The sequence below is a fragment of the Mustela erminea genome, chromosome 1 (genome assembly GCF_009829155.1).
Source record: "Mustela erminea isolate mMusErm1 chromosome 1, mMusErm1.Pri, whole genome shotgun sequence".
NCBI classification, from domain to species: domain Eukaryota; kingdom Metazoa; phylum Chordata; class Mammalia; order Carnivora; family Mustelidae; genus Mustela; species Mustela erminea.
In genome coordinates, this window is record NC_045614.1 from 9,886,797 (window position 1) to 9,939,399 (window position 52,603).

The following is a 52,603-nucleotide window of genomic DNA, read 5'->3' on the forward strand; positions in this document are numbered from 1 at the left end:
GCACATGGGGCTGAGTCCTGCTGGGGAATCCTGGCAGGTTGCATAGGACACATGTCCTACCTGGGCAGAGGGTGGGGAGAGCTGGGATAGTGATTCTCCAACTCCCTCCATCGGGCTCTGTTTGAGGGCTGCCCCCGAAGGGTCTGAATTCACTGGCACTTTGGGGAGAATAGGCACCAGCCCTAAACAAATAGAGGTGCCTGACGGTGAGGTCTGAGTGGAGCCTGGTGTGTTCCAGGCAGCACCTGTTACGGGAGGGTAGGGGTCAGTGAAGTACATCAGGGGGTGGGGGTGGGAAGAAGGGGCCAAGATGTGGGAGAATGATGGAGAGAGAGGGCATGTGTATTGTTAATCTCCCTCCCACGGAAGAAGAAACTTGGGCGGTCATTTGCCCACATTTCCCAGGACTGTGTGGGGACACACAGGACAAGAGACACTGCGGGTCCCTCTGGGCTGGGGTAGGAGATGGGTCTTAGCTTCAGCCAGAAGAGAACAACAGTCCCCAGCCCAACTTCTCCATGTAGGACCAGTGACTGTTAGCTTGGACACTGGGTAGAAGCTCCCTGGTCTCCCTAGCAGAGTAATGGGACTAGCCCCACAGACTACTGAATTACTGCATTGATCCTAGCCCCAGCGAGAACCAAGCTGTTTCCGACAGGCCTCTTTCTGTGCAAAGGATGGAGAACCCAAACCAAACTAGCTAGTGCAAATGAGGGGATTTATTGACTCCTGAACAGAAATGTCCAATGGGTGTATCTTTCAGGCATAGCTGGATCCAGGAGCTCAAATGACATCCTCAGGATGGATTCCCTCTCTGCCTCTTGGTTCTGCTAGCAAGCTTCCCTGTGTGGGGCCAAGATATCCCCAGCAGCAACATGTGCACACCCCCAGCCCTAAGCTTAAATCTCATTGGCCCATCTTTGGTCACATGTCCTTCTGGAACCAGATCCTGTGGCCAGAACGATGGAATGTGCTGATTGGTTAAGAACCTAACCACGGATCTTATAGATGACCCACTGGCCTTATCTCTCTACAATAAACACTTTTGTCTCTACCTTGCACTTGCCCAGCCCAGCCCAGCCCTGCCCTGCCCTGCCCTACCCTGCTCTGCCCTTCCTAGCCCTGCCTGGCTAAGTCTAGCCTTCCCCTACCCAGCAAAGAGTACTGCAGGAACTGTAGTGGCGGAGTGTAGTGGCCCATACCAGGCATAGAGCCTAGTATAATCACCGCTTATGACACCTTCATAAGCGCACAGGGAGTGCATGTAGGATTGTGTCTGTATATGTGGGAAGGTTTGCACGGGGAGTGACTGTTGGTGTCTCTTGGCTCTGACCTCAGAGTAGAGAGGACTACAGAGTCATGGGAACAAGGGACAGCTGCAGTAACCCTGGGCAGCTAGTGCAGCAATCTGGTCTCATTTTGGGCACTGGGGGGTACTGGGAGGAGGTGGGGGTTGATGTGAAAGAGAGCAAGGTAATGATGGGAAATGTAGTCTCCCAATCAGAGAAGGAAAGGAAGGGTCTTAAATCAGGACCAACTAATGATCCAAGGTACACCTTGGGCCCACCCCTTCTTATCCTCTAATGGCATTCAACCTCAAGACACAGGCGAAGGCCAAACTCAATCAGGCTTCATCTGGCTAATTAGCCTTTCAGGATCTGGGCCAAATTCTTAAAATTACTGATAGTTAACATATGACTGCCTAAGATGAAGAACCACATTTCCCAGCCTCCCTTGCAGCTAGGTACAGCCCTACGACTGTGTGAGCAGACATGGTATGCACAACTTTGAGGGAATGGGAGTGCCTTTCTCCTCTTTGTTATTGGAAGCTCAGTGTGATGGCTGGGACTCCATCAGCCATCTTGGGCCATGACATTTGCCTGAGAATAGTGGCCTTGAGTGGTGGAACAACAAGATAGAAGCAACCAGGGGGCACCTAGGTGGCTCAGTGGGTTAAAGCCTCTGCCTTCAGCTCAGGTCATGATCCCAGGGTCCTGGGATCGAGCCCCACATCAGGCTCTCTGCTCGGCAGGGAGCCTGCTTCCTCCTCTCTCTCTGCCTGCCTCTCTGCCTACTTGTGATTTCTGTCTGTCAGGTAAATAAATAAAATCTTAAAAAAAAAAAAAAAAAGGATAGAAGCAACCTGCATCACATGTCTGGTGGAAGGCCATTCCTACAATGACTAGGATTTTGATCACCTCCTATCTACCCTGCTGGTGAAGGAGAGATCTCCTGCTCTAAATGACATAAGGTAGTCAAGTGTCTGACACCCAAGCTTGTATAGAAAAAATCAGCATTGGCTTATTAGTCGTATACACTCACGGCCCAGAGGAGGGGAAGGACATTGTACAATACGCAGAGCCACATGTTGGGCATGTTAGGATAATTTCTCAGCCTGGCAGAGAGATGAGCCCATTAGGCTGAGGACCAGATGGGGTACAGCCGGTCGGGCTGATAGCGCAGTTAGCTAGGCAGGAGCCTCTCCCTCCGGGCGAGGGGCATGTCTCACAAAAGTGGGGAAACTCATGGTTAAGCCCCTTTGGGGCTCTATGATGCTCAAAGATTTTTTTAAGAGATTTTTTTATTTATTTGAAAGAGACAGCACAAGCAAGGGGAGGGGTAGAGGGAGAGGGAGAAGCACACTTTCTGCTGAGCAGGGAGCCCAGTTCTGGGTTCAATCCCAGGACCCTGAGATCATGACCTGAGCTGAAGGCAGACATTTAACCCATTGAGCCACCCAGGCATCCCACTAAGATTTTTTTTTTTTTAGATTTCTTTATTTATTATTTGAGAGAGAGAGGTGGCAGAGGAGCATAGGAAGAGGAAGAGAGAAAATCCCAAGCAGACTCTGTGCTGAGCATGGATCCTGACACGGGGCTCGATCTCACTACCCCAAGATCATGACCTGAGCCAAAACCAAGGGATCCTTAACTGACTGCACGACCCGGGTGCCCCAGATGTCTTTCTTGTGTAAGCCACCATTTCTATTTCTTTCTTCTTTGAAAAAAACAACATACTCTTGTCTTAACAACTGCAGAAGCTATCCACAGAGTGAGAGCGGAAGCCACGACATAGATGGCATTAGCCAAAGAGAAAGTATAAAATGAGGAAGGCTCATGCCTGAGGGGTGGGTAGAAGAAGAGCCTGCAGGGGTCATGAAGAAGGAGGGTCAGAAAGAGAACCAGATGGTAAAACTGAAATTGTGCCTGCCCTGTTCTTGTGATGGTTAATTGTATAGGTTAAGTGGAGGTTATATTATAAAATGATATTGGGCCATTGGGTACCCAGATTAAACATGATTTCTGGGTGCATCTGTGAAGGTGTTTCCAGAAGATATTAGCATTTAGTTGTCCTCCCCAGAGCATCTGGGGCATTATTGCCCAAGATGGGCATCATTTAATCCATGAAGGGCCTGAATAGAACAAAAAGAAGAAAAGGTGTGGCCGGGGCTCAGGGGGCCAAGAGCAGGACCAAGACCCTGGCTCCTGGGGCCCCAAACAGACCAGGTTCAGCCACTTGCCACTGACAAAATCCAAGAGTAAGGAAGGGAATCTATTACAGGGAGGCCAACGTCAGGAAAGACCTCAGGCCAGTGTCTCAAAGACGGTCTCCCAAGGGCAGAAAATACTTCCAGGTTTATAGAAGGAAAATGTGGGGCAAAGGTGGGTGGGTATACGCAGGTAGACAGTGAAGGTCAAATCAATCACTGTCTTGGAGAACATGGAAGGGGTCTGGCTGGCTCAGGGCTGTCCTTGTGTTTTGACTGGGTAGTTTCAGTCTTCCGCCTAAGGCACGAGACAATCTGGGAAAAAGAACCCAACTTGGAAAGTCTGAGGTCCAAACGGAGGCAGCTAAAGCCCTCTTTCAAATGGAGGAATTGGTCCTTTTTTCTTCCGGTCTGACTTGGGAGTGGGACACTGATTTTCTCCTGCCCTTGGACTGGGATTTGGGATTTACACCGTCAGCAACCCCCGGTCCTCAGCCTTGGGTGCTCAGACGGGAATTATACCGTGAGGCTCTTGGGTCTCCAGCTTGCTGATGGCAGATTATGAGGCTTCTCAGCCTCCATAATCACATAAGCTAATTCCTCATTATAAATCTCTCTCTCTCTTTTAAAAAGATTTTATGTATTTATTTGACAGAGAGAGAGAGAGAGTGTAAGCAGGGCGAGTAACAGAGGAAGAGGGAGAAGCAGGCTCCCTGCTGAGCAGGACTCTGAGATCGTGACCAGCTGGCCCTAAATCTTTCTATAGATAGATAATAGATGAGATATTGATATACGTATGGATAGATCAATCAATAGACATAGATCTATATATATAGATCAAAGATATTATATATATATATAATGATATATACATATATATATGGAGATATATGTTAAAAAATAAACATATGATAAGAGGTATATGCAGGGGGCGCCTGGGTGGCTCAGTGGGTTAAAGCCTCTGCCTTCGGCTCAGGTCATGATCCCACCCCGCATCAGGCTCTCTGCTCAGCAGGGAGACTGCTTCCTCCTCCTCTCTCTCTCTCTCTGTGTGCCTCTCTGCCTACTTGTGATCTCTGTCTGTCAAATAAATAAATAAAATCTTAAAAAAAAAAAAAGAGGTATATGCAGGTACAGATATATCTATATAATTGACTCTATTTCACATATGCATGTATAAAAGGATACACACACACACACACACATATATATATAAAGGATAAAGGATATATATATATATATATATATATATAAAAGATATATCATATATACATACAGATACATACCACATTGGTTCTGCTTCACATGTGTATTAGACAGGCAGGCGAGATCACTCTGTGTTCCAAACAGCCCCGAAGGTCAGTGAGTAACACCAGAGTTGATCATCCGCACAATATGATCCCAACAGATCAGCAGGGCCTCTGAGCCCCACAGCCATGCGGGGAGCCAGCCCAACAGAAGCAGCCCCATCTTGAACCACAGCCCCCGCCACCCCACCATTGCCGGGCACCATGGAAAACAGAGACAGGACTTCCAAGTCAGCTTTTCAGGGTTTTCCATCCAGAAGTACCACCGAACCCTTCTGCTCCTACTTCATGGGCCAGGATCAGTCACATAGTCCTGCCTGACTGTGAGAGACAGAGAAACTGAGGGCAAGGGTTTGGGGATGGGGAGGAGTCAGTGGAATATTTGGAGTGTTACTCTCTGTGCAGCACTCAAGGACCAGAAGTCTATTCTGAAAAATCACTTTTTAAAAAGATTTTGGCACCTGGGTAGCTCAGTGGGTTAAGCCTTTGCGTTCAGCTCAGGTCAAGATCTCAGGGTCCTGGGATCGAACTCCACATCAGGCTCTCTGCTCAGCAGGGAGCCTACTTCCCCCTGTCTCTCTGCCTGCCTCTCTGTCTGCTTCTGATCTCTCTCTGTGTCAAATAAATAAGTAAAATTTTTTTAAAAATTTAAAAAAATAAAAAGATTTTATTTATTTATTTGAGGGAGAGAGTATGAGCCGGCAGGGGGAGGGGCAGAGGGAAAGAGAAGCGGGCTCCCTGCTGAGCGGGGCTCAATCCCAGGATCCCAAGATCATGACACAAGCCAAAAGCAGATGCTTAGCCGACTGAGCCCCCCAGGCGCCCCTATTCTGAAAAAACTCTTACACAGCGGGTAACGGATACGTGCAAGGACATTCCCTGTGGGGCGCTTTTATTACAGTGAAAATTCTCTCTTGCCCTGGATCCCACAGGGCTTGTGATTTGAATTCTCATCACTTCCTCAGAGAGCCCCTTACCGGAACCCCCCCAATCAGAAGCAACATTTTTTTAAAAAGATTTTATTTATTTATTTGACAGAGATCACAAGTAGGCAGAGAAGCAGGCAGAGAGAGAGGAGGAAGCAGGCTCCCTGCTGAGCAGAGAGCCCTATGCAGGGGCTCAATCCCAGGACCCTGAGCCGAAGGCAGAGGCTTTAACCCACTGAGCCACCCAGGTGCCCCCAGAAGCAACATTTTTGTCTCTCTCTCCTCTTCCCTGCTTTATTTTTCTTTCTGGTAAATTTCACATTCTAATTTATGTATTTGCCCACTGTCCATGGTCCTCCCCCACAGTGGAGGTGGGCCCTTGGCCGTAGTCACCTCTGTTCTTCAGCACCTGGAACGGTGTCTAGTACATACCGGGGGTCAGCAAACATCCGTTGTGTGAGCAAATTTTTTTAAAAAGCCCATAAGAGGAAAATAAACAAATAAAAAGTGTGTCCTATTAAAATAAGAGAGACCCAGATCTAGACTTGCAAGGGACTACTCGATCTCTACATCATGCATTAGTTTCCTGGAGCTATTGTACCAAGGGCCACACACAAGGCAGCTTAAAAACAACAGACATTTATTCGTTTCAGAAGTTCAAATTATTTATGTGGACTTGCAGAAACTGGAAGTCCAAAGTCAAGGTGTTGGCAGACTTGTTCCTTCTGGAGGCTCCTTCCTTGTATCTCTTCCAGCTTCTTGTGGTTGCTGGCAATCTTTGATGTTCTTGGGTCTGTGGCTGCGTCCCTGCACTCTCTCAGTTTCCACGTGGCCTTTTCCTGTGTGTGTGTATGTGTCTGTTCCTCCTCCTCTCTCTTATTAGGACTCTGGTCTTGGGATTTAGGGCCCAGCTGGTTAATCCAGGATAATCTTATGATCTTTAACTTAATTACACATTTTTTTCCAAATAAGGTCATATTCACATGTTTAGTGGGTCAGGACATCAGAATATCCTTTTGTGGGTCGCTATGCAAACTGTTGTATGGATTAGTGTGAGTCGGGCTAATCTTGGAGGGAAAAAAAGGTGCGGAACAAGGATGGCAATTTTGATCATTTTCATAAATTAAAAAAGGTAGGGCGCCTGGGTGGCTCAGTTAGTTAAGAGGCCGCCTCCGGCTCAGGTCATGATCCCAGGGTCCTGGAATCGAGTTCCACAGCGGGCTCCCTGCCCAGCAGAAGTCCTGCTTCTCCCTCTCCCTCTGCCTCCTGCTCTGCCTACTTGTGCTCTCTCTCTATCTCTCTGTCAAATAAATAAATAAATAAATAATCTTTTTTTTTTTTCCTAAAGATTTATTTATTTATTTGACAGACAGAGATCACAAGTAGGCAGAGAGGCAGGCAGAGAGAGGAAGGGAAGCAGCCTCTCTGCTGAGCAGAGAGCCCGATGCGGGGCTCGAACCCAGGACCCTGGAACCATGACCTGAGCCAAAGGCAGAGGCTTTAACCCACTGAGCCACCCAGGCACCCCAATAAATAAATAATCTTTAAAAAAATTTAAAAGGGTATCTGTTGCCTTGATGGGTGGGTGGGCAGCTGGGGCTAAGGGGAGAGGAGGTGTTGCCACCATATGTCTTTGTACATCTGTCGAATTAAAAAAAAAAAAAAAAACTTGACTGCGGTGTTCATGACATGCAATAGTATGAAAATGCTTAAAGATTTTATAATTTATTTATTTATTTGGGAAGGAGAGAGAGAGCTTAAGTGGGGCGAGGGAGAGGGAATCTCAGGCAGACTCCCTGCTGAGCACAGAGCCAGATGCGGGGCTCCCATCTCATGACCCTGAGATCATGACCTGAGCCGAAATCAAGAGTCGGACACTCAACCAACTGAGCCGCCCAGACGCCCCCAGAATGAAAACATTTTAAAGTGTACATGAGTCAAAACTCATCATTCCAAACCTCAGCAATTTTGCACTTGAGAAAACCGTAACCATAGTTACTGAACATTACCATCACCTCCAAAAGCATCCTTCTGCCGCTGGGTCAGCCTCCCTCCGCTTCCCCTTCATGCCCAACCCCAGGCAACCACAGATCTACTGTCTGTCACTGTGGATCAGGTGGCAGTTTCTAGAAATTAATATGAATGGAATCATGAGGTGTGTAGTTTGTGGTGTCTGGCTTCTTCTATTTGGGACAGTTGAGTTTTATTTTTTTAATTTTTATTTTTTTAAGATTTTATTTATTTATTTGACAGAAAGAGAGACAATGAGAGAGGGAACACTTGTTCCCTCCCACAAGCAGGAAGTGGGAGAGGGAGAAGCAGGCTTCCTGCTGAGCAGGGACCCCGATGTGGGGCCCGATGTGGGGCTCGATTCCAGGATGCTGGGATCATGACCTGAGCCAAAGGCAGATACTTAATGACTGAGCCACCTAGGTACCCCAAGGGACAGTGACTTTTAGATTCATCTGTGTTACATGCATTGAGAGTTCATTCCTCTTTTATTTTTTAAAGATTTTATTTATTTATTTGTCAGAGGGAGAGCACAAACAGGGGGAGTGGCAGAGGGAGAGGGAGAAGCAGGCCCCCTGCTGAGCAAGGAGCCCAATGCAGGACTCGATCCCAGGACCCTGGGACCATGATCTGAGTTGAAGGCAAATGCTTAATGACTGAGGCACCTGGGCACCTGGGCACCCCAAGTTCATTACTCTTTTAAAATTTACTTAAAATTTTGAAAAATTGAGATAGAACTGGCATAGAACATGAGTCTTAGATGGACCATAATTTGTTTTTGTTTATTACTTGGATGGGCCACCATTTGTTTATCATATGTTGATGGTATTCTACTTTCTTCTTATTTGGGGCTGTTGCATAAAACTGCTATGAATGGTCCTGAGCAAGTCTGGCAGTAAACTTGTCTTCGAGAAGTTCTCTTGGGTAAATCCATAGGAGTAACATGGCAGAATCATACAGTGAGTGTCCATTTAACTTAAGAAACTCCCCAATTGTTTTCCAAAGTCATTGTGCCACTTTCCACTCCCACGGGCACTCTGTGAGAGCTTCAGTTCCTCCGAGTCCTTGTCAACACTTGGTATGGTCAGAATTCAATTTTAGCCATTTTGGTGGGTGTGTCATAGTATGACATTGTGGCGAGATTTGTGTGTCTTTGAGGACTAATAATGTCAAACATCTTTTCTTGTAGTCACTGACCATTCTATGTCTTCCCCGTGATGAATTTCAAACTGCATAAAGGTAATATTTATTTAAAAGTAAATGATCACACCCACTGGAACAGCTTGTATCAAAAAACAGAAGACAACAAATGTTGGCAAAGATGTAGAGAAACTGGAACTCACTATCCACCCAGGTGCTCCAACCACCTCTAAACCCCTTCCCATCTTGGGACGCCTGGGTGGCTCAGTTGGTTGGGCAGCTGCCTTCGGCTCGGGTCATGATCCCGGCGTCCTGGGATCGAGTCCCACATCGGGCTCCTTGCTCCGCGGGGAGCCTGCTTCTCCCTCTGACTCTGCTTGCCACTCTGTCTGCCTGTGCTCACTCTCGCTCGCTCTCTCTCTCTGACAAAATAAATAAAAAAAATCTTAAAATAAAATAAAATAAAATAAACCCCTTCCCATCTTTACCCCAATACCTGGGGTCCATGAACTGACCTGTTGGCTCCGAATATGGCCACTTCTCTCCATCTCCATGCTATTACATGAATGAATCTAAGCCACCATAACTTCTCCCTGACCTCCCTGAGGCCATTTTTGCGCACTACCCTTCGTCCCCTAAACATTGTCCACACAGAAACCAAATGATCTTTCACCAAAACTCTTCAAAAACTACTTTTTATTTTGAAATAATGATCACATTACAGAGGATTTGTGCTAAGGACTAAATGTTTGTGTCTCCCCTAAATGCACGTGTTGAAACCGAGCCCCCAATGTGATGGAATAGAAGGACACAAGGCAGGTGATTAGATCACGAGGATGGAGACTTCATGAATGGGATTAGGACCCTGTCAGAGAGCTGGTGAAATCTCTCTCCCTTTCTCTTTCTGTCTCTCTCAGCCACGTGAGGATATAGCGAGGAGGCGATTGTCTACAATCTAGGAAGTGGTCCCTCACCAGACACTGGCCATACCAGTGCCTTGGTCTTAGACTTCACAGCCTCCAGAACTGAGAGAACTGAGAGAAATAAATTAACCCTGTCTATAGTATTTTTATTATGGCAATTCAACAGGCTAAGGTAATTTGCAAAATTGGCACCCTGCAAAGTTGCAAAGTTCTTGTCTACCCTTTACCCCATTGGCCCGAATGTTAACATCTTACATAACGATGGTACAGTTATCACAACTAAGAGATTAACTAACATTGGCACAATACTGTTCATTAAACTACAGGCTTATTATGAATTACACCAGTTTTCTCTCTGATGTCTTTTTCTGGTCCAAGATCCCATCCAGGACCTCACATTTCATTGACTGTGTCTCCTAAGACTTCTCTAATCTGTGCCAATTTCTTCGTCATGCTTTGTTTCTCACAACCTTGGCATTTTTTAAAAAAAGATTTATTTATTTACTTGAGAGAGAGGGTGCAAATGGAGGGGAGGGGCAGAGGGAGCAGGGGAGAGAATCTCATGTTACCGACTCCACGGTGAGCACAGAGTCCAACACAGGGCTCAGTCTGAGGACCTCTGGATCATGACCTGAGCTGAAATGAAGAGCTGGACCTTAACGAACTGGGCCACCCACGTTCCCCCTCATGACCTTGACGTTTCTGAAGTGTCCTAACTAGGTCTTTTGTAGAATATCCCTCAGTTTGGGACAAACGTCTTGTCTTTTCTCAAGAGTGGACTGAGGTTATGGATTTAAGGGACGATACCAGAGACATGATGTGTCCTCTTCATCACCCCCTATCAGGGGTACATGCACATGACTCATGGCTACGATAATTTTTTTTTAAAGATTTTTGTTTATTTGTTTGTTTATTTGAGATAGAGAAAGAGAGAGGGAGAGATTGCAAACATGGGGGTAAGGCAGAGGGAGAAGCAGGGTCTCCGCTGAGTGGGGGAGCCCGATGCAGGGCTTGATCCCAGGACCCCGGGATCATGACATGAACTGAAAGCAGACAGTTAACTGACTGAGCAACCCAGGGCCACCCCCACTACCCATTACCTGCTTGCGGTAGTATCTGCCAGGTTTCTCCACTATCAAGTTACTTTTTGCACTTTCCATACCTTTATTTTTTAGACACAAGTCTCTAAATCCAGCCCACACCCAACAAGGTGAATTAAGCTCCACCATGTGCTCGGGCAGGGTTCGTGGGTGGGGAGAGGTAGAGAGAAAGAGAGAATCCCAAGCAGGCTTCACCCCCAGCCCAGAATCTGAGGCAGGGCTCAATCCCAGAACCCTGAGCCAAAATCAAGAGTCAGACACTTAACCTACTGAGTCACCCAGGTGCCCCTGTGGACATATATTTTTAAAAACCCAGCAAATAAATATTTTAGGAGACATATTTTAGAGTAGGCAAATGTCATGTTTCCTCCTTGAAGTTTCATTCACTAATTTTAACACTCATTGGTAGATTTTGACTGCTGCAATTATATCTGTGATGTCTGCCTGATAATGATTTTTTAATTTCCCTCATTCCTTCTATACTTATTAATTGAACATGTTCTATATGGAAGGGTCATCTCTTTCCCCCCATTTTTTATTCAATCATTTATTTATACCAGTATGGATCCATTGGTATTTATTTCTTTGGATCACGATGATCTTTCATTATTAGTTTTTTTTTTTTTTTTAATCTCTTCATCCAACATGGGGCATGACCTCCAGGCCCTGAGATCAAGGGCTGCATGTTCTACCCACTGAGCCAGTGAGATACCCCATGGATCACAATCTTTTAAATCTCCCAGCAGATTCCATCATATACTAAAAACCTTCCAGAGACTTCCCTTTATGCTTAGGAGTAAAATCCAGCTATCTTGCTTACCAACACTCCCTGCCTGCTTTCCTGTCCTTGTGTTTTCCTTGCTTATTTTTTCCCTTGTTCATTCCTGCTTTGGCCCAAACTGGACTTTCTGTGGTCTCTCAGTCATGTCACCCTCATTCCTCTGAAGGCTTTCTCTTTGTTGGAATATTCCTCTTCCTCACCTGCACAGGGCCCCTCTATGACTGCCCCGAGCAGCCTTCTTCCTTCCCTTTGATTTCTAATCCTACCTGGAATTAGATAGCCAAAAATCCATTTCCTTCCTGTCTTGTTCACCAGCTCTAGAATATAGTAGGCACTCAATAAATATTTGTTGACTAAATGAATGCATGAGGCTGGACAAATGAGAAGTCCAAGATCCATTCACTTCTTCCCTGATTATAGTTACAACTGAGGTATATGCATGTCAGGTACTCGGGAGCACTACGCTGTAAGCCTCAGTTTCATGAGAATGAAATGACCCTTGGAGTAATAGATTATTATTTATAAATGTATTATTTATAATAATAAAAGGACCTATCTGCAAAACTGTTGCGAAGATTAAATGAGCAAACGCCACAAAAAGATGATACTTCTAGCAGACATTCAACAATTATTACTGTCATCTGTAAAATGGGCACAACAGTGACCTACTGCATAGAATTGTTGTAAGCTCAGAACCATGTCTAGCACATGCTTAGTGCTCTATAAGCCATCGATGCTATCGTTAACATCATCGCTGCCCCCGCCAATCTGTAAGATGTTTTCATCGACTCTCATCTTTTTTTTTTTTTTTTTTTTTTTTGCAAATCCCTTTCCTTGGCCTGGCCCGGCCTGTGATGGCCCCAGGATAGTCGCCAGGCCTCTTCGCATCTGGATAGGGCGCTGTGGGGACTCCGGCCCGGTCTGGACCACAGGCTCTCATCGCCCCGCCCACGGGCCTGGACCGCCCGCGGTCTCCATGGAAACCCACCAGCCACAGTGGGGCGTGACGCCGCCGAGAGGGATAGGGGCCTTCGCCTATCCGGTCAAAGTCGCCTCGGCAAGGGGTGCAAACCGGGCCTCTTGACGGGTGCGTCCTTGCGGAAAGGCGGGAATACGGCGGCGAACCACAGGGTTTGTATCATCTCAACCAATCAAGGGCCGAGGTGGCTATGATGGACAGGCCTAGCGGGAAGAGGCCCCGAATGCGGGCTTTCACCCAACCGACCGGCCGCAATGCCGAGAAAGGGCCAATGAGGAGGCGGCGGGGGTGGGACAAAAAGGCCGGTTGCTCCGGAAGTGGAGGGAGGGGGTGAAAATGGCGCCCAGCTCGAAATCGGAGCGGAACAGCGGGGCCGGGAGCGGCGGCGGCGGCCCCGGGGGCGCCGGGGGGAAGCGGGCAGCAGGGCGGCGGCGGGAGCACGTCCTCAAGCAGCTGGAGCGGGTCAAGGTAAGGCCTGGAGTCTTGGAGGAGCGCGCCGGAGGGTGGGGAGAAGGGACGAGGGAGGCGGAGGGAAGGAGGCGTTCGCGGGGTGAGGGGTTGGGGGCGGAGCCCCGGGGGAGGGGGCTCGGAGGAAGGGGGCTGGGCGGGGCCCGGGGGAGAGGGCTTGGATGGAGGGGGCTGGGACGGGGGTTTGGATGGAGAGGACTGGGGGCGGATTCCGGGGGAGGGGGCTCTGATGGAAAGGCTGGTGTGGTGGCTGAGAAAGGGCTTGGAGAGAGGGAGGTCGCTGGAGGAATAAGGAGGAAGGGGGCGATCCAGGGTCAGACTCATTTTTCAAAACCCTGCTCCCATGGCCCCTCCGTTATGGAGCTTTCCCACCCCCGTGGCGGAGCCCCTGCTACCGGCTTTGGGCTTCCTCTGCCTGGTGTTCCTCTCTCTGTCCCGGCTCCGACCGCACGGGAGCTGGGAATTCCTGTACCTGTGTCTGCCTCCCCCACTGAATGGGAGCGACCTCCTTGGAGAAAGCCTGGTCTTCCCCCTCAGACTGGGAGCTCCCTGAGCACCGCTCTGTCTTCTCCATCAGACAGTAAACTCACAACGTGCCAGCATGTCTCTCCCGCATCCTTTGGGGTGCTCTGGGAGGGCAGACATGAGAATCTGCTGTCAGGTCAGCAGCAACCTGGGCAGAACTATATTCCCGTGGATAGGGAAAGTGCCTTCTCCATTAGTCTGGGAACTCTGTGAGGGCAGTGCTGTGTCTCCTCCTTTTGACGAGATCCTGGGGCAAGGACTGTCTCCGCCTTCAGCCTGGTTGTTCCCGGGTTGGGCTGTGGCTCCACCCTTAGCTTGGAAGCTCCTGGGACAGGGATTGTGTCTCCCCGGTCAGCCTGGGCTTCACCAACAGAGCTGTTCCATAAGACTGGCATCCCCTTGAGGAGTGGGCTTTCTCCCTCATCTGCTAGGGAGCTCGCCAGATAGGTCTCTTTCCCATCAGTACTCTTGAGGGTAAGGCCAAGTGTCTCACTCAGACTGGGCTGTAGGACTCAGGGTGCTCTGATCCCCTACTACACAGCTTGTGCCTGCCTGTCCCCTCCTTGAAGTTTTTGGGATGAGGGAGATGGTTAGAAGGTGGCTAGGTTAAGTGAGAAGGGGGAATTGGGCAGGAATTGGAAGGTCACTGGTTAGCCCCTCTTCTGCCTCAGTAGGTCCCCAGGTGAGGCCAGGGCCCTCTCAAAGGTCCTGAGCACTGTGTGTGTAGGCTAGGTTAGGGTTAGGGACTGGTGAGTTCAGTTGGTCAATCCTCCTTAGTGGCCAAGGACACCTACAGCTCAGTGTACCATGAAGAAGCCTTCAGGAAGGCAGCCAGTGGCACACTGTGGCCAAGGGTGAATGGGAAACCTTCCTGGGGGTGGGGGGTAATGACAGTGCCGGTCCTTAGAACCTGGGTGCTTGGGCAAGAGGGGCTCTGAGGTTGAAGAGATATGGGACTGGGAGGGTGTCATGGGTCCCTAATGTAAGGGGACGCTCAAGTGAGGCCCAGGGCATGGGTCCCTGGTGGAAGGGGAGGCTCAAGTGAGGCCCAATTGATCCATCTTCCCCAGCTATTCCCACCTTCCAGAGCTTGGACTGCTCTTGACCGTCATGGTTGTTGGGAAGTGGGCCTGTGTGTCTGGGCCAGACCCTGGGGGTGCTACTCTGCTTTAGGTGAGGGGACTGGGGCGTGATGGTGCCTCAAGAGCCAGGGCCACCCCTTCCCCAGATCAGTGGGCAGCTCTCCCCTCGCCTCTTCCGGAAGCTGCCGCCCAGGGTCTGCGTCTCCCTCAAGAACATTGTGGATGAGGACTTTCTCTACGCAGGGTGAGGCTGCGTGAGGCTGGGATGGGGTGGGGGTTGGTGGGGGGTGGCTGGGCGGGGCGGTAGGTCGGTCTTGACCTGGCTGTTTTGCCTGCCCCCACAGACACATCTTCCTGGGCTTTTCCAAGTGCGGCCGTTATGTTCTTTCATATACCAGCAGCAGTGGGGATGATGACTTCTCCTTCTACATCTATCATCTGTACTGGTGGGAGTTCAACGTCCACAGCAAGCTCAAGCTGGTAGGGCCGGGCCCAGGGCTGGGCTATCCCTTCCAGCAACGTGACCAGCAGATCACAGCATCCCCCGAGCCTCACAGTCCTTGTCTGTAAAGTGGAGAAATTCTACTCCAAGGGTCATTGTCAGTATTCCGTGCCTTAGGTCAAACCAGGTGCAGCCGCCGTTTTTATAGTTGAAAGTGGGTAGGTGGTGGCACTGCGTGTGGTTCGACTCAGCCTAAGAAGCACACAGCAGGCTCAGGCCAGGTGGGACCTGGTAGCTTTGCTAGTCTGTGCACTTAACCCTGACTTTGACTCCTTGAACCCCCCTCCCCCAGGAGGTGAGTGCTGTTACCCCAGTTTACACATGAGCTCGGAAAGGTGAACAGGTTTCGGGGTGGATAGGGCGTGGATCTGATGTGTCTGGCAGAGTCCCCTTTCTTGGGGCTGGGCTCTCTCCTCAGCTTCCTCCTGTGCCAGGCCGGCTTCCCTGTTTCCCCTCCTCCTAAGGGGAGCCTCCCCAGCCTGTCCTCAGGAAGGCAGAGGGGTGTGGTGTAGGAGCTGCTTGGGACTCCCTGGGTCGAGCCACCCCCCCCCCACAAAAGGTTGCTCCTGCCAGCTCAGCCCCAGCTCCAATTCCTGCCCAGCATTGTGCAGCCTCGGTCCCCTACACACCCCCACCCTACTTGCTCTCACCCTATACCGACCCTGAACGTGCTGCTCAGGTCCGGCAGGTGCGGCTCTTCCAGGATGAGGAGATCTATAGCGACCTGTACCTGACCGTGTGCGAGTGGCCCAGTGACGCCTCCAAGGTCATCGTCTTTGGGTTCAAGTAAGACTTGGGGACATGGGAGGCCTGGGGACCCGGGGAGGGCGGTGCGTGGGCTAGGTTGCTGAAGGCATGCCGGCCCCCAGCACCCGCTCAGCCAACGGGATGCTCATGAACATGATGATGATGAGTGACGAGAACCACAGAGACATCTACATCAGCACCGTGGCAGTACCACCGCCAGGCCGCTGTGCCGCCTGCCGGGAAGCCAGCCGGGCCCATCCAGGTGAGCGGCTGGGGGCCTCGGGGTGCGGGCTGCCTCCCTGCCCCGAGGCCACGCGTGAGCCCGCAGTGCGTGTATTGCTGCAGGCGACCCGAGCGCACAGTGCCTGCGGCACGGCTTCATACTGCACACGAAGTACCAGGTGGTCTACCCCTTCCCCACCTTCCAGCCCGCCTTCCAGCTCAAGAAGGACCAGGTGGTGCTGCTCAACACCAGCTACTCCCTGGTGGCCTGCGCTGTCTCCGTCCACTCGGCAGGTAGGCCCCTGGGTCTGAGGACGGGCCTGGTGCCCTCTGGAATCCTCCAAGCCCCCAGTTCCCTGATCTCAAATGAGATCTTCAGAAGTGAAGTCCCTTGTCCAAGGTAACTCAGCTGGAAAGCAGGGATATGGACTCCCAAGCTAGCTATGCTCCACCCCAGCACTGTTCTCTAGAACTGAGCACAGGGCTGGGATGGTCTATATCTGCCAGATCTATATCTGCAACAGCTGCCACTAGTAGCCACTGAAAGTGGCTTGTGTGACCAAGGAACTGAGTTTTTAATTTCAGTTCATTTTAGTTGAGTTCAAAAAGCCACATGTGGTCGCGGCTACCATGCTGGACGGCACAGTGCTCTCTCCAAAAATTTCCAATTTTTGGAGATCACAAGGTGATGTCCCTTGACAGAGTGGCTGAAGTTAAGAAGCTGGACAGTGGTACGGGCTGGTGGGGATGTTCGCTCCCTCCCCCACCGCCGCTCTCTCAGGGCCGCACATGTGAGCGGTCCTGCGTCTGACCACATCCAAGGCTTTGCGGGCTGCCTGCTCTCCATCCCTGGGGCTCAGGGAGGTCAGACAAGGCAGATGTTCTCTTGGATGAGCAGTTTCAGTGGGTGCCCCAGCACGCGTGACCATGGAGCATGCTTTAAAGATGTGCTTGAGTGCAGACGAAACGAAGGGAGACCTATAACCGGATAATGATACCACTTACATATAAATTAAAAATATGTTTTGATTTTGCAAGAATGCAGTCAAATGAGAAGACACCCACTAACTACATGAAAATGGTTTCCCCTGGGAGGGGGAGGGGAGTGGATATGGAGAGAGAATTAAATGTATAAAACGGAGTGCACACATCAGCAAGAGCCAGGGCGCCTTGTTTCCGGGCCCATCCAGGGGCCTCCTGGCCCTGGCTGCCTTTGCCACTGTGGGCAAGGCCCTGCCCCTCATCAGGCTGTGAGCCCCCAACAAGCCGGGGCTGGCTGAGACCCATACCCCTGGACTTGTGGCTGTGGCTCCCTGTAGGAAGGGTCACGTGGGAAAGGACTCAGCTGTACGCATTCGGGGGTGAGGGGGCCACTGTCCCCCATGTCTAACACCTTACCACTTACACAGAGGGACAGTGAGTTTTGACTTGGCCATTTTCCGTGCTGGTGGACAGGAGTGCATTGGTTCGTGCTGTCCTGCAGCATGACCTTGGACAAGTTTCTCCTTGAGCCTCGGTCCCTAGTCTCTGAACTGGGAGGACACAGCCTCCCCGCTCAAGATTGATTGTGGGGGCCCTACGGAGGTGGTGCGGGCAGAGGTCCTGGTGCTGCTCATTCTGTGCTTCAGGGTTCTCCATTCTGAGCTCACGCTCCCAGAGGGGAGCCAGTCCCTAGTCAGGCGGACAGCGACGGAGGCCTGGGATTTGGCTGCTGAGTGCCCAAGCCAGTCAGCTCCCTTTGGGAACAATGAATGGCTGTGTAGGAAACTCAGACTTCGGTGATCTTTAGCTTTTGTCACTGTCAGCCGCCCAGGGGCAGGGATTTGTGTGGCTTTACACTCGTGTCCTCAGTGTGTGGCATTTGGTAAATGCTCGAAATTGAAGTCTGAATGAAAGTGTCATTTATGTGCACATGTGCGTGTACAAGGCCTTTTTCCTGAGAGTTTCTGACTGATCTTTCAATATAAGTAAGTCTTCTAGGAGGGTCTCCTCAAGGTGGATTTCTAAGAAGCAGCCCTAGGGCGGTTAGGAAGGTTGGCAGTGTCCTAAACTTGAACTCGTCTGTTGAGCACCCCTACCTCCCTCTGTTTTTGTTTCAGGCGAGAGCAGCTTCTGCCAAATTCTGTATGACCACACCGCCTCCCCTCCAGCACCCCCGAGCCCCCCTGGGCCCCAGAGCCCTGAGGTGCCCCCTGCCCTCCCCAGCCCCTGCCCTGAAGCAGCTCCCACCCGGCCCCCTGGGGCCCCCGAGCCCTCACCTGCCATCGCCAAAGCCAAGGAGTTTGTGGCCGACATCTTCCGCAGGGCCAGAGAGGCCAAGGGGGGCACCTTGGAGGAAGCCCGGCCACCCCCTTGCCCAGGGCCCTCGGGCAGCCGCTGTCGTCTGCCCTCAGAGCCCCTGGCCCCAGGTGGGGAGGTGGCACCCCGAGATAGCCCCCCAGCGGCGGAAGCACCGGCCCCAGAGCCGGGCTATGTCAACTACACCAAGCTGTATTATGTGCTGGGGTCCAGCGAAGGGACAGAACCGGAGGATGGTGAGTCAGGAACCCACGCAGCAGGCAGGGCGCTGGGCGTGGAAGTTCCCCCTCCCACCCCTACTCCCAATTCCTGTGCCCTCAGAGTTCGAGGATGACAAGATCTCCTTGCCCTTTGTGGTGACTGATCTCCGGGGCCGCAACCTGCGGCCCATGCGGGAGCGGGCTGCCGTCCAGGTTGGTGCCTGTGGGAGGCAGGCCAAGGGGCAGCCCCTGGGGAGCCTGCTGGGGTCACAGTTACAGCAGCCCTCCCCTCCCCACCACCCACAGGGTCAGTATCTGACGGTGGAGCAGCTCACACTGGACTTTGAATACGTCATCAATGAGGTCATCCGCCATGACGCCACTTGGGCCCACCAGTTTTGTTCCTTCAGCGACTATGACATTGTCATCCTGGAGGTGGGCCTGGGGAGGGGACAGGGTGGGCCCAGGGCCTCTGTATTCTGGGCGTCACCTCAATAGCTGTCACTGTTGTCCCCGCCCCGCCCCCACCAAGGTCTGCCCGGAAACCAATCAAGTCCTCATCAACATTGGCCTGCTGCTCCTGGCATTCCCGTCCCCAACTGAGGAGGGCCAGCTCCGGTGAGCCGGTGGGAGTAGAGATGGCCCCCGTCTCCGCCCAGCAGGAAGCCACACTCAGATTCTTCTGTGGGGGTGGGCAAGCAGGGATGGAGACGACTTTCCCTGCCCCTAAAACTTGGACCAGGCACACCGTAAGTGCTCCAGAGAGAGCAGACCCTCAGGGTTGCCGGGGTCCCAGCCCTTTCTCCTTTGCCCCCCACCCCACTGCAGACCAAAGACCTATCACACCAGCCTCAAGGTGGCATGGGACCTCAACACAGGCATCTTCGTGACAGTCAGTGTAGGCGACCTCACTGAGGTCAAAGGGCAGACCAGGTGAGGTGGGGCTGGGGCCAGGGCCGGGGGCCAGGGACCGGGGTGGGCGACCGGGGTGATGAGAGCCCTCACCCCCTTGCCCTCAGCGGCAGTGTCTGGAGCTCGTACCGCAAGAGCTGCGTGGACATGGTCATGAAGTGGCTGGTGCCTGAGAGCAGCGGCCGCTATGTCAACAGGATGACCAACGAGGCGCTGCACAAAGGTGGGCCCTGGGACCCGATGACGGTCAGGACTGAGGTCCTCTGGCACCATGCCAGGTGTAGAACAGGTGTGGATTCCTCTGTGTTCCTGAATGGAGTCCACTGGCCATGAATGGAGTGAGGGGAGGGAAGGGCAGGCTCGGAGAGGACCTGGCAGCTGTGGCGCCTGGGGACCCCCAGCCAGTCCATTCATTCAGCAGACCTCTACTGGGTAGCTGCCGGTGGGAGGCCTGCAGAACTCAGCAGGGTAATTGCCTTCTGGAACCTTGTGGCCCAAATCACATCAGGGCAGGAGGCAGGCCCCTCCCCTCGGCCTGGGCCTGTAGACTTCATGGCTCCCTTCTGCCCCTTCCTTGCAGGGTGCTCGCTGAAGGTTCTGGCAGACAGTGAGCGATACACGTGGATTGTGCTGTGAGGGCCCGGCCGCTCTGGACACTGACTCCAACTACCTCCGCGGCCTGGGAGCCGGTTGCCTTCCTGGCAGCCTCTCCCCGGCTGGCCGGCCGACCGACCGACCGATGACCGACCGACCGACGGACCAGCGCTCGTGTTAGGCTGCGGGGAAGGGAGCTGGGCGGGGCAGCCCCTGGTGGCCTGAGAGTCTGGACGCTTCTTATTTATGCCTATTTAAGTTGGGAAGGGGCAGAGGGAGGGAGCCCCCTGACCCACCAGCCTCAAGCGCCCACCTTCACCCCGCACTGGGCACAGGCCCTTGCTCTCTGCGCATCTGCCCCTTTCCTTGGCTACAGGTGTGGACTTTGCCCCCCAGGGAGGCCGAATGGACCCCCCCTTCCCCTGCCTCAGCCTCCCCCCTACTTGTGGCGGCAGACCTTGTGGCCATCCCCTCCCTCTGCCCCTCGTTCCTCTTCATGTAATAAATGTTTTATTTCTGAACCTCCGTGAATTCCCTTTACTGCCGCTCGGGGCCCAGTTGGAGTCCCCAGCCCCAAGGCCCCGTGAGTCAGCAGCAGCCACATACCACAGCGGAATTTATTGTGTTTTAAGAAAGACTACAAAAAGGTAGAAAACAGCTCGGCACACTAGACTACCACACGCGTGGACACTTTCACGGCCAGGAGAGGGGGGGCCCCGAGGGAGTGGGGAGGGGAAGTCGGGGGGCCACCCCAAAAGCTGTAGCACGCGGAGCACACAAAATAGTGATTTTTATACAATAGGTCAGATCTTTTTTTGTCTTTTTTTTTTTGTTTTTTGTTTTTTTGCTTTTTGCCATAAACATCTATCTCACAGGTTGAAGACACTGAGAAAACCGGAACAGATAAGGCCATGATGGTTGGAAAAAAACCAACAAGTTACCAACTCCGCTCAGGCGGCTCACAAATCGCACAATAGTCATGTGGGGGGCGGGTCGCACTGCACGGAGGAGAAGCACAGTCTCCCGGGAGAGAAGGAGCACAGAGGTTCCATTACAAACCAGAGGCGGGTGGCCTGGGGTGCTGGGGTCTTGGATCTGGAAGCCGAGCCCCTAGCTGGGGCTGGGACAGGCGTGGGCACTTCTGGGCCCCACTGCTGGCAGTAGGCCCCTCTGGGCTCCCACCCCCAGCCCAGCCTGCTGCTCTTTGGAAGCTGGAGGCAGTGCCCCCCGCCGCCCTCCCCCCAACCAGGCTGGACAGTGCCCTCCTGAGGGCTTCGGGGCAAGGGAGGGCCCAGCTCTGGAGAAGATGCGACACCCACGGCTTTAATTGCACTTATACCAAGGAGTGGGGAGCGGTGGGGTTGCTGGGGGGAGGGGTCCCGGGGCTGCTGCTGACAGTGGGGGTCCCCAGGTGATACCCACCTGTGCCCACCTGGGGCTCAGGGTTGGGCCCGGGACAGACTGTGCAAAGCCAGCGAGCTGAATAAGTTAACAGTTCCACAGGGGAGGGGGCCTGCCTGCCTGCCCCCTGGGACACGGGAGGGTGGGGCTGGGGGAGGGAGATGCTGAGGCCTTCGGGGCCAAGGAGCCTAGCTGGCTGTCCCACGGGGCACCTGGGCACGGCGGCGGGTTCCTTAAGGCACGTCTTGTGTGTCAGTTTGCAGCTGCGGCTCCGCCTGGCCCTGTGATTGTGCCGCCCCCACTGGGCGCAGGGACCCCCTAGCCTTCCCTGTCTTGGAGGCCCCCTCCCCGCCCGAGGCTGGACCGGTGACAGCGAAGCCACAGAAGCTGTGAGGGACCCTGGCGTGGATGGGCGGCGGGGGCGGGCGGGCGGGCGGGGCAGGGGAGGCCGCGGGCTTAGCTGGAGGGCAGCGCCTGCACGAAGAGGCCACGCGCGTCTGTCCGTGCCAACTTGGCAGGCGGCTCCAGGGCATCAGGGCCCAGAGCGGGCGACTCGCCGCCGGCCGCCAGCGAGATGTCCTGCGGCAGCTCATCCTCGCTCTCCTCCTCTTCCTCCTCCTCTTCGTCTGGGGCACACAGAGGAGGCCCGACTCAGCGCGGGGCGGCGGCGCCCCCAGAGCACCGCCGGCGCCTCCTCCATCCCCACCGCCCTGTCTGCAGCTCCTGGGATTCGGCCCCACGACAGAGACACGCCCCGCCCCGCCTACCTTTGTCCGGGTCTAGGGGGTTCAGCGAGGTGGTCAGGTTGGCGAACTGCAAGGAGGCAAGACAAGGGGTGAGGGTCCCGCCAAGGGGTCCCCCGCCCGCGCCCTCTGCGCCCCGCCGCGCGCACCTCGCCCATGACCGCGATTGGGGTCTCGCCCTTGGCCTGGGCCACTCGATGCTCGATCAGGTAGTACATGTACTCGTCGTAGAGCAGCCGGATGAGGTGGAAAGAACCAAAGCTGGCAGCGCTTCGCAGGGTCAGGTCCCGGATCACCATGGAGCTGCGGGCGGCCGAGAGGAGGCCATCAGGCCCGATGCCACCGCGCGGTGAGAGCACAGGGTCCTCACTCCGCCCACTGCCAACAGATCCCTGCCCTGGTGAAAAGGGACCCGAGCTCCAAGGAAGCGGGATCTTCCCTGGTCCCAAACTCCGCGAGGAGGAATGGCTTCTTCCCCCATCCCATTTTGGCTAGCCCTCGGAGAGGAGGAGCCGGCTCGAGACCCCGCCCCCAGGAGGAGGGGCCTCTCACCCCGCCCTTCCCCGCCGGCTCTCGTGGAGCCGGAGCGCACCTGTAGAAGGACCACTTGAGGAGGAAGAGCTTGGCGGCCTTGGGGAAGCCGGCGCTGCCCTGGTAGGGCTTAAGCACCTGGCTCACGACGCCGTCCAGCCAGGCCGCCCACTGCTCCAGTGAGTTCTGCTGCTGCAGGGTCACCTTGAAGTCCTGCTCCAGCCGCTGCACCACGCGGTCCTCGCAGCGGCACACCCACGAGGCCTGCTCCTGGAGGACAGCGGCAAATGCCCTGGGCTCAGCGGCCGCCGCCCCCCGCCCCCCCCCCCCCCCCCCCCCCCCCCCCCCCCGCCCCTGCCGCCCCGCCGCCCCGCGCTCCCCGGCCCTTTCCCGCGCTCACTTGCACGTTGGCGAAGTCCACGCGGTTGAGGTCGCTCAGCATCTGGTTGATCTGCGCCGTGTTCTGCAGCACGGCGCGGGCTGCTTGCGCCAAGTGATTGAGCGACGTGTAGCGTCGCAGCGTCTGCGCAAAGGCGCCGGCTGCTGCCACCTGCGGGGCGGGGGGGGGCAGATGTGCTTGGGGCTGGTGAGAACCCCCCCATCCCCTACCCCAGCCGCTGCAACTTCTCTGAGCCGTTCTTTCTCCCCAAAGGGAGGATGTACGTCGTTGCTTTTGTTGGATCAAGGGGTCGGGATTTTCAAATTTAGGGTGGACACCCGAAGTAAGGGACCAAAAAAAAAAAAAAAAATCAATATGTGTCTGACCAGCGTCATTATTTTTAATGAAAGGACACGAGAAATTCACGGAAGACACTGCCTAGAAAGGGCTCGAACTGTTATTCCCTTGAATGTCAGGTTAGGGAGGGTGGAACGTTGTCCATCTTGGTCACTGCTGTGCTCCCAGCACTGAGAACTACGCTGGCACACTGCAGGTGCTCAATAAATGCATGCTGAATAAATGAATGAATACATTTGCTCATTTTTTCATTGGCTCCAGCTTCTACTCTTCCCACCTCCCCACTCCTCACCCCTGTCCAGTGCGCCCAGGGCCAACGCTTCAAGGCCCAGTTCCGTATAACCGTCTCATTAACATTTTAAGGACGATGAAAACCCCCTTCTCTTCCTTTTATTTTTTTGCTCAAGAGCAGACACAGCCCATCTAATTCCTCACGTCAGAGTACTTCAGCGTACTTCGTGACTACGCAGCACTGATGAAGAGGGCCACTACTCTGTTCCCTTATGTTTCCTGCCCCCCTATTGAAACTGCCTGAAGAGAATTACTTCAAGTTGCATTTGGTTTTTATTTTTTTAAGATACCGTTTTGTGTACAAAAACACCACAAAGGGGTTGTGTTTCAGAAGCAGGTAAAGACGATAACCCGAAGATCACTGTGAGGGAAGAGGCATGGGGACAAATCCTAGGGCCTCTATGAGGGCGAGGAGAGGGAGGCCCCCAGCCCACAGTTGCACAGCCAGGTGGCAGGAGCTGGGCCCAGCACCCAGGCTGGCCGCTCAGCCCCCGCCTGTGAGGCTGTGCCCAGACCCCTCCTCACACCCTCACCTTCACACGCAGCATCTCCTCAGGGATGTTCACCATGGCATGCGTGAGCCAGCTCTCCAGGCTCTTGGCAAAGTTCCGGATCGCTTGGGTCAAGGCACCTGTGGGTGGCAGCGGGGGCTCATCAGGACCGTGGCGCATGGGGATGGGGCCGTGGTGGGGCAGCCGTCCTGCACTCACTGGGGATGGGCCGCAGCACGTCCGGGATGAGGATCTCCACCAGGCCCTGGTACAGCACATTGTCACAGTGCTTGGTCCACTGCAGCACTGGTTCAAACTTGGAGAGGAGCACCAGGCTGGCCTTGGGCAGCCGCTTCTCAGCCTCGTCATGCCTGTAGACAGCCACCCCAGCCCTGAGGTCAGGCTGACACGGGCCCCCATGCCCCCGGGGTCAGCTGGGGATCTTGTACCCTGCACATGAGGCACGGGCGTGCACCCACTGCAGGGAGGAAACAGCTTAGCGAGGGACACTACCCCACATGCTGTCAGACTGATACACAAGCCCTGGAGCAGGGGTCGGAAGGTTGCGTGCACCCCGCACACCCCAGGGATCAAGCAGATGCCCCCCTCCACCTGATGTCTGAGCTCTGGCCACCCCTGGGTGCTGACTCTCACCGGGCCCCCCCTTCTCTCCCTCCTCCCCGCTCCCACCGAGGGACTCACACAGCCAGTGGAGGCGCCTCGTTGGGCTGGCTGAGGTTGTATCTCCAGAAGGTTTTCCACAGCGTCTCCACCAGGGTGAACTGCAGGTTCACCATGACGTCGACAATGGCCTGTTGGGGAGGCTGGATGCTCAGGGACATGGGGGTGGGCGGCAGCATGGCTTTCCCTCGCCCATGCCCACTCACCCAGCTGCCCTACCTCACAGTGTTCCCGGTACAGGACCTGGAAGGCCTTGATGTCCCCAGGCCCAACGCCCTCGGGGAGGACTTTGCCCTGGAGGTCAAGCTCTGAGAAATCAGGGAGACTCCTCGAGGCATCTGGAGGCAGGAGGGGGCGCCGTGAGGCCCTTCACCCCCCCACCTGCCTGCCCCCCTCATGCCTCTCCCTGGGGTCTTATCAAGTTATCATAGCTTTCCTCCCAAGCGGGGGTCCCCCACGGGCAGTGGGGAATGAGACAGCCCCGGGAAGGCAGATGAACCACCTCCACTCTCTCCAGAGGCCCCAGACCCTGGCCCAGACCCTGGCCCAGACCCCACCCCATGGGCCAGAGCGCTCTCACCCAGGAACTGCTGGTACTGCTGGACCTGGGCGCTGATGTCAGACAGCCCAGCGGCCTGCTGCGGCCCCACGGCCACACCGTTGGTCATGCCCTCCATCTTCTGGATGGGCTTGAGCCTGGAGAAGGGGCGGTTGGAGCACTGAGACAGGCCAGCACGCCCTTCCCCGCCCACCAGCCCAGGGGCTGGCCCCGTCCTCCTACCTTTGCTTCTGCGAGAAGGGCTGGCCCCGCATAGCCATGTGCTGCTGGTCCTCCATGAGCCGCAGCAGGGGCGAGCTGGCCTTGATGCGCAGGCCGTAGTAGTGGTATTTAGAGTTGCCCCTGAGAGGGAGGCAGAGGCTGAGAGCTGGGCAGAGGCTGAGAGCTGGGGGTCCTCCAGCTGTCCACCGGGGACCTTCGCATCACATCTGTCTCCCCCTGGCCAAATGGCCTGGGGAAAAGACCCATGTTCCACGGAGCCAGGGGTGCTGTGCTGGGGAAGTACAGGGACTGTGGGTGCCAAGAGAGGTCCCGTGTACCAACTGAGTTCTGAGAAGACAGGGCCAGTGTCTGGAGAACTCCTCGACCTCCGATCCTGGCACGGGGCAGGAGTCAGCACGTACTTGTTGACGACGACTAGTTACAACAAACTGCCAGGCACTGCTCTGAGCCCTTAGCATATACAAATCCCCGCGTTCCTTAACCCTGTCCTACGAAGGGTACTCCTGGCACCCTCTGGGGACAGAGGAAGAAACTGTGGCACAGAGACACACAGTACTCTGCCCAGGAGTTATGCACGTATAAGTGAATGAGGTGACACGTAAGCCGGGAAGGGAACTGGACCCAAGAGATGGGCAGGGCTCACCCCAGGGAGGTGTAAGCGTTGCGAAGGAGAAGGGAAGTGTGGGGTCAGGGGAGGGCCTCTTGTTCCCTCCTACATGAATCCAGACTTGAAGGCCCTGATTAAAGCACCAACCATGTATGGTGCCCGCACCCTCAAGTTATGTGCATTTTAGCACTGGAAGCCAGATCAGCCACAAGAGAAGCAACACAAAAGACATGTGGGATGGTGCTCCGTAGTAAGGACGAAAAGCAAGCAGGGAAAGGGATGGTGGGGAGTGTCAGGGAGGTGGGAGGCGGGGAGTGGGAAGGCTTTTGTTTTAGTTAGGCCAGGGGCATCTGAGTAACGAGATGGAGAAAAGCGCATGAAGGAGAAGGTACAGCGGGTGCAAAGGCCCTGGGGTAGGAGTGTGTGGGTATCAGAGGAAGGGGCCAGTGGGGCTAAAGCAGAGTGAAGGAGGGCATGAGAGTGGTAAACGTGGCCGTGGAGAACTTCGGTTAGGGGTGGGTGGCCCACCTGGTGCCAAGCCGTCGGGTGCGCAGGCCCATGAAGACAGAGCGGATGAGCTTGCCGAAGGAAGCGGCATTGACGGGCTCCAGCTTCTGCTCCTGGCAGTGCAGCAGGTAGTGGCAGTAGAGGGTGCTCCGCGGCAGGCTCACCCCCTCTGCCGTCTCATAGTTGTCTAGGAGCCACTGAACCTGGGGCCGGACCAGGGACAGAAGAACACTAAGAATCACTTCAGTTTCTCGAGTACTCATTGTGAAGTGCTCTCGGTACCTATTTCCAATTGTGATCCTGACAGCCACAGGGGACATCATATCATAATCACGGTGGTGGTGGTGGGGGGGGACTAAATCCCATGGAATTCTCTAGAGCTGCACTGTCCAATGTAGTCACCACCAATCATATGTGGCTATTTAAATTTACTTATACTGAGTGGAAAAAGCCAATGTCAAAAGGTCACATGGAGGATGAGTCACTGAACGTTCGCAGAATGACAGCATTATAGAAATGGGGAACAGATTCATGGTTGCTGGGGGTTAGGGATGCTGGGAGGGAGGAGGGCGGGGGTTACTATCGAAGGGGGAGCAGGAGAGCGATCTTTGTGGCAATGGAGCAGTTCTGCATCTTGACCGTAGTGGTGGTTTCCCAAACCACCCGTGATAAAATCACCCGTGATAAAAAGACAAGTAGACACCCACACGGTACCAATCCCAGTTTCCTGGTTGGATACTGTACTGCAGTTACAAAAAACATAACTAGATGGGTAACAGAGCTGGGGGGGCGGGGCCCAGAGGGATCTCCCTGTACTATTTTTGCAACTTCCTATGAATCTACAGTTATATCAAAATAGTTTAAAGAAAAACAAACTCCAGAGGTCTCTGTACTGAACAGCACAGAGGGGATATTTCCATCAATGGAGAATGTTCTCTAGGACAGCACTGTTCTGTGAAGCATGTCTGCAAACTTTGGGAAAGGACCCAGAAGGGATCCCATTACGGGGTCATGAAATCAGTTAGGTGGGTCACAGCCAGCACGTAAAACGAGAGACTAGAAGCCAGGCTATATGGATGTATAAGGAAGAGTCTGCCCACTTTCTGAGAAAGCTTCTGTCTTAATTATGTGGTCCAGGATGCATTGCTATGTCAAAGGGCCCTAGTTAAAATCACTCCAGACCCCAAGGTCCAAAAGGACGAGGACTGCCATGGGACCACCAGGCCCTGAACTATCTATAGTCACAGAGCTAGTGAGGGGCCCTCCCCCAAGTGACTCCAGATAAGCCCATGTCTGCGCAGAGAGAGGTTATCTCACTGCCTTCCAGATGGACAAAGAACCTTGCTCAGGGCAGCTCCCCCCATGCTGGGGCCTGCCTCTCCCTCCCCTTACTCTATACCTGTCATCAGCTATAATCCCAGGAAACAACGCTTCTTGGGGCACCGCTCTAACAGCTTCATGCATATTAGCTGAGGCCCAGAGAGGCTGAGTAACTTGTCTGAGGCTACCCAGCAAGGATCTGATCCCAGAATACCTGCATCTGAGAACTCTGGTGCAACGCTTATGGTGGCTGATGGTGGCGACTGACCACTCACCCACCCCTACCACCCTCTTCCCCACCCCCCACCACAGCCCACAGCCCCCCTCCTCCCACTGCCAGACTCTGCTGGGCCCCGAGTTGGCACTTACAGTGGCTGGCGAGGCACGGGTGGTGTGGGAGTAGGACTGGCTGGCACTGCCCAGCATGTAGCCGCCCTGGATCACATAGGTTCCCGCTCCGCTGCCGCCGCCGCTGCCGCCGCCGCCGCTGCCACCGCCCCCGCCACCGCCACTGCCTCCCCCGGCGCCGCTGCCGCCGCTGCCACCACTGCTGGCCCCACCCCCGCTGCTGGTGGAGCTGGTGACCACCTGGGTGCCGGACACGTACATGGGCACGGAGCCGGTGCTGGCCACTGCCTGGGAGGTGGCAGGTGTGCTGACCTGGGCGGTGGTGCCCGCGGCTTCGTAGTAGCTGGTGCCCGCTGTCTGGGTGTACAGCGGCGTCTCTGGGTAGGAGTAGGTACTGGAGCGGCTGAGAGAGAAGCAGAGGGAGGAGTCAGAGGGCCAGAGCTGGGTGGTGGGGGGTCTGTTGGGGGGTTCCTGTGGGGCAGACCCCTCCCAGGAAGGTAGCGAGGAGCAGTAGCTCAGTGCAGCCAACAGTCATCTGTGCCAGACCAGGCACCCCCGAGGGCTTGGCGGGGCACAATTTCTCATTTAATCATCAAAGCGGCCCCTGGCATGGGAGTCCACGTGTCAGACGTGAAGAAGCCAAGACAGAATGGCTAGGTAACTTGGAACAGGCCACACGCTTCAGTCAATCCACAAAAAAAAAGTCACGTACCTACTGTATGCTGAAAACTGTTCTAGGCACTGCAGACCCAACAGAGGAAGACAGAGGAGGCCCTGCCTGGGGGCTGATGTGGTGGTGCGGAAGCCAGAGAAGCAAGCACGAAGGTAAATTGAGGACACAGCAGAAGGTGGGCCATGCCCAGGTGGTAAACAAGGCAGGAGGGGGGTGCTGGGGAAGGGGGGGTGGTTTCTATGTCTGCATCCAGTGGCCACCCTGGGGAGCCACTCAGTGATGACTTTTGGTGTGCAGAGGCATGTCCCTTTGAGGCAGCGACATCGTGACCTGGAGCCTTGTCCTCAAGCCGTCCCAGGACCTGGGTCAGAGAATGCAGGCACAAGGCTGAGGTCGTCGCAAGAGTGGGAAAACTGGGTCCATCTTTGGAGGAATGTTAAGAGAAAGGTGACGAGATCCTATGGACGGGTGAGAGGGAAAGAGGAAGGTCCTGCCGAAGAAGCAGCTCCAGAAAATTCTGTCAGGTGAACGGAAGAGGTGAGGAAACGGAAGGATGAGGTTTCTGGAAGAGGGGGAGACGAGGGCCATTTCGTATCCCCGTCTACATCCATGGTGGTGGAGGGCCCATGGAGGGCGGCAGGTGTCTCATAAGACACTGTGGGGGCACAGTTTCGATTTCGAGCCCTCTTAACATATTAGTGACTAAAAATAACATTAAATGTTAAAAATCCAAAAAGGAAGCAAGGCTGGCCAGGTGGGGCCTGCCTCAGAAGGCACTGTTGGGAGTCTCCCGAAGGAAGCAGGGGGAGGAGACTTATAGGCCTCTGGGGGCAGTGAGGAGAGGGAGGGGGTGTTGGGATTAGTGGGGAATGACAGAAGGCGTGGTCACCGAGGTGAGCCTCCAGCCTGATGGACACCAAGATAAAAGCACCCCGGTCCACGCGTACTGAAATGGCACTGAGCAGCACCAACAGCGCATGGCCTGAAGCGGCACCAGCAAGTGCCCTCTCCACCCCACCCCTGGCCCAGCCCGGCCCAGCCCACCCCCCCACCACGCTACACATGCTCCAAAAATCCGACTTTGGTAGCTATCTGCTGAATGACAGACTGAATGTGTGCGTCTCTGGATGCGGCCTGGACAGAGCCAGGGAAAGAGGTTGCAGGGACTGTGGCTTTGGCCGGGGGTCGAGGGACCCTGCTGCCGAAGGGCTGGGCACCCAGTAAAAATCCACTGCGAGAGACAGACAGAGACACACTGCTGCTAACAACTTCGCGCAGCAGAAGAATCTGATGGCAATGCGGGGCTACGTGCAATCACACGTACCAATCACGGCGGGAAGAAGAACAGAAGCAAACCACAGATGCTACCAGGGGAGGCAGAAGGAGCCAGCGTGGCACTGCAGGGCCAGGGCTTGTGCCTCAGCTCTGCTTCTAACACCCCTGGCTAAGAGACTGGCAGCACCAGAAATAAATCAATAGAGCTATGAGGTAGGTGGATGCCATGGACCATGACCATGACCATGACTCAGGTGCCAGGGTCATGACCCTTGGGATCTGTCACAGCATCATGACCCCAGGACCAAGTTGCTCTATGAGCAAATCCCTAGCATCAGCCCCACTTAGGACAAAGGTGGGGATGTAAGAAAACAACAACGACAAATGTAAAGAAAAGCAATGGAAACTTCCAAAAATTAAAACAACAATCACTATAATCCTGGAATCATTACTACAGATGATAGGAGAGGGAAGGTAGTGGGCGGAGGATCCAGGGCAAGAGGGAGCCAGAGCTGGTGCGAGGGCAGGCCTGGGGCATGGCATCTGCCCGCTGGGGTACCCGGTCATGCTACAATGTGTGTGTGCAGCAGCGGGGGTCAGGGGTCACCGAGGGTCAGCCGGGTGGGCACTGGCCACGTCATTCACGCTCTATCTGCACACTGGAGCACCAGGCAGCCGTTTAGGCAGGGGGACTGGGGCTACTCAGAGAAACACGGAAGAGCGTCAAGATACACCGCTGGTAGAAGAAGTAAGAGACAGAACACTGTGCCTGTTTCTGCACAAAAAAGGGGGTAGTTGCTATTCTCAGACCATCTCTGGGAGGAAACGAAGAAACAGGTCACAGCAGCCCCTTTGGAGCAGGGTTGGGGTCAGCCGTGAAGAGTTCCTCTTTACTGTTTCCCACTCCCTCTTAAGAAATTCTGTCTTGTAAAAATGGAATTTTCTTTTTCCTTCTCTAAAAACCAGGCCCATCTGACTCCAAAGCCCTAAATGACACCAGGTATCATTAGATCATGACAGCCTTTCCCAAGCTGTGAGGGTCCCTTCCGCTTTCCCCCTGCCTGGGGGAAAAGCTGTAGGTTATCCTTGGGAAGCACCAGCCCCTGTCACGCTTGGCGCTGGGACTCAGGTGTACACACACACACACACACACACACACACACACACACACAAGTCCTAGCAGGGCCCTGGGCAGACCAAGGTCCCATCTCCCGTCCCCTCCCCCAGCCCTCTGCCCACTCACATGGCACTGGCCGTGTAGCTGGCGTCACCACCCTCCACATACTGCACTTGGCTGGAGTACACGTGTGGGACAGGCACCTGCTGGAGCTGCTGCACCTGGCAGGGGAGGAAGGGCACACAGAAGGTCAGGGGTGAGCCAGCTTCTCTGCCTCTGTCCCTAAAGGGCTGCTGGCTGTCCAAGCTCGCAAGGACACCTGGCTCCCCAGCTGGAAGGCTGCATTTCTGGGCTTTCTGAACACATCCTGGACAGGGCCAGGTGTCAGAGGCGCAGGGACTGCACTCTCCACTGGGACTGGGAATCGGGTGAGGGTCTGTCAGGAGTGCCAGGACTCTGTGCTTAGGCTGGGGACAGCAAGAGTGGGGCCTGAGGGGACCCCAGGGTCCTACTGTGGGCATGAAAGTTGGACCCCAGGAGGACAGCCAAGCACTGGGACATGGCTGTCGCTGAAGCTAAAGTCACAGCCAAAGCCTGAAAACTACATACAAACAGTGCCTCAGGGGTGGAGCCTGGAAACTAAGTACAGGATGTTGGGGGCGGAGTCAGAGCTCAGGGGTGGGGCCCGGGTTTGTGGGACCGAGCCTGGAATCACTGACAGGGCCTCGGGGGCGGGGCCTGAGTTTCCCACTCCATCCCCCACCCTCTATGGTAGCGAAGCCTGGGACCAGGAACCTGCCTGGGGTGGGGTGGGGGTCAGAGGCGGGTCCCCAGACTGGCCCCGCCGAGGTTGGGGGGGCCTGACGGGCAGCCCGGGGCCTGGTGCGGGCCGGGGCCGGCGGATCCCGCCCCCGCCCGCCCGATGCCCCCCCGCCCAGAAGTCCGCCACCTACTTTGAGGGCCGTGGCGGCCGTGCCGAACACTAGCACCTGGGGGACTCTCTGGATCCTGACCCTCTGGTCGGGGCTGGCTCGGGCCGGGAGCCCGGGCAGTGGCTCGAAGACCACTTTCTGCTGCGGCAGGAGCAGGTGCGGGGGCAGCACGCCCACCAGCTCCACCCACTGCTCGGCGCCCGGCTCGTAATGGGGCGGCGGCGGCTCGGGGCTGCCTAGCTGCGGGACCTCGCCGCTGCGCGCGGACTGGAGCGGCGGCGGCTCCGGGGCCAGCGCGCTCGGCCGGGGCCCGGGCGTGGGTGGCCGGGGCGGCGGCTCCGGCGGCGGCGTGGGCCGGGGCTCCTGCTGCTCTGCCTTCCTAGCGGGAAACTGACTGCCTGAGCTCTGGAGGACAAACAGAGATACTGGGGGGTCACCGGGGGCGGCCGCGGGCGGGGTTCCAGGCCTCCGCCGCCCACCGGGTAGCTGAGCTCACGCAGCAACCCGACAGATCTCCCACCCGGTGTCTGTGGAAGGGGAGAAGCCAGATCTTTCTTAGCAAAACCTGGGCCCTTGAACTGCCAGGTGTGTGGGGGGGAGGGGGAAGGGTTGAGTCTGCAGCCCACAGCCCCAGGTGGAGCCTGGGGCTGGGCTGGGGCCCTGGAGGACCCCCAGCTCCCTTCCCTCCCTGCGGCCTGCCAGAACTGCACCCCTCCCCAGCCCAGCCAGGGCCCCATCCCACTTTGCCTCCAGGTAGATGGAGGAGACACGCACCTCTTGGGCCACATGAACTGGCTGGAGCCCCTGCACCGTGAGCTGCTGCACAGGCCCGGCTTTGGGCGCCTGTGGAGTGGCTTGGACCACGGACCTCTGCGGAGGGAAAAGGCAAGTCAGACTGGTAACCGTGGTGCCCCTGGTGGCCCACCCATGCCGGAGTACCCCGACACCACGCCCACATGAACTCCTCATGTAAGGGTCAGGGCAGCCTGGTGGGAAAGGCCACCATTCTGCCACTTTTCCCGGATCACCCTTCACCAAGTGCCTTTTAGATTCATCACTGCACTGACTCTGGGTGCCCAGTTACAGGTGTGAACAGAGGCTCATCAGAGTGAGGCCCACAGGAAGTGTCAGAACTGAAGTTGAACTTGGGTCTGAGGGAGTCCTTGGTGTCCCCCCCTTACTCTCTACATGGGTTATCCTACACCCCTACATCCCCACGGTGCCCCGGGAATCCTGATATCACCATCAGGGCCCACAGTGAGGGGCAGAGGCTGGGGGCAGATGTGGGGGTTGCTGAGCGGTGGATTAGGACTCAGATCCAGGCCTGGAGGGTCAGAGGGTCTGTGGTACTGGCAGGAACATCTGTGAATCCTTCAGGATGAGGTCTGTGCTTTCCTTTGGGGGAAGAGTCTATGCCTTTCATCTGGTTTTCCGAAGGGTTTGGAACCCTGCAACTTGACTGATAACAACCAGATGGCAGAGACGCCTTGCCGCTTAACCTGCTCCAGCTGCCATGACTGGCAGCTCAGAGCAACAGACTCTGGGGGTCCCCAGAATCCACCCTGTAGTCTGAGGAAGAGCCTCTACCCCTCCCAAAGACTGGCCGTGGATTTGCAGGTTGGGCCTCCCGCTGGGCTCCCTGGGGGTGGGGGGTAAGCCAGGACTTGGCCTTGGGGCTTCCTCTAGGCAACTGAGCCCAAAGAGGCTGCATCGTTTCTCAGAGTTTCCAGCGCCTGCTGAGAGCCCAGTGTTAGGTGCCGCCCCCCAAATGAGGACCAGATTTCACCTCCCAGCAGCCCCAACCGCCCTGCCCCCAGGTTCCCAGGGCAGAACCCGTTATTTAGATGAGGATGCTGAGTGTGGAGTGAGATAGTGGCGCTTGCCAATGGCCCGGGTTGCAGGGGAGGGCGCTGCTGAGGCTGTCCCCCCATCTGCTTGGCTCCCACCGACTTTCCCCACCACAGCTCCCACAGACAGTTAAGGAGGCTGCAGAGGCTGCCTGGCCAGGGCCCTTTGCCCCAGCCACTGCCCGCCTTGGCCTGGCACCTCTTGGGTAACGGGGACACTCTGCTGAACGCCGTGGACTGGCAGCTGCTGCGGCACTGTGCCCGTGGGGGCCGCGGCTGTCTTGCTGGAGGAGCTGTTGGCCTGCACTGGTGACCGCTGCAAGGGAAGGAGACACGAGGGCGTCGTCTGGGCACCCAGGCCCTGACAAAACCCTTTTCAGGAGGGCTCTCCCAAGAGCTGTTGGGGGCGGGTGGCAAGCCACAGAGATCTCAACCTCCTCTACTGGAAAGTGGTCAAATTCCATGAATCCGAATGCCAAGTCCCTGCCCCGATCACTCCCAGGCAAAGCTGGGGGTCCGGCCCAGAGGTACTGGTAGACCCATCCTCCCCAGCGAAGATGGCCTCAGTTCAGAGGCCACCCATTGCTGCCACAATCAGAGACACTGCAGCCCTCAGGTGAGGGAATCCCCACTTAACAGATGACGTGCTAAAGCATGTGTGGGAAGGGATGTCCCAAGGCCACACAGCTGAGTGGTGGCACCAGGCACTGACCCCAGGCAGACTGTCTACAGGTCCCTGTTGGCTCTGGGCCATACTGTGGCACTGCGTATCATCAGCTGTTTCACACAGAAAACACTGGGCTCAGAAGGCTCCAGAGCCCCGGCCAGCATCCCCCAGGAGAAATGGCTGAGCTTGGGGCCCTGACCCCAAGCTCCCGATGCTGCCACCCATGCTCCCAGCTGTCTGTGGCCTACCGGCCTCTGACATCCTCACTGGTGTTTGGGGGGGGGTCCCCAGAGCCCACCCTGGTAGTCTGAGGAGCCTCTACCCGTCCTGAGTGGGGCCGGACTTTGGAGGAACAAGTGGGCTTGGGGGACAGGGACCCCTCCAGGTGTATGCTGGGGGTACATGGCCAACCTGGGGAGGTACAGGCACAGCTGGTGGGGCCACTACCTACCTCAGGCGGTGAGTGCACCTGCTGGGGGCCATGCACCGTCAGGGAAACCTGGCCACCCTTGCCACCTGTGGCTGTGCTCTGCACCACCAGACGCTGCGTGGGGAGAGCCTAGAACCAGGAGGGAAAAGGACCACAGTTCACTCCCAACAGCCCGTCTTGGTTTTCCCAAGCACAGGGCACCATCCCAGGCGACGCCCCAGTGCTGCACACCTCTTAGCTCATAGAACTGACCCCAAGTCCCAGTGCAGCCCTAACAGCAACCTCACTTCACAGAGAGGCTCAGGATGGGAAGAGTGCTTGCCAGAAGTCCTGGACCAGTAAGTGGCAGAGTCAGGGTCTGTGTCCAAGGAGCCCGGCTCCACAGGCCACACGGGATGGCTCTCACCCTTGAAGCCTGATGGGACTTTGTCCCGTTCTGTGCTGAGCCCTGCCACCCTGCCCACAGCCTTCTGGGGGACAGACCACCACCGTGCACTCACAGTCCCTGTGCTGGCTATGGGCTCTTGGCTCCTAACTGGCATTGGGTTCTCTGCTTTGAGACACTGGGGCTGAAAGTCGCCTTCCTCACTGCTACTCCTCAGTTCTGTCTATTAAGAGAAGGCGTGCAGATCGTCCTTCCCCGATGGCCCCTGACTGCCATGGTCTCACTTGCCAGAGGCAGCAGGTGGGGAGGCGCCCGGATAGAGCTTTTGTCCTTGATGCTGCTGCGGGCAGATCTGCGCAGGCCACAGGGGGTTGGTGGTGCACCCAGGGCAGGGGTGGGGGGGTGGGGGCAGGGGGAGCACTGTGAGGCCAGGGCTGGGTGTGGCAGCCTTACCTGCTGGGGCACTGGGATGTTGGTGAGCTGGAGGGGTGACACATGGCCCGGCTTGGCCTGCACGCTCGTCTGGACCAGCAGACGCTGTGAGGACAAGGAGTAAGGACCTGAGCCACGCTAGCTTCCCCGGGGAGGCCTGGCCCAGGTGGGTGGAAGCGGGGGCTGAAGTGGGCATCTTGATAAGAACACGGGAGCAGACAGGAGGCAGCGAAGCCAACCACCCGTGACCAAAGTCACCACCGCCCCCTCACGGACGCTCCTGACCAGCCCCGGGGGGAGGAGTGTGTCCTACCTGCTGGGTGCCCTGCACCTGCTGAACCACCTGAGTGGGGACTCCGGTCTGGCTGGCTGTGGAGCCTGGGCTGGCCTCTGATACAGTCTCACTGGCCCGCATAGCGCCTTCTGCAAGGACGGGTCACTGGGTCAGCTCTGCCTGTCGTCCCTACCCCCACCCGGAACCTGAGCCTGAACCCACAAGAATGGCCGGGCCTCTCCAGCAATCCTGCCCGCCTCCTGGCCAGCCCTAACACTGCCCATGGGGGTGAGCCCGAAGGACCTTTGGTCCTTGCCAGGCAGAAGCAGCTCCACCCACCCCACCTCGTCCCAAAACCAGACTAGAAGTGGTGGCTGAGGAGCCAAGGTGCAGCAGGGGCCCAGAGGTCTGGATCCCTTTTCCCAACAGATAGGATCCGTGGGCGGTCAGGGACTGGCCTCCTAACCTGGAGTCTCAGCAGCCCTAGAAGGACCAAGGGGCTGGGGCCACCTTCCTCGAGATGACTCCTGGCTTCCCAAGAATAGAAGATGGTCCGAAGAGTGACCCTAGAAGGCCTTGCCAGCCGGTGCCCAAGCATGCCCTCCCTCTCCACGGCCCCAGCCTCCCTGTCCTCAGTGGGACGGGGGCAGGAGGGGGCTTGGAGGGGGACAGGCAGGTACTCACGCTGACAGGCAGCCGAGAAGAGGCAATCGTAGAACATGGTGCCCCTACCCCGCTCCTGCCCCCGTCTCTCCAGGGGAACCTGCCCCACACTCCTCACTCCTCACCCACCTCTTTGGGAACAGCAGGGTGCGCGGGCGGCTTTATACCCGCAACCTTGGGGAGCTAATCCCCCCACCCCGTAGATGCAGAGCTCCCCAGCTGCCCTCTTGGAATAAACACCCTCCTCCCCACAGGCGTGGCCCAAGCATGGCTGTCCCTGGGCTGGGGCCTTGCTATGAAGTCAGGAGGGAGGCTGGTACCTGGAGATGCTATCGGGTGGGCACAGGTCAAGTTTCATGCACATCTCACTGAGTGATTAAGAAGGGAGCTGAAAAGGGGAGAGGCTCAGAGGGCAAGTGTCCTTGAGAGATGCTGGATGGAAGACCCCCCCACCCAATCCCCAGCCAGGACACCATCCACCCTGCCCCCTCCATGAGGCCTCGCTTGCTCCCAGCAGTTCCAGAGCACAGGCTGGGGCTGTGGGGCGCATATGTGCCTGCCCTTCCTCCGGTCTGCTACCAGCAGCCAAGGTCCCAGTGCTACCTCGTGGTGGTGGGGGGGGGTCCCCTGGCAGGACAGGAGGGGGTGGGGAAGGAGTAATAGGAGTAACTAGAGTGTTTCCAGTGGCCCAGGTGCTGTGCTAGGGTCTTCCTGGGTAGCTGGAGACAGAAAGAACTTTTATTACCCCCATTATGGGGTAAGGCAAGAGACTGGGAGAGAGGAAGTGACCTGCCCAAGGTCACCCAGTTGGGAACTGACATGCCAGGAGGCTGGCCCGTTATCTGTGCCCACATAAACCTCACATTGTGCATGGAAATCTAGAGCCTCAGGTCATGCTTGGGCTGACACCCCGAGGGCAGTGGTGACCCGTAAGGTGAGGGTCTATGGGAACACCATTTAAGGACCAGAGCATCCCTAGCCTCCAAAGTGAGAAGCTGGGCCTCAGCTATGTGGGGACACAGGGAGAGGGGGCCTGGCCAGGGCAGAAGTGCAGTCCCAGGTAGATGCAAGAACCTCAGGGACCAAGTCCAGGGCAGGGCTCCTGAATGTGTTATGTACTAGGTGTAGGGGGAGTGGCAGCCAGATGTGGGAGGTGGTGCTGGGGGAAGCCTCCCATTGGCCACACGTGGGACGGGCACTGGAACCACCTCAGGCCTGCCTGGCCAGCTGCCTCTGTAGCCAATTCCAGGAGACACCATCTCCTCCATTTGGCTACACTCTTCCCCTGCATCTAGTTAGGCTTCTCTGAGCCATGAGGGAGGGAGCCCTCACTGAGAGGGGCCCCTGGGGAGAAACCCGAGAAAGCCCTAAGTCACGTGTGGGGCCGTGATACACCTGGGTGTCTGTGTCTGTGGGACACGGGGAGCCAGGCCCAGCCCAAGGAATGGCACCCAACTGAGGCAGCCTCGGATGGGTTTTTGCCTAGTTCAGGGTGGACAGTGAGTGGGGGTCTGGCCCCAGCTACCCGGGCCTGGAGGCTCGGAAGAAAATGCCGAGGCTGATCCTTCAGTCAGTGGGACCCTTAGCATTTGGGAGGCCTGGGGAGCTGCTGATATCAGGGATCTGCCTGGGATGGGGAAGCCCCAGGAAACAGTCTAGGCTGGCTCTCAAGGCTGGGACCCTCACATCTGCCAGGCATGCCGGGCTGTACCCTGAGGATAAGCAGGTGAGATTCTAGAGTCTACTGTCCGGATGAAAGGCTTCCTGTGTGTGTGTGTCCCTGCTTGCCCGTGTCCTGCCCTTGTTTTGTGTGTGTGTGTGTGTGTGTGTGTGTGTGTTGGGGGTTGGCGTATTAAGTCTGCAAGCCTCTGCATCTGTCTGTCCGCCTTCTCCATTCTGGGCATGTGCATGAGACCAGGGAGGGCCCCCACAGTCTCAAGTCTGTAGTCAGGAAGTGGCAGCTGATTTCCTGTCCCTCAATCTGATGAGCATCTCTTCCTCCCTGGGCCCTGCACTTCCCCACTGAGACCTGTTCATGTCTCCAGTGCCGTGAGCTCTGAGGGGGAAGACTGAAGGAAGCCCGAGAGGCTTGATGACGAGCTGGGGCCCCACGCCTCTCGGATGGCGGAGGCGGGGGGCGTCTGGCTCCCTCCCTCCTGATCCTTTGCTCCTGGAGAGGACTTCAGTCAGGGCCTCTGAAAGGGCCGGTGGCTCCTGGGTCTCTTGTCTGTCCTGACCATTTCCCCAACTGTGCTAGGAGATGCTGAGAAACAGCCCCCATCTCTCTCACGGACACAAGTCTTGCTGGATTCCCAAGACTCCGAGTGTGAGAGAAGCAGGGAAGAAAGGCTAGCCGCAGATGTCCCTTCAGCCCAGCGCTGTCTGTCGCGGGCAGGTTTGCTTTCACCTTCCTGGGGGTGGCTGTCAGGACCCACAGTGTCCTCCTTCTGCCCCGAGTTTCGGGTGCGAGTGTGGCAACCTGCGAGGACAGGGCCTTACAGATCTAGAGGGCTGTTCCTGAGCAGGGAAACTGGAGCTCCCTTCCCATCAGCTCCAAAGACACCTTAGGGCAGAGCCCACGAGGACCCGGCTGGACGAGCTGCCTGTGGTGCCAGCTGCCAGCTGGCTTCCAGCCTGGGCTCCAAGGTGGGTCCAGGGCCCCGCCTGTCCCCTCCCTGTCCCCTCCCTCCCCTCCCCGGATCCCTGGTCAGATCCGATTGCCCAGGCACCTTGCTGCAGCCTTTACTGGTGTCAGTTACCCCCCACCCCCACCCCGCCACGCCTGGGACAGGCTCAAGTGGCCCAAAGGCTACCCTTAGCTGAAAAGGGACACTAGCCCAGGAGAGGGTCACAGAGGAATGCTGGGAAATCACTGCAAGGGGGTGGGGGAAGGGTAAACGGGGCCAATGGAATGACAAGGTGCAGCCAACCTCCTCTTCCTCAGAAAAGGTATCAAGGAAGCATCACCCAGTGACCCTTCAGAGGACTGCCTCACTGCCGCTGGAACAGGGAGCAACAGGGCAAAGGACCCCTGTGAAAGGCCGTCAAGGTACCATGAGACCAAAGAAGGAATCCTGAGACTCGCACCAGCAGCCCATTCACTGCAGCCCAGCAGCACAGACCGGCCCTGTGGTGCCACGGGGGATCTGGGGAGCGGGAACAAAGGCCTTGACCTCTGAGCACCAGAGACCCCCGGGGGCATGCAGCAGGAACTGGAGAGGCTGAGGAGAGACGAATGTGCCGGGAGTCGGGGTGCTCTGGGGCCTCGAGCCATGTGCCCTCTCCGGACCCTTGCCCTGAGGACCCTGGAGCCCCAAAGCAGCCAAAGCCAGCACCTAGGAGGTCTAGAGCCAACGGGATGCCCTGTAGGCTGACCAAAGTCCTCCAGCAGTGACAGGCGAGGCCTCCCACCTGCTCTCAGCTGCCCGGGGCTAGCAGACTGTGAGGGCTGTGATGGATCGGGCCAGACTTCTAGTGGCTGTTCATGGCACAGGGACGCGGCAGACAGAGCCCCGCCCTCAGGGACAAGAGATGGACATCCTCACCATCGTCAGCACTTCAGGTGACATGAGTGTTAAGAAGAAAAACAAAGCAAAGTGAGGACACAGGGCATGAGCAGTGGAGGTGGGGGGTGTGGGCGTCAGGGAGGCAGCATCTGAGCCGACACCAGAACACAAAGGCCGAGCCACCAGGGGGTTGGGGACGGAGTGCTCCAGGCAGAGGGCACTGCAAATGCAAAGACCTGGAGGCCAGACTGAGCCTTGTGGGCTTTTGCCGCTGCGGGAAGGCCAGGAGGGCTGGAGCAGGTGTGGGAGGGAACGGATGGGGCCGGCTGAGGCTTGGTGGGCTGACAGGCCTTCAAGACCGAAGTTGGGAGGCTAGGAAATTGTCAGCAGGGGATCCAGGCAGTGTGGAGCTTTTAAAGCTCTTCCCTAGTGGAAGGGGCCACAGGGGCCAGCCGTCCTCAGAGGAGAACGCCAAAGTCACGGTTTCTCAGGCAGTGACTCCAGGGCCATCTGCCTCAGAATCATCTGCATCGAACTGGGCTGTGATGGGCTCCCTCCTGGTCACTGCAGGGGTGGACAGTGACCGGCGAGGGCAGAGGCTGAACTGGGCTGGGGGCCCTGGAGGTGGCAGAGGTGGTAGTTTCTGGGACAGAAGCGGGGACGAGAGGTCTGGCTCTGAGATGGGCTGAGCAGGAGTCCATGCTGACCCAGGCCCAGGGCTGCTGTTTATTAGGATGAAAAAGTCTCAGAAGAGGGAGGGTGTGATTGGATGAGGGGAAAAATCCAAGGTTCTACTCGGCAGTGCTGGCTTGAGAGGCCCGTTCCATCCTGAGTGGATGCGTCACAGGTGGCTGGGGTTCACAGCCATAGCCCAGGGCACAGGCCGTGACGTGGGCATGTTGTTAGCACCAAGGTGGCAGTGGAAGCTGAGACGCTGGACTAGGCCCCCATGAAGGGCGAAGAGGAGGAAGCAGCAAAGGGGATGGAGAAAGGAGGCAGGAAAGTAGGTAGAGGCAGGGGGCGGTTCCGGGAGGAAGGGGACAAGTATGTCAGGTACTTCCGAGGGACCGAGGAAGAGGAGTACCAAGAATGAGCAGCAGATGGGCAAGGTGGGGGCTGTGGGCGACCGGACTGACTGGGGTGCAGGAGGGGAAAGGCAGAGGCAGCAGAGGGGAGAGCACGAGTTAAGGAAGGGAGGGTGAATCCTCCAAGGAATTCCGACTTAAAAGGAAGTGAAGACGTGGGCAGCAGCTGAAAGGGTACAGGAACTGGGGTTTCCGATTAAATCGGAAGGTGTCTCATCTCAGCAGGTCGGTGGGAAAGACTGGCAAGAGAGGGACCAAGCGATAAAGCCTTGGAGGGGTTGGCCTCGGATTTGCAGAGCTGGTGGCTCCAGATGACCCTGGGAGGTGAGAGGCTGGCTCAGGTGAGATGGGGTCCTTCTTGATACGTGGTGGCACCTGTTCCCAGGGAGGTAGGCAGTGGGGTCAGGGGTAAGGAGCACGGAATCAGACAAGACGATGGAGGTGGGGGTGGGTTTCTGGTTGGGGTGGGGGGAGCATGCTGGTGAGAAAACCTAGCAGAATAACTGGGCGGTGCCGGGAACAGGCCTTCCATCTCCGAGAGATGCTTGCGAACAGGCCTGGGGACCCTGGCCACATCCATGGCTGGTGCTCTCACATGGATCTCACATGACATCCCTCCAGACCAGTCCCTGTGGTAAAGAGTCACCACCCTCATCCCTCTCTGGGGACCTCCACACTGCCAGGAGCCTAAAGGATGCTGCTCAGGGACCCGGCTACACCTGCTCTGGTCCCATGGGGCCATGTCAGCTGTGATGTGTCACTCTACATTGCCCTATCTTCCTAAACCCAGTCTTGACCTGCCCCTTCCACAGCCTCCCAAGATACCTTTATGATTTCCTTCCATTCCTTTTCCACTCTGGGAAGGTCAGGCCGGGGCGGAGTGTGTGGTTCACCACATTCTCCCCGCTCCGCTAAACACACTGGAAGCCACAGATGACACCCAGTCCTGGTCTGAGCTCCGCCTTCTCAGGGGACTGACTGCCTGCCCTGACCCTCTGCTCCCAGTTCCTTCTGCTCGGCCCAGCTCGGCCCATCTCCGTCCTGGAAGAACTAGGGCATGGGGAAGATGGCCTAGGCAGGAATCAGGGTGCCACAACCTGAGCTTCTGGATCACTTTCTCCATGGCTGTAAGGGGAGCCACCATGAGAAATGGGTCCTTGGCCATATGATCACGAAATTGCCCAACCAATGGCCTCCCTCGGCCCCTGGGTCCCGCCAGAACCGAAAAGGATGCATCTCGGGGGAGGCCTCCCAGCTGGCTTCCATGAAATGCCTCCGTGAACACCTCGCTCGTATCCCGAGCTCACGAAGCTGTTACCAGCGCTTTACGGAGGAGGAAACAGGCAGAGCGGCCGAGGGTGTGGCAAGGAACGACCCAGGCCAGAAGTGCAGCCGCTGGGCCCTCACCTTCCATCTCCGAGAGATGCTTGCGAACTTTAAGTCTCCCACCCAGTCCTTCCCTCAAGTGGCAGTTTACTTGGGGACAGAGACAGAAACAGCCCTAAGAGCTGCCCCAGTGGGAAGGAGTTTAGGTGGACAGAAGCCTCGCTGCTCGGCCTAACGACTCCTTCCCCAGAAACACCCTCCCAAGTCTCCCAGGGGAAAGCCAGCGGATCTGAAAGCTGCCGTGCTGGTGACAGGCACACTGACAGCGGGAGAGCATCACTGTGCCCCCCACCCCCAGGATGCCTGGCTCCCCAAACTCCTCTCTGAGTTATTCACAGAGCACGCTGGCTCCGAGCGCGTGTCCACTTACCAGAGACGGTGACCACGATGTACTGCTGGGACGCCGGGGACGGGGCGGGGGCACCGGCCGGCTGCGAGGGCGTGGGGGTGGCCGGCAGCTCTGTCACGTACTGCTTCTGGCTGCCTGGTGGCTGCGCCTGGGGCTGGGGGCTCTGCAGCTCAGTGACATACTGGGGCTGGGGGGTGGCGGCGGTGGCAGGCGGCTGGGGGGGCTGGGGCGCCGCTGGTGGCGGCGGGGGCTGGGGCGGGGCCTGCGGTGGCGGGGCTGGCTGTGGGGCTGCTTGAAGCTCGGTAACGTACGCTGGTGTTGCCATGCCAACAGTGGGGAAAATGATAATAAATAAGGCTTTTTTTTTTTTCTTCCTTGGGAAGAAGAAGAGGAGGAGGGAAACAGAAAAAAAAAAAAAAAAAGGAAAAACAAGAATTAATCGACAAGCAGAGGAAACCAGGGACAGTTCCTGGCTCCCTAGAGACACGTTTAGGTTCGTCACTAACTTAATTAAATCTGGCGGCTGGTGGCCAGATCCAGCCAGCCCATCACTGAGGGGAACTGGTTACGGACTGAGACTGATCTCTGCCTCTTCCACTCACCCCAATCCAGGACTTCTGCCTTCTTCCTCCCCGGGCTCTGGTGCCCGGAGGACCCCTGTGCTAAAAAGGAAGGTTTGGGACGGTGGGAGACACACGGCCCCACTCTCCCAAGGGCTCATGCAGCCTGTGTGTGTGCGGAGTGCTTCCTCTACATTGTTTCATTTTAAACTTTGCAACAACGGTGTCTGGGTTTGGGTCTGCTCGGCCAGATGAGGAGCTGAGGCTCAGAGAGGTTGAGGAACTTGCCCCAGACCACACAGCAGGCGGAGGCGGAATCCTGGGCATTCTGAGCACAGCAGCAGTTGGCTAACTGCTGGAAGGTAAAGTCCTGGGGAAAGCTGCCTTCCGACTGGCCTGTCCCAGTTCCCTACATGCCTGTTGTTTGGGCTTGGATTCTTGGCTGAGTATCATTTCCAGTGGGGCGCCAGAAAGGGAAAGCTGTTTGAGTCCGAAAAGCCCTTAGAGCAGCTTGTGGCCACAGGGACTTTCAGGCCCTTGAATGGACCAAAATGGGCTACGATACCAGATATGAGCTCATCCCAGGAAGAGTGCCCTTCTGAGTCCAGGGGCGCTGGGCTGAGAGCAGGCCCTAGCCACAGGGCAGGCTCACCAGTCACTGCTGACCTCGGAATGGGACTGGCCCAACCAGGCAGAGGTAGCTTTTTGGGCTGCTGAGGGCTTATATTCCCTCTCCTGGGTCCTGGTCTAGGCAACCCATCCCTCTTGCCTAGCTCTGTCCCTTCTAGCTCACAGCCCCCCATGCCTGTGTTAAGCACCACCCTCTCTCTCACCCCAGCCCTGCCTCATGCGAAGAAGGGCACATGGCTTCCCTGCTGCCCACACTAACCGGTGCCATCCCCAATCCCTGAGCATTTGAGGATGGTGGAACCAACACTGGAGTGGTAACGAGGAGAAGCTCCAGTCCCCATACTTTCGTGGCCCCTGCCTGGCCCAGGGAAGTATTTAAGTTGAATAGTCCTGCCTGCGTTCGGTTGTCGGTGACACTCGCAGGCACTCCAAGCCCCCAGGGCCACTGAGCCAGAGGTCTTTCTGCACTAACCCTGGAGCACCTCTGTGCCATCATGCGCCAGGGGGCGGCCCTCCAGCCACGGGAGGCTAAGAGTGGGATTTGCAAGAGGAAGGGGGTGGGGAAAGCAACACCGTGTGAAGGGTGCCCCGCAACTGGTAAAAGACGATTTGAATCCAGGTCTTTCTGATCTCCAGATGTGTGTCCTTAGCCTCCAGCCCTACTTGGAGCCAAGCACGGGGCTCGTTTTATTTCTTACACTCAGTAGATAGCATCACCCCTGTTTCTCAGACAGGGAGACGTCTCCTAAGCCCCATCCACAGAGATTCAACACCTGCCACACAAAAGAAAAAGTCACTTTCCCCCAGATCCTGCCCTCCCAAACTCCTTTCTGCCAGCATCAGAGGGGCTAGCTACCTCCTGGGGGCTCATCACACCACTGGGTCCAAACTCTGGTCCAGGCCAGGAGCTGCTCAGGTCCGTCTGCCTGGTGTCAGACCAACCTCGACATGAACCCTAACCTGCCTCTTCATTCACAAACATGTTACTGACCTTCCTCTGGGCCTCAGTTTCCCCATCTGTACTGGGGATAATGAGGATACCAACTCAGAGGGCTGTCAAAAGGATCCAATGATACAAGCCCAGTGCCCAGTAAGGGCTGAGACGTGGAAGCCATTCTTATCCTTGAACTGAACAAATGCCCATGCCAGGTGGAGATGGAGAAGCGAGGGGAAGGAAACACACATTCCTCGGGCTCTAGGAAGGAGGTGCCCAAAGGGAAATCCAACTCTGGTGTTCATCAGCATCACCTGCGTAGCTAGTTAAATGCAGAGTCCTGGGTGCTTCTGCCCAAGGAGTCTGGGATGGCCCCAGAGTCTGCTGTTTGAGCTGACTCTCTCTCAGGAGGATTCCAAGCTTGCTGACCTTGAGGGAACTCTCTGGAAAAACCTGGCCTGGGCTTTCTGGGCCCTAGCAGAGTGTGCTCCCTTGGTACCGCCCACAAGGAAAGGGCTTTCAAAGCTCCACACTTGCAGGTGTTTGCTCCTCCTTGAGCTACAAAGCCCGCATGCCCCATCCCTTCCACTCAGGGGCAGGGGAAGGAGGTGACATCAAAGACTGAAAGGCCAAGCTTGAAAAGGTGAAGGGGAGATTAATGAAACAGTTAAACCCACTTCTCTACGGGAGGCCCTCTCAGCACTGTCATTGTCAATCTCTAGGAGGGCAATTCAGGATACCAAGTGTCCCACAATTATTCGACCAGGGAGCACTTTCTTTTCCATTTGTGGATGACTAGGTTAAGCAGAGATCTGCAGGGTGCTCTCTAGAGAGAAATAAGTCACAAATACTAAACAGTATGAGATCCCTTTCTTTCCAGAACAGGGAACACGAAACAAGGAAGTCCCTCAACAAATTTGTTCCTTGGCAATGAAACTGCCAAGAAAAGCACCAATGGCTGCATCTAACTTCAAAGCCAACAGCTGTTTTTGGAGAATGTTTGAATCAATTACTTCAGATCAAGGCCAGCAAACTTCTGTAAAGGGCCACAGCCAAAACTTTTGCCTTTGTGGGCAGACAGCCTAGCCTCTGTTGTAACTACTCAACTCTGCCACTGCAGTGGGAAAGCAGCCATAGATAATATGTAAAGATTTTATTTATTTATTTGTCAGAGAGCAAGCAAGAGCGAGCACAGGCAGAGTCAGAGGGAGAAGCAGGCTCCCTGCGGAGCAAGGAGCCTGATGCGGGACTCGCTCCCAGGACGCTGGGATCATGACCCGAGCCGAAGGCAGCTGCTTAACCAACTGAGCCACCCAGGCGTCCCAATATGTAAACAGACGAACATGGTTATGTGCTAATAAAATTTTATTTATAGACAATGAGATATGAATTTCACATAGTATCACATGTCCTGACATTTTATTTGGGCCACAAAATTTTCTCTTTTAATTCCTTCCTCAATCATTTAAAAGTATAAAAAAAATTATTCATCTGCAGAATGGCTCTCTTGAGGAACTTGCAGTGGAATAGGGAAAATAAATACAAGGATGTAGGTTTCCTTCATCTTCTATATCCAGTTAGTTTTCAGGACTTCTCAATGATTCCTTCAAAACAGATCCTAAGGCTGGACACTTCTCTCCACCTTCATCAACACCCTGCTACTCTGACCAGTCTCCATCTCTTACCTGGACCCCTCCAACATCCTCCTTACTGGCTCCACGCTCCACTCTGGCCTCTACAGTCCTTAAGATCCTTTGAGGGCACTTGGGTGGCTCAGTCGGTTTAGCATCTGCCTTTGGTTTGGGTCATGAACCCAGGGTCCTGGGATCAGGTCCGGCACTGGGCTCCCTGCTCAGCAGGGATTCTGCTTCTCCCTCTACCCCTGCCCCCTGCTTGCACTTTGTTCTCTTGCTCTCTCTCAAATACCATTTTTTAAAAAAAATAAGATCCTTTGAAAGCACAAATCCTATCTTGTCGCCCATCTATTCAGAAGGCTCCACAGCTCTTATCACAGAGACGAAATAAAACCCAGAGCCCTTCCCAAGCGTTATGGGGCCTTGAGGTCCTTCCTATCTCACCCTGAATGTTCTAGTCAAACTGGCTCTTGCTCCTAGAATGCTCCAGGCCTCCTCCTGCCTCAGGACCTTTGTACCAGACTCTTCCACCTGACTGACATGCTCTCCTCACCTCTACCCCCATTCTCTGCTGCTGGCTGCTTATCATTCAGATCTCAGCTTATATGTCACCTTCTTGGGTCTCAGGTGTACTCTCCTCCCCCAACCCCAAGTACTCTGAAGCACACACTCCTATTTTGTTTTCTTCCGGGCCCTGTATTTCCTTGTTTGTTTATTTTCTTATTCATAGTTCCCCTTTCCTCCATGACCAGAAATACAAGCTCCTCAATAACAGAGACCCTGCCTGCCTTGCCCATTACTGTACCTCCAGCTCCTAGAACACTGATGGGCACATAGTCGGAGCTCAACTTTTACTGTCAAATATGTGTCCCCATGCCAGGAGCACCCTGCTAGTAAGTGTCAAAGGCCAGTTTGAGTTTACCAATTGATGAGCCCTTGTGAACCAGTTCCTGCCTCCTGCCTCTGCCGGCAGCAGGCTTCAGCAGCAGGGGTGGCTGGTGCCCAATGGCCCAGAATGGGGCACCCAGCCCAAGAAGAGCACTGTCCGGTGGCTATCTGCAGACCACGTCCCTGGGGAAGTCTGTCTGGCCCATCCCCGAGCTATTGAGACGTACATGGAGAGGGAAAGGCAAGGACTTCAGCTCCATTCCCACGACACCCACACCCCTGGCTCACCCAGCTGCCTCTTGGAAGTCTTGGGGCTGAGTCTGGGCCCAGGCCCAGGAGAATTTTTCTTTTTGGCTACTCTCCTAAAGCGGCAGAAAGGCTATTCAGGATCAAGGGGAATGACATTTTCTCACTAGAAACTGGAGTCTTGGTATCCAGCTTCCTGGGATCTCTGTCATCTCTGTCATCAGCCCACACAGCCCAGCAAGTGAGTCAACCTTTTAAGCCACTAGGCTCTCACCCAATTCAAAATGATAAAAATAAATGCGAGCGGTGTAATTCAGAGAGCTGAGCGAGAAGGGCCAATCCTGAGAACAACAGTGGCAGCTAAGAGCATCTGAGCAATTACTAGGTATCTGATGCTCAATGTGTATTCTCTTACGGGATCCATAACACAGTGATATGAGCTCAAAATGATTACCAATGATCACTGCCCCTAGCTTAGACAGGAGGAAACTGAGGTCCAGAGAAGTAAAGTAATGCATCCACAGGCACACAGCTAGAAAGCAGTTGATTGTTTCCAAAAGCAAACCAAACCAGTGCTCTCTACCCTCGTGGAAAGACCCCTTTGGGCTTGGGCCCTTCAAATACAAAAGTTACGGCAGGGGAGAGGCAGTTAACAAGACTAGGTGATCGGTAGTATCACCTTCTGCTCAAAGTTTGCCTTTCCAACAGGTGGTGATGACCTTTCAGGCAGACCTGGCATTTCCATATTGGTACTGAAAATTAATCTCCACCCTTCCTAAGCTTCCAAGGGGTCCTGTCTCCTCTCAAAGAGGACCTGGTCTAGAAAAAGTCTCTGGAGAAGTGAGACGCTCCCCCACGCAACCTGATCTCAAATTCTTGAGGGAAAGCTTTAGGAGAGCCTGAAATAATTCTTCTCCTTGAAGTTTAATGATTTTAAAAGAAAAAGGCTGAAATTTGCACACCACCACTCTGCTCTGCTGATGCCAAGCTCCAAAGCAAGACAGAGAATAAGCAAAGTGGACTTGGCCCAGCTGGCTGTTTGAAAAAAATAAACTCTTCCTCAAGCTGGCAGATCCTGTTGCCCGGCAAAGCAGTCGCTCAGATTCTCCTGTAACAAACATGGAACACTTCCCTTTCCCTCTGATCTTGATGTCCTGCGCCTGCCCACATGGCTCTGGAGGCCGGTACCTCCTCAGTGACATGTGACCCGGTTGACACCAACTTGTCTGACACAAAAACATGTGTCTGGCCAAGAGAAGCAGTTTAAGAAATCTAAGAAACTTCCTCGGCGCCATTTGCTAACCATCCCCAAAAGGGGAGACTTTGATGGGTAGAATGGTTAGAAATCAATCCAGCTCCAGAAAACAAATCCTCTGCTCAGGGACACCAGACCTAAGAGCACAGCCCACGGAGAAGCATTCAAGTTTCTGTGCTGTCTCAGTCACCCGAGATCACTCCTCCCTGCCATGGGCTCCGATTTCTGCAAACTAAATCCTCCCGGCGAAAGCCATATTCCTAGCCCACAGCTTCTCCACGAAACTTTGTTCCCCCTTTGCCTTCTCTCAGAGAGAAGGCAGATTTATGAGCGGACAGCAGTGTTTGAAATTAAGATTAGCTAACAGTTCTATCAAACCACATTCAAAAACAGCACATGGGGTAAAAGTTCAAAGATGAGCCCTAAAGAAATTTCTGAAAGGAGTCAGGAGTCCCTGAAATGCAGAAAAGGGACGACAGCAACGATTCTCCCCACTTCACAGGATGGAAAACTGAGGCCTGAGATGTGGCACACACTGTGTACTGGGAATGACTGGGCAAGGGGAGGGGGGATTCTAAAGCGACGCGGCCCAGGTGGCCTCCCATCCCTTTGGCACGCTGTAAGGCCCAGGCGGCAGCTGCCCCACCCGGTTCCCCCTAACCCCCCGGAACCCGTCGGCCCCGCCCACACCTACGACCTGGTCCCGCCCACTCACCTCGGCCCCGCCTCGCCCCTCCCTCGCTCCCATTGGCCCAGCCTCCCCAGGCCCGCCTCTTCGCACCTCCCAACATATAAAAGCCCCCCGCCCCGTCCCGCCGACCTCCACTCGCCGCCGGCCTGCTAGCGCCCGCCCCTTGCGGGGGCTGGGCCCCGGACCCCAGGGGCGGGTGGTGTCGCCCCAGCCGGGCCCCGGCCCCCTCCCCCACGGCCCCGACAGTCGCCGCCGCCATTTTGACCGACCGCCCCTTCCCCCCGGACTATGATTACAGCGACACCCGCCGCCTGGGCCCCGCCGCCGTCCCTGGCCCGGCCCGCCACCCTGGGGCCGCCCCGGTTACCTCGGCTTCTTCCTACTTCTGTCCGCAGAAGGGCTTTCCAGAGGTCTCGGAGGCGATGTTGGGAGGGGGACGGAACGTGCCGGGGTCCCTGGGCCGGGTGGGGGGGGTGGGGGTGGGGGTCGGCCGGGCGGTTGTTGTTGTTGACTCGCGTTGCCGGGTTGCTTGGTCGCCACGACTACCGTGGCTATGGCGCCTCCGTTTCCCTCACCGGGGCAACTGTTGCTACCCACCCTACACACGTCACTGGCGGGGGCGGAGTCCCGGGTGATTGGCGGCGCCGAGAGAAGTGATTGGACGGGGCTAGGTCCTGCTCCTAAACTATTGGTCCCAAGTCACGCTTTTCAACACACTCTCGACTTCTCAGGTCTCTGATTCATCGGTGTGCATGTCCATCAAAGGAAACTGAGCCCTCAAAGGCAGGAGAACCCGTCACTCCCGCAAGGAAGCCGCGGCCTAAGAATAAAGGGGTGGGGTCTGTGAGGTAGGGATTGATTTGCGGCTGTAAAACCTGCCTTATGTTTCCCCTAAGGGGACGTCTGTCTATTCCAAAGGTTTGCCGCGCTCCCTGGCTGGGAACCGTGCGCATGCGCGCTACGCAAGGCCAACTGGGAATGGTAGTCCGCTCTGCGTACTTTAAACGCCTTACCAACTGTAAAAGGCGAGAAAGGAAAGCGCTCTTCCTTCAGACTGCTCGCTTCCCCGGCGGGTCAGTTCCTGGCATCGCGCGCTTACGTCGCGGGAGGAATATGGTGACGTGTCCTGTTCTTCTGTGACGTCAGCTGCGGGGGCCGGGCTAGGGGTTCGATGACGTCACGGGGCGCTCTTACCCTACCCTCATTGCCCTCTGGAGGTGGGATGGTCGTGAGGAACCAAGGTGGGGTTCGGTCCCAGATCCCGTCCCCTGAGCAAACTTCCCCCGCCGCCCCACCCGCGGCCACCTCTGTCTAGACCCGGCCTCCGCGCCTGCTCGCGCTTCCCCGCCCTCTCCAGCCGGGAAAGGTCACAGCTGCCGGGACAGCCGCGGCTATCTCGGCCCCGCAGGCGGTGCGGAGGACCCTGGGAAAGGTCTCCCGCAGGCGGTGGATTTAATTAGAGGCTTCCATCGAGGGCGATAAGCAAAGGTCGGCACCCAGCCCCTCCGGGGGGACCTCCGGTTGCCCTTCAGGGCTCCACACCACCCCCCCCACCCCATTGCGCTCCCCAACACCGTCCTCCTCGCCTCCGTTTCCGCCGGCGAGAAGAGACAGAAACGGGTTAAGATTAGGGTGAGCGCGCCTCGGGCGCCAAAACTCAAGATAAATGACATTCTAATCCACTATTTTTTCCCAGTATTTTTTAAGTATCAAAATTAATGGGGAAAAAATCCATGAAGAGCAAAATACCGAAATTTTAAATAAAGGTAAGATCCGCCAGGACTGAGATTAAGGTAAGGTGAGTCATGCAAGTGCAGGATCGGATCTTGTCTTTTACTTTTTTAAAAACAAAAACGTATTTTAATCATTGAATTTTTTTGCTTTAATTTTGATTTTTCAAAATATTATCTTGATAAGTGAGGGTTTTGGTACCCCGCTCTTCAAATTTTGCGCCCTCGTCTCCACCAGAAGCGGTGGGGAAAATAAAAGCCAAGACTCAGAGCCCATGGTTCTAATTCGACTTCGGCTGTGTGACAACGAGACAAAGTGTCTCTATCTCCGAGCTTGTTTCTTGGTTCAACCAATTTCACAGTTCCTGTGTGCA

General features: G+C 55.8%; 2 protein-coding genes across 6 annotated transcripts; one reads left to right on the plus strand and one right to left on the minus strand.

Annotated features, from left to right (window-relative positions):
* The first annotated feature begins 12,937 nt into the window (after nt 1-12,937).
* Nucleotides 12,938-20,724, plus strand: DCAF15 (DDB1 and CUL4 associated factor 15). Its single transcript, XM_032313278.1, has 13 exons — nt 12,938-13,121; nt 14,875-14,972; nt 15,073-15,208; nt 15,910-16,016; nt 16,100-16,239; nt 16,323-16,493; nt 18,299-18,733; nt 18,819-18,910; nt 19,004-19,132; nt 19,230-19,315; nt 19,526-19,630; nt 19,717-19,832; nt 20,190-20,724. Exons 1-13 carry the CDS (start codon nt 12,990-12,992, stop codon nt 20,243-20,245), a joined length of 1,803 nt encoding a protein of 600 aa, XP_032169169.1. The 5' UTR covers nt 12,938-12,989; the 3' UTR covers nt 20,246-20,724.
* Nucleotides 20,725-20,806: 82 nt separating this feature from the next.
* On the minus strand, nt 20,807-51,529 carry RFX1 (regulatory factor X1). Of its 5 annotated transcripts, none has more exons than XM_032313251.1 (22): nt 51,513-51,529; nt 43,683-44,035; nt 36,712-36,821; nt 36,420-36,503; nt 35,603-35,710; nt 34,684-34,800; nt 33,412-33,507; nt 32,659-33,042; nt 31,832-31,926; nt 28,662-29,043; nt 26,994-27,175; nt 25,859-25,978; nt 25,658-25,773; nt 25,297-25,415; nt 25,099-25,208; nt 24,616-24,767; nt 24,439-24,536; nt 23,279-23,428; nt 22,940-23,148; nt 22,497-22,650; nt 22,372-22,417; nt 20,807-22,230 (listed from the first exon to the last, which is right to left on the minus strand). In XM_032313251.1, the coding sequence occupies exons 2-22, from the start codon at nt 43,984-43,986 to the stop codon at nt 22,061-22,063; spliced, it is 3,306 nt and encodes a 1,101-aa protein (XP_032169142.1). In that variant the 5' UTR covers nt 43,987-44,035; nt 51,513-51,529; the 3' UTR covers nt 20,807-22,060. The 5 variants fall into 5 exon arrangements, with proteins under 5 accessions (XP_032169142.1, XP_032169133.1, XP_032169122.1 ...); XM_032313242.1 differs by lacking the exon at nt 51,513-51,529 and adding an exon at nt 50,867-51,089 and having other exon boundaries at nt 43,683-44,030; XM_032313231.1 differs by lacking the exon at nt 51,513-51,529 and adding an exon at nt 50,867-51,089.
* Between the last annotated feature and the right edge of the window lie 1,074 nt (nt 51,530-52,603).

Coding starts and splice junctions, on each gene's coding strand:
- DCAF15 (XM_032313278.1), top strand. CDS start 12,990: ATGGCGCCCAGCTCGAAATCGGAGCGGAACAGCGGGGCCGGGAGCGGC. Junction 16,494..18,298: donor TGTCTCCGTCCACTCGGCAG/GTAGGCCCCTGG, acceptor TTTTTGTTTCAG/GCGAGAGCAGCTTCTGCCAA. Junction 19,833..20,189: donor CAACGAGGCGCTGCACAAAG/GTGGGCCCTGGG, acceptor CCTTCCTTGCAG/GGTGCTCGCTGAAGGTTCTG.
- RFX1 (XM_032313251.1), bottom strand. CDS start 43,986: ATGGCAACACCAGCGTACGTTACCGAGCTTCAAGCAGCCCCACAGCCA. Junction 33,043..33,411: donor CAGTTCATGTGGCCCAAGAG/GTGCGTGTCTCC, acceptor TTTGTCCTCCAG/AGCTCAGGCAGTCAGTTTCC. Junction 25,209..25,296: donor TGTACCGGGAACACTGTGAG/GTAGGGCAGCTG, acceptor CCTCCCCAACAG/GCCATTGTCGACGTCATGGT.